The following is a 56,749-nucleotide window of genomic DNA, read 5'->3' on the forward strand; positions in this document are numbered from 1 at the left end:
TCATAAGAAATGTGTAGTCAGTGATATCTACCATAATTCCAGTGGTGGAAGAAGTACTAGATATTTTATTTTGGTAAAAGTAGCACTATGACAGTGTAGAAATACTCTGTTACAAGTAAAAGTCCTGCATTTAAGATTTGACTTAAGCATCAAATCAAATAAAAAAAATACACTTAAAGTATCAAAAGTAATATATAAGTAGTATTGTGCAGAATGGTCCATTTCAGAATAATGTATTTCATATTATTGCATTATCATTATTGATGCATTTTTGTGTACATCACTTTAATGTTGCAGCTGGCACATGTGGGGGTAATTTGAATTTATTTATATACATTTTACATATATTACTTTATATACTGCTGGGTAGCTTGTCTTATTGTCAATTAAGTCTTATTGATATAATAACATCATAATCTAATTGTTGATTGTAATTTGTATTTGTTGTGTGCAAGTTGTTTATGACAGAATAAAACCAAACCAAATGTAACGCTGGACAAAATCTATAAAAAGAATGCAAAAACACTCAAACTTGAATTTGTTTTCTGAAAAATAATTTATTTCCAGAGTAAAATAAACGATATGTTGCCATACAAAAAGTGTAAGAAAAGGGACAATGTCAAAACTGTAACTGCAGAGAGATGAGTAAGAGGACCAGGCCGTGTGCGCCGTGTTGCGTTAAAGAGTTCCTGTCCAGGAATAAATTCAGAGTGTTGATCACTTTGTTTGACCTTACACACACACAGCCTCCTGTAGCGTTTCTGTAATTTTTATCCCAGATATTACAGGCCTACTTTAAAGACAGATTTTTCTTTTTTGACCCCAAATAAAGCAACATGCTACTTTCACGGCTATGCATTGTCCCAAATCTTCTGTGACATCAGACACACACATCTCAGACAATTAGATTATATATAATTTAAATTTCAAATACAATCTATTAAAAACATCCTGGGCCTAATGACACAAATATATCACTCCTTATCTCTTTTACTTGAATGTCCAAAACATAGAAATTGATTTTTCGTCTTCCACTAGGTGCAAAAGTCAAAAGAAAATAGAATTAACATTCTCATTTCAATAATCCCTTATTAAGACATATTAGGCTGAATACACTCTGCAGATGTAAAAACAAACATGGAAATGAAACAAACTGCTATAATGAAAAACAAAACCTGCAGTCTGACACAGAACTAGTAATAAACATGGACGAATCAGGTATGAATTGCACATTTGCACCTATGAGACAAGACTTCACAGTCTAGTCTAAACAGTATCAAAAACAGTGGCTGTGATCCAGCAAGAGAACAAGAAACCGAACAGTGCATGATGACATGGAAACACTATCTTGTTTAAAGTTATTTTCTGACAGTTCAAACGTCTAATAGGCCACTATAATAACCCAGTCGGGGTGTTTCCGTTCTCTTCTTCCTTGCTGCATTGAAATAAAATGCATTAACTGAATGAACTATTAGTTTGTAAACACTTGGCAACTTTTAAATATGAATAACTGAAGAACCCAAACCTTTTTTTATTTATCATAAAAAATCTCATTTTCGAGAGAGAGCGACAGACAGAACACACAGTGCACTGACTGAGAGGAAACTGTCATTTTCCCACACAGATCTCTAGAATCATGACAGACCTAAAACAATGGCAACTATAGTTGTAGTAGCATCACGTCCGCTCGCTAATAATCAACTAGGACTGAGCCAGACAGTACTGGAGTCGTCCTCTACCACCAAGTCAACACTGGAATTCACCGTCAACACTGGACAACACCTCGCTGATACGTATACGACTAAAATGGACCCTTTTGAAAGTTTACCGAGGACGTGGAGCGCCAAGGAGAGCAACGTCTCCTGTACGGGCCGTTAAATATATTGCCTTTATCAAAAAACATTTTATTGTATCCTTTCAAGAAAAGAAGAATAAAATCATAAAATATTCCTTTGAGAGAATATGAATGTCCACAGTGTCCTTTTCTTGCAAAACGAACTATAAAACTGACTCCATATTTTCACAAAACTCATGGTCCTCTAGGTTATATATAAACTTTGTCCTGTCGACTAGTTTGGGGTCGTCGGTGAGAGAGGGGTAAAACTCAGTGGGCGTCATGTAGCCCTCGTGACTTTTGATATACTTCTTGTAGTTCCTGCGTAAGCAATACCATGTGGTGGCGTAGAGGAGGAAGGCGACGCCCTTGAGGATGATGGCGAGGCTCACGTACAGGTGCCTGTAAGCTACGTTGTCGTACAGCAGGCAGGCGCCCTTTTCTCCGCAGTCTGAACTCCAGAAAAGGCAAGTAGAGTCGATCCCAGCACCAAAGATCAGAGGAGGGGGGATGAATCCTGTAAAACAGAAACACAGACTGAGCCCACAAACTCTTTGTTTCCACAAAAAGAACTTTATAAACTACTTTATGTGCTTTCTGGGTCAATAACAAATCATTAGTATTACTGGTTTTCTCTTTCTTATCTTTACATGACACAAGCATACTGTATATTTAAAAGCAGACCTCAGGATTGTTTAGTTACACCTCAAGTATTTACCCTGAACTTACTACTTTGCACCTTATTAGTGGAATGAACAACAGAGGATTTTAAAAAACGTGGATGTCTCATCCCACTGTCTGATTTTAAACTTTTAACTGATTCTATTTAGTGACGTCTGTGATTGTCACTTCTGTCTAGCTATGTTTGTTTTTCTGTCTCTCTGCTGTACTCAGGTCTCTCTTGCAAAAGAGATCTTGATCTCAATGAGACCACCTGATCAAATAAAGGTTACATGACTGCCCTACAATGACACATACATTTGAAAGCACTAACGTTCAAACCATTGTTAAAGGAACAGCTTGACATTTTAGGAAATTAGTTTATTCATGTATAATATTTATTTATATTAGGCTAACAGTTAGCAGCTGGTTAACTTAGCTTAGCATAAAGACTGGAAACGGCTAGCCTGGTTCTGTCTGAAGGTAAATCTTCTCATCGAACTCTTGGCAAGACAGTGAATAAGCGCATTTCTCCAAATCTCAAGCTATTTCTCAAACAAACACAAAAACATCTTGGAAGAGAGGAGCAATAGTAGAGGATTCACGGGGTCTGACCCGACACTCAACATGAAGAATGACATGTTGGATTTAGCATAAAGATACAAACAGTTATAGCAGAATCTCCGCAACAAGTTAATGCTTAATATCAAAAACAATTCTTGATGATCTCTCATATTGTCACATTGTCAACATGAATATGAAATATATCCTTTTTAAAATGATTTGAGAGATACGTTCCTTCCCTAAACACAGAATTCATTCAAAATGATATCACGTTATGTCTCTTTTATCACACACAGTAGACCTGCGTGCTTCTACATAACTGGATTTAGACTTTCTTAATACCATTACTCCTCCCACCTCCTGAATGTGCATTTGTTTTTCCGGTGTCATCAACTGTAATGCTGTATGGTTGATCCGATTTATTTGTTCTCTACGTGGAAATAAATAAAACCAACAAAGCATCTGAGGTCAACCGAGTCGTGTGTTTTCGTGAGTGACGAGATTATCTAAGCGTGTGTCTCAGTGACACACTGAGTATGAGTATTGAGACAGACCCAAAGTGTCTAAAATGGATGTGTTATCTGATGAAAGTTCTTTAATAGTTCTTACCGAGGAGTCGCAGCAAAAGAAACAACACACCAAGCGCGTAGGATTTCAGTTCAGGGCTCACAGTCCTTCAAAGAGAAGCACACAGAATAAATTACTCTGTTTTGTTTTCCTTATGCATTCATCTACAAACACTGCACACACACTCAACTACAAACAATACCTGATCAGGATGATAACGGAGGGGGTCTGGGCCATGGCTCCGACCAGGCTGCAGGCACAGATCACGCACAGGAAGATGAGAAATGCCTCCTGGCAGCCTGGCGTCGGACACTTCCCTGGAACCGCTGTGGCGAATTTACTGTCAGCCGACACACAAGCACATCCGGTCAGGTTCTGCGAAGAGAAGAAGACGAGAGGGTTCATCCAAGGACCATTTGAAGCATAAGTCAATTGAATTACAGGGAAAACATGCTATTTTCACTATTTTCACATTTAAAGGAAGGCCTGGTATCAACACAGGAGAACTAAATGATGTGTTCTTTACATCTGCACTTAAAAAAAGCCGCAGCGAGACAGCTAAGCAGCACAAAATATCACTATCACTGCTGAGAGAAATTCGCTCTGCATGTGATTTGAATATAGAAGACACTAATCTGCAGTCGGCATCTGATCTGGAAACAACCACAGCAAAACCTGATTGCCCAGCATGTGATAGTTGACGACAGAACTATGAAATACTGGAACTTTTTTTACTTTGAAGTGTATATAGAACATTCAAAGAAACGTTTGCACCATCTGTAATTCATTTGGTAGTTTATCTGCGGTAACTTTCCCTGGCCGAGATTGTGGATCCATTTTTCTTATGTGAGATTATTGTTACTGATCACTATCACGAGACGGTGGCAGGGTAAAGACCTGAGAGATGCTCGACGTGTTCTGAGCGCTTCCTGCTCGGGTGCAGCCGGCGAAGCAGGCGGAAAGGTAGGTGACGCCGTTGTAGCCGCACACGGGGCTGATGGAGGAGGTGAAGCAGTTGCAGTGACTGATGCACTGAGCCTCTAGTTTCTTGCCCTCCTGCAGAGTCCTGAACAGAGACACAGAAAGAAACCTGAGCATCCTTTCACACAGCAACTACTGACTATATCTGTATGAAGCGCAAACAAAATCGAAGCAGAACTCTCAGCCCTGCATCAGTGGCACTATGGGCCTCTGGTCCAGTTTTAACATCTCCATGGAAACTGCACTGCACAGCTAACTGGGTCCAGGCTACCAAATCCAGAAGTCAGCTAAGTATCTTTTCTCTGGGGCAGACATTTAAAAAAAGATGTAGATGTAAACTGCTGGACAAATATCTTCCTAGCAAGTAAATGCATACTGTTTAACTAAATATAAACACAATGGTGTAGAGACATTTTTTTCCTATGTAGAGGATTAGTAGAGAATTAATCGATTATCAAAAATGTTGCAGATTAATTGTTTGTCAACTAACTGACCAATGAATCAACTAATTGTTGCAGCTCTAGTTGTGTTACAATCGAAATATAATCATAAAAAAGCTGTCAAGTACTGCAAGTTTTGTTCTGAGTTTTTGTTTAGACAACATTGAGGACGTTTGGCTTATTTTGTTAAACAAAAAATGGTTTTGAATAAAAACACGTTTTTATTCCTCAAAGAAACATATGATAAAACAACGTAAAAAAATGCTTTTTAAAAAAAATCAGTATCATAACTTCATTATGATAGTCATAACTATCATAACTAACCAGCTCTAGACAAAAACAGGCTACAATAACTGAACAGATGGTGACAAAGAGTGTAACCCATTATAATCAAACAAGAAATGAATAAATGCCCTCTGTCTGTATATAAAACAGCAATTCTAACAAGTAGGTAGTAGTTACAGTTCACAGGTCAATTAAAATAAGGGGGAATGAAATGTGCCGTTTCATAATAAAACTCTTTCACTGGTGACTGATTCAGTGAAGTCTGTTGCATTCGTATTCAGTCTGTGCAGCCCCGAGGAACTAGAGGACACTTTGTGAATAGAAAATCTTTTTATAGACTCGATGAGATGACACAAAGTTGTTTGAATAAAAAGTAAGCCCACTGTGCCCCCATGACCGGCAGTGATAAGAATTTTTATTTACACATTTAGACCCTCTGAAGTTCACCTCCAATAAAGTCCTGTAACCTTGGCAGCAGTGTTACTTTTCACTGCTCATATTTATTCATTAGAATAACTGGGTCCTTATGATAGGATATAAATGTTAACAATGCATTTCTTTCACAATCTGAGTATGATGATATAATTACACTTTATCTGGGGTTTATTGTTCATAATCTATAGTCCAGCTTTCTCTGCAGAATCCAGATGGAGATGTTGGTTTTGGGGGATCAACTATTTCATTTTATCTGGTTTACATAAAATACTCTGTTTCTGCTCTGCTGAAGTCGCATGTGATTGGTTAGTTGTTACAAAACCAGCTTTGTCAAAAAAATGGACTCTTAGTTAAACTGGAAAATCTTGGGTGAACAGAGGCTGTCATAAGACCAGTTATCCAGGAAGTCAAACTCTCTGAAACCAGATAACAGATAAGAAAGCGTGACTATGTTGCACTCACTTTAAGTCACTTTAACTATTTAAATATATATATTTATATATAACAGAATAATACTGCTCTAACCCAGTGGTTCCCAACTTTGGTTACACACTGTCTGTCAGAGTGATATTTGTTTTATTTGAACATTTTATTCTGAGTCCTGAATAAGTAAAATAATTCAGTAAAACAAGAAAAAAAAGCAGAATTCAAGAGGAAACTCATCTCACAACTCCTCAAAAGTATCTTAGTTGGCAACTACTGCCTTAACCTGTATTCAACGTTAAATACAGATGCCTGCCAGGTATTCATGTTCCCTCTCACCTGTTGCCATATGGGACTGTCACCCCTGCGACAGGACCGGTGTCACAGCCCAGGAACAGGAAGGAGACGTAGCAGGCAGTGGAGATCAGGTTGACCAGCATGGCCATGCGGATGGCTCCCAGCGCCGACAAGTTCAGCTTCTTCACCAGCAGACCGCCCATGAAGATCCCCAGACATGCACATGGAATGGCCGTCATACCTTAAAAATAAAAACCTGTTCATTATAGTGGTATACAAATGTGTGCGACCGTACTTGTGTGCGCGTGTTTGCTGTGAACGCAGACCTAACAGCTGGTTTGCTGAGGAGGTGGTGAGGTTGAACTGCTGCTCGAGGTATTTCCCCAGAAAGGCTGCGAAGCCAGCCACGACCGCGATCTCCATACAGGCCGCCAGGATGATGCAGGTGAACACTGGGTTCGACAGGAGGTGCTTGGTCACCTTGGGGATCACTAGTCATGAGGAAACGAGGAAGGACGACGGTTAAGATCTGAGCATGTTTGTTAATAATAACACTGACTTCTCAAAATGTTCCTAAATATATTACAGTAATATGATATATAATAATACATAATCTGAATGGGAACAATCTGCATAATGAGTAATTTAACTGTTGATGCTTGAATTAAATTTTATAAATATGATAGTACTTTTATTTAAGGAACATTTCCAGCACAGTGCTTTACTTGTGATTGAGTGTGAGTTTTTTTCACTGTATTGTTACTACGTATTCTTAATTAAAGTAGCTGAATACTTCCTCAACCACTGAGCATGTCTAACCACTTAGTTGTAACCATTTTAGACCAGTTTCAACAGTATCAAACTCAGAGTTTAACATTTTAATTCTTAGTGTTATTCACCTTTGACAAATACAGAAAATAATCAATCCAGTCATGTGTTTTAAAATATTTTTACATTTACAGGATGAGTATTTGCCCTGCATGACAACACTGCAGTACCACACTGGATCCTGCACACTCACCCCTGAGTTGCTGACAGCAGGTGGGGCTGTTGGCAGGCTCGTGGTTGCGTACAACCCCGTTGCTGGACTTTGGAGTCTCATAGTCTGAATTCAAAGAGGGAGGAAGCATAACCTGCTCGCTGTCTGCCCCCTCCTCTCGCTCCCTGGTCGGCAGCGACTGAGGGAAGCCGAACATGAAGAGAGCCGAGCAGAAGAGTAAGGCACCACACAGGAGGAAGCCTGCCCACCAGGCCCCGATCCACCGCGGGTCGTCTGGAGTGATGCCCAGCTTACCTGTGGAGAGGCACGGCACAAGTCAATACACCACATGCACGGAGAAACACATCGAGATAATGCAACACTGGAGAAACATTAGACTCACTGGTGTCGATGAAGACAGCATCCACATAGAACTTAGTGCAGAGGGAGCCGAGGATGAAGCCACAGGCCGGCCCAAACACCAGTGTAGAAAAGAGGATTCCTGCACAGAAACAATTATCAGCTTTAATGTTTCGGTTTGGTCTAATTTCATTCACCTGACAGTTTCAGAAATATGTTTATAGTGACAAAAACAAGCCCCGTACACAAGTATGCTAGTTTTGTTAAAGCAGCCATGAATATTGTACTGCAGGTCTCAAACCAAAGTCATGTGATGATGTGTATAATACTGTTAATGCCTGCTGGATGATGATATGAAACACCTCTGGTCAACAAAAAGATATACAAAGGATCTTTTGTCCCATGTGCAATCAATGTCCACATGCCGGGAGATTTCAATACGTTGCGTCAAAGTCTGCACATATATTTCTGATGATTTGTGATACTTGAACTTACTGAAGACAAACGTCCTGCTGTGGTGGGACAATAGAGTTTTATCTTATTTTAAAAACATATTAAAGCCCAGTGCGGCATGAAAGCTGCAATCTTGGCAGAATGTTTTTTTTTTTTGCTTCATTTCAGCTCTGCTTTTATGTGGCCTTTTCCAGAAGGTACAGTGTGAAGCAAGACAGCAAACAGGGAGACATTTCGGCTATCACGAAAGATCAAATCAGCCAGTAAAAACCACAAGGCGAGCGCAGCAGCGGTGGTGGCAACGCACGCAGTGACTGTGCTCGTTATGATCACATGGCTCAGCCTTCTCACCCTCGCATGGTAACGCACTGAACAAACAGACACAAACACACACCGTGAGGAAGACACCTGACTACAGAAACCAGTTCTTTTGTCCCAATCTGCTCTAGCGGGCAGCTGCAGATAAAATGTGGAGCTTGATCCAAAATCCTCATTAGGGCGCTGTCAGCACTGTGACTCAGACTGCAGGCAGATAATGAAGACTCAAAGCTCAATTTGGGAGACAAATTTCTCCCTGACTGTATGTCCTGTGATCTGCGGTATTATTAGACTGCAGTATGGAGTGCTGGACTGTATCTGGCACACAGACACAAACCAGGTCTTGTTCTAAGTTTGACCAACAACGCTAGCTTCAAATTATTGCTATTCCACTTCCTCCTCCGGCCCGGCAGCATTAGAAACATCCCTTTTACTGGCTGCAGGTTGGCCTGCACATCGCTGCGATCAGCACGGCGTCTCCAGTAAGATGTTGTTCGAATGCCAGGAGCAGCCACTTAATGAACAAGCGTGGAAACTGTGACTAAGCTTTGGATGTCTCTGCTAGTGCTGAGAGTGAACGCACATGTCTGCTTCCTGCCTTGACCACACACATCGGAAGGGAGTTAACACATACACATGACTGTAGCCTCATTCCCATCGTAGTTTATTCTTCACATAAAGGAAATGGCTCACAGATTCGCTAGGTGTGGCTCACTACCTATAATGTGGTATGAACAGACTCATTTCGGCAAGACGAGGTGTGAAACATCAGAAAAAGGGGCTTTCTTGTTGGGATGGGAACAAACGGCTTCTTTTTTTCAGAAGCATACAGCTGAAACATCTTTGCGGTTGACGCTCAGACCAGCACGGAAATGAACAAAAATACAGATGTGCGTCCACGAGGCACGACAGGTTTTTTACCTCTTCCTTCAGCTAGCTTCTAAGGTTTTGCAATCTGAAAAGAAGGCACATAGCAGGCTGAGGCTACTTTCCTCTGTTGACAGTGTTAATGCAAAATCTGAAACCATAGTTTAAAACAATTAAGCTCAAACAACAGCGTGTAACCATCACATATACAGACAGAGAGATTCACACCCACAAACACACGTAGACACACAGGAAAGAGCAGTTGCGGCTAGATACCAATGAAACTGTGCAGTTAAACAGCACTTTCACGAAGGAGGGCTGCAGTCGCTATGTGACTAGCAAATTTGCCTGTGGTGTTGGAAATGAGGCCTGTGCACCCTCGGTTTTGAGTGTTTCCTTAGAAACTGAGTGTTGTCTTCTCTTAGCAACAACATCCCAATTGCTTTCACCACAGGAAACCTCAAAGAGGAAATTCAGTTAGTGAAATCACCTTCCAGGAGGTGACGGCTGAGCTAGCCCACGACCACTGAGACGATAAATGTTTCCACCGAGATCTGTGCCTACCCCCGGTTGCTTCAAGAAATGCTGTCTCCTTGATGATAACGCGAGCCTCACGTGTGGAAAAGATCACTAATCTACGAGAGACCATGCCTCCTTATCAATCTGCTGCTTCTGCACAAGAAACAAGGGGGACACAATTTTGAAGCTGGTGATAATCTTCACATGAAAGATGAACTAAAATATTTTTGATAGGTTTTTTTTCTTTTTTTTGTGTTAAGGTCAAAGCCCGCAGAGGAAAAGTACACAGCAAGTTGAGTCTCTCACAATGGGATTAAGCTGGCACGAACATGAACTGGATCTTGTAGTCAAAACATAAGCAAAGTATAAAGTCCAACATTGCTTCAGTATAGTTCCTCATTTTCCCCCCTCCATCCAACAGAAGCCTAATCTACTAAATGTGAGGTGCTCAAGATAAAAAACTTTCTTTTGACCTCTTTGGGAGCTGCCACACAGAAACACGGCCAAATCTTAAGTAACACAAACTGTCTGTGTGACATTCTCCAGTTTGGTTTGAAGAAATAGTTCCACATTTTAGGAAATGTTTGTTTGCTTTCTTGCTGAGAGTTAGGTGAGAAGCTCGATACCACTCATGTTGGAAGTGATTAGCTTAGCTTGGCATACAGACCGGGGAAAAAAAACGAGGAAACTGCGAGCCTGGCTCTGTCGGAAGACAACAAAATCTGCCTAACAGCATCTCTAAAGCTCACTATTAACACGTTGTATCTTACTGGAACAGCAGTGACTCACTGTGACGACAGTGAGGTTGCCAGTTATGACACTCAACTCCTCCTAAATCCAATAATTGTTGGTTAGGCTAGCTGTTTGACTCTGCTTCTAGTCTTTATGCTAAGCTAGGCTAACCGCCTCCTGGCTCCAGCTCTGTACTTTACACACAGATATGAGAGTGGTATCAATCTTCTCATCTAGCTCTCGGCAAGAAAGTGAATGAATTATAGCCGATTTGAACGGTTTCATGTGAAATATTCATCTGGGCATGTACTGACAAGCTTGGTTACAGTTATTTCAAACTTAAATAACCGACCCTTGCTCTCAGGTCAAAGATAAAAAGACAACTGCTCCTGTACAAGCTGTAAAGGCACATATTTCATGTTTGTCATGACGGGGTTAAGCTGTAGAAAAGGAAAGAAAATAAGTTAAGCACATTAAATCTCCATGAAGGACAATACACCACCACAGCCGTGGGTAATCTTTTAAATACACTACTTCTCCAAATCCCTTTTCCCTTCCAGCGGTCCCGTTACGAGATAAGTACAAAACAAACTAATTTGTTCATGTTGTAGTTTGCCCGAGCCTTTTAGTATCCTATGAATTATACTCTCAGGGGAGCATGTCAGATGTAATTCAATAACAAAGCTCAGCTCTAGTGTTTTTGTCTTCCTCTAATTTGTTTAGAGACCAACAGAAAAGGCTGGGAAAGCTGCTGTCCATGAGGCATGTCCTTTTCCGGATATTAATTAACCCACAGATGCATCCCATATCCTACGCACTACATGTGGAAAGTTGACATATACAAATGAATACACAAATTACCTTCAAAGAACACAGAGGGTTTTTGTATCTTGTGAAAACTGGATTTCAGTATTTCACATGTAGGGCTTACGGACTTCATCTTCACACTTGGACAGCACTTCCCCATAAGTATGTGACCACATGCAAGCACCTCCATCCTTTGTAATGGTTCAGACAAAACACCAGATCAGGTCAAATCAGGTCAGATCAGATCACATCAGAAATATTTTATTGATCCCCTTTATTACAATAATTTCTCCGGACATGCAAAGATTAAGCCATAATAGAAGAGATGATAACTCTGACAGGCTGCACTCGTCATAAAATTACACCTGAGATTAATGTGGAGCCAGGTGAAACCCAGGGAGGCAGACTTAATGCGCAGATGCAAGGTCCTCCACAAAGATAATGGGCATTTAAAAACCACTAGTCATAAAGTTTAGTTTCCTTATACCATCTAAGCCAAGGGGTTGAGATTATAAACCACCCCAGCGTGAGGTTAAACAGAAAAGCTCTGACGAAATGTCAGATGCATCGCGCCTGCACCGTCCTCCAGTTTATTTCCTGCTCTTGCTGTACAAAAGGAATTCCTTCTCCTCCATTAATCCTGCTCAAGTTGGCTCAGTAATCCCCTGAGCTAAATAAGAGCAGAGGGACAGTTCAGTGTGGGAGGCCAAACAACAGCTTGTGCCACTTTCACGAGGGGCCAGACTGAAACTGAGAGTGAGCTAAATGATTACTAAAGATAAAGCCAAGAATCTTGGGCCTAAACAAGAGTTCATGTCAGAAGGGCAATCTCCAGTAGGAACAAACAGAGTCTTGGGACAGACGAACTGCATAAAGCAGACACAAGATTTCAAGGTTACATTTAAAGTGGCTGTAAAGTTTAAAGACTGCACTGATTTAAAGAGCTTTCAAACAAAAGCCCCCGTCTTTCTCCTCTGCCGTACATCAGGTCACAACATCCTCTGTGTAGAAGTCTTGAGATTGAAGAGACTCGGGAGAAACACTCAAACGGGCCGGAGATGTCAGACTGAACACTGGCCATTTCCTGCCAACGTCCATTGAAGTAAATACACCATCACTCACGCCGACAGTTACACAAAAGATTCAGACAATTGCTCAACAACTCAACTCACACACCACCACGCCTAACAACCATCCATCTGCTTCCTGGCAACATGCTTCCCCTACTCTCATCAACGGCACAGAAACAGCTAAATGTTTCCTGGTTTGTGAAAGAAATGTGCTGCCGTGCAGTGACGTTATAAGAAACTGGATTTAACAGGTTAAAGGCATTTTTATTGAGAAAAAACACAAGCTTTAAAGTTTCTTAGACATTAATATTGAAAATTAGAGTTTATGATATTTTAAATTTACATTTAATGAGATTTTTTTTTCATGGATCCAGTTCTTATAATACATCATTGGTTGTTAGGTTGTTATTGTTAGCTAGCATGTTTTTAGCTGCTGATGTTACAGACAAACGTGTGTGCTTAGCTGCTTGCTAAGGAGAGGTAGCTGAGAAAGTTTGATTGGTGGCAACATGCCACAAAAAGTGAGTGGCCCACATGTGTTGTTTTCTTTCACGTAGCATGTAGCATATCACCTGACAAATCAACAAAACTGTAAACAAACAAACAAACAAACAAAAAGACAGAACATATCAATTATTTATCTCTAAAAAAATGCGCACCTGTGAGCTGGTTTAACTTTGAGATATCTTGTTGGTCTGTGGGTTTATTTTAAAAGGTCAATACTTCCTACTTATTACCTGCTAAACAGGGACTTTTTCTAAAACACACACACACCCACCCACACACACACACACACACACACACACACACACACACACACACACACATCAGCATATGTACAATTTTCCATCATTCACAGACTGTGGTTTTGAAATAGCATTTCCTAAGAAAGTGCATATAGATATCAGGTCTTAGTACGTCATTCACAAGTAAGACACTATTCAATCTGCGGTTCTCAAATTACTGCCCTCCTCATTTGCTAATAAACACACACAGTGAGACTCTGCTAATCACTTACACATACTGAACATGCATGATGTTATCAGCTATGTTCAAAGTGATCAATTTATCTGTATCAACTTTAATATATCAAATATATTTCAGGAAAAATGAATGAATGAAGTTTGAAATACCGAGGGACTGGCTGTTCAGCCTCTGTAAAGTTTTGTCTCTTCCCATTTATTTCTTGTACTTTTTTTTGCTGTCACATCTGATCTCAATCTCAAAGGCATTTGTCTTCAGGCACTCTGAGGGGAACTGACAAAATTCTTATCTTACATTTCTCAAAGCACCACTTCCTCGTCTATCTCTGGACAATACCACTAACACTCTAATCCTGCAGACTCTTACTCGGTTCACATTCCCAAGATGTGAACCTGTGAATGACGACAGAAACAAACTTGCTGACAGGAAACGAGCCAATTTAAATGAATAAATCCCCTTACTGAGATTAAATACGACTGACTTTAACTTCTGTGAACATTTAGTGTGACACAAAATCATCACTTCATGCAGACGGCTGTTACGTTAACTCAGGCCCCCTTCATGCCGACAGGATTAATAACAAACAGGTAAAAGTCATGCAAAAGTCGCCTCAAAGGTGAAGTCTATTTTGATGAGGTACAGAGGATATTAAAGGCTACCAAATCTTCAGTGATCCATAAGTAAGAACTAACAGCATTAGACAGCAGCTTTCACCCCAGGAAGTGAAGCCTCGGCCCACCTGAGTGGCTTTTAGTATCAACGTCAACCTCAGTTGTCAAAGAAAACATTACTTACACTGCAGGCAGTAAGTTTTACTGGGTATTTTAAAAACATCTTAAGAATCCCACAGAACAAATGTTTGTACCAGTGTATATTTAATTAGATAAATGAATATGCACATAATCCAATTTTTAAAGGATTTATTTACTTTGTAAAGTAATACCTCAGTTCATCTGAACAATTCAAAATCACCAAAAAAGGAGATACAGTATCGACAGCGATTATTGATGAATATGTGGATTATTTGCTCGATTCATTCTTTTGTCTATAAAATGCAAGAAAATGGTGAAAAATGTTATAATTTCTCAAAGCCAAAGGCGATGTATTCAAATTGCTTATTTTATTCGATCAACAGTCAAAAATACTACGTTTACTATCATATTCACATATACATAAAGCATAACATCTTCACATTTGTGAGGCTGGAAATAGTGAACATTTATATAGTTCCTGATAATTTCTCGTCAATCGACTAATTAATTATCAACTTATTGTTACAGCTCTGAATTAATGGGGGGGGGGCTGAGCTGGCTTGTTGGTCAGCTGTACCCTACAGTAACCCTCTACACAGCCATGACCTAAATAACAAGCCAAAGCTTAAAGTAGGCTCTCAACTCACATTCAAATGCCATTACATCAGGATCATCCTTCTTTAACTTCCGCTTACGTCAAATCATCTCAAATTTGAAACCACCCCTCCGCACACGTCCGGCTGCGATCTGGTATCTTCTCATCTAGTTAACTTCTAACTGGCACCGGAGCGGACGAGTGTTTGGATGGTTTCACTGATGCCATATGGTTGCTATATATATATATAAAAAAAGTGCAGCTTAAGGACACTTTTAAAACTATTAGCATTTTGACCCTGAGGATGAGCGGGGGTTACTGCAGAGCTTCGTCCGCTGCCGCAGCCGGGCCGACGCACCAGCTTCTCAGCGGCTCTCTTCCCCTCACGTTAAGCTGAGCTCTGGCTCAATCTAAGCCTCTGAGAGGTCACAACCTGAAATGGGAGGTCAACGTCGGGCCTCACTGAAGGCTTCACTACCTCATATCTGTGGTCTGCTTGACCAGACTCCTGATATGAGTCTAGACTGCTGATAACGAGATTATTTTTATGTAGCAGGACAATCAGGTGACTTTCACTGAGTTTACTGTACGTACAGTTTGTGTTTTACATCATCATCTTCTGCAATTTAACACAAAACACACCACTGTTTTATGCAACATCTCCACATCTTCACTTCCTAATGTCAGATACACGAGGCTTGTTGTGACTACAAATATTATTTGGGAAAGGCCACTTGAAGTAACATTTAATGCAAAGTTACAGCACAAACATTTAATTCATCACTCGTTTCAGACAGATCAGAATACGGTCGAGCTCAATAAAACCTTAAAACATTTTTGCAGATGCCAATTTTATTTTAATTGGTATGAATATGTTATATACTTACAAATATAGGATACTTTCTGAACCTTTATGGATAAAAAACCCTACATATATTCAATATAATTTGTATTAGCAGTACATTAAAACACAAAAGTAAAAACAAATGTCTGTTTATTAGAGCTGAAAGGATTAGTCTATTAATCAACTAGACAATCGACAGAAAATGAATCAGCAACTATTTTGCTAATCGATTAATTGTTTCAGTCATCTTTTCAGCAAAAATGGTTTCAGCTTCTCAAATGTGAGGATTTGCTGCTTTTCTCTGTTTTATATCGTCGTAAATTGAATATCTTTGGGTTTAGACTAACAAGACATTTGAAGACGTTACCTTGGACTTATATTTCATAGACGATAATGCAAATAATCATTAGTTGCAGCCCCACTGTTTACATTGTTTTCATTATATTCGTACCAACTGTGTTATATCAGAGGTAAAAAATAGTAAATGCTGACTGAAGATCTGCTGTGCCCAACAGATCTCTGTCCTGTTTTATAATTCAGGGGCTGCGACAGCCGAGCTGCCACATCCCATGACTCTTTGGATGACAATACAGAGAAAAATCACTTAAGTAAAACACACTGCAGCAAGATGGGAAAAGAAAAAAAAAGGTTTTATCGAGTGAGATACACGGCAGAGCTGGAACAGCCCTGTCATGGAAATAAACGCTTTTTAATCTAAAAAAAAAAAGTCAACATCCGGCCCTCTTACATTATATAAGAGTGAAGCCGTCATATTAAACTTTGGGAAAAGATCAAACTCTGTTTGTGTGTGTGTGTGTGTGTGTGTGTGTGTGGTCATATCCTGTGTGTGTGTCTCCTTACGGATAAATATCGGAGGGTAACACTTAGATCTTGATAATAAAAGCAGAGAAAAGTCAACAAACAGACGTGAAGGAAATTAAAAAATGGGAAGAATTGTTTAAAAACCATCTATTGCATTTAGTCTAAATCAACACTTGTAAATGGATACGAGGCAGGTTCACTACAATATGGAGGTGGTCCTGCCTCCCCTGTCTGAACTCCTTCATCTGTCATACAGGAAAGGTTCGACCACAGTCCACACGAGCCTTTAGCATAAGTTAGCTATTCAGTTATTTTGGATTATTGGCTTGAAGGTGGGCAGAGCTATGCTGGAATTATAAGACGTTACCAGACTCCATGTACTAATAAGAGTGATAAATGTGTGACCTGTCTCGACCTAAAAAGGTGCGACAAAGCTGACAGGAGAGTCAGGGAGATGTCAATCAAGCACAGCTTGTACACTCCCACACGGTCCTGAGAGGAGGTCTAGGAGGTGTTTGTTTTTGTCATGTCACAGCACAGGTGTAAATGATAAAATGATTGATGGCTGAATTCCATGTAGCTGCTCCATTTTCAGGGTCCTGGTGTTGTGTATGCTGACAGAGAGCCAGCATGCACAGTATAACAGAACAGAGCCACAGTTAATTATATTAGTGACACCTGTGCTTTTCCAACAAGTCAACATGTCTGCTGTGAAAAAATAATTAAAATCACCTTTGAGGGTGTACCATGGGTTCAGCTTTGGGCCTTTTCTCAATTTTCTGTTGGATCTTTGCTCTTTGTAAAACTGAGACTTTGATGTGTGTGTCAATTACTGTACAACTATGAAGACAGAGGTTGATCAAAGTGATTAGTACTTTAACCATTTCTGTCAAAATGTCAGCATCACTTTGAATACAAGCTTGAAGGAGAACTTTGTTTTGGAGTCTGGTGTCATTTGGTACGGAAGCTACTGATCCTCTTTGTGCTGTTTACTCACCTTTAGCCAATTGGCAGCCTAATTAACACAAACATAGGCACCTTGGATAAAACCAGCTGTATAAAGACACATGATAATGTAACCTTGGCAATCACACTTCTTCATCAAATACATATTGTAAGCTTATATTTTGTTGTTGAATACACTGCTGTATCGTTGCTACTTTTCTAGTAGCTATTCCAAACATGCACCAAATGCTTTTGTGTGTGCATTTGTGTTGTGCTCAGTCTGCCTGTAATCAGATTCTTCTCCTGCCTTGTAGGTCACTGGCATTAGGCTACTTTAACCTGACATGCAGTAACTTAATCTTTGAGTCCAATTAACCTTGTGTCATCACTCTCCAACTATTCCAGGAAGCAGTAAAAGCCCTCATTAACCTAAATGGCATCAGTATTAGTCTGCTCTAACCGAAGTCCCGTTTGTTTTTGTTTCATGTCCAACAGATTTAAATCCACACTCCTAATTAATGAAACAATCTGCACACGTCATTATAATGATCCACTTATTAAGTCACTGTTTCTGTGAATCGATGCTGCCTGGTCTCTTCTGTGCAAAGGCGAGTGATTTTCAAATATTCCAGTAATGCGAGCATCGACTGCTGTTACAATAATAATGACGGTCTCTCTGTGCCATAAGATTACATAAACAGGCCGGGCATGTTTTCAAACAGGGCACTGATGTGATGCTGGAAGCTCGGCGAGACTGCCAGCTATGTGAACGCCGGGTCAGCAGAGGGAGGGAGGGAGGGAGGGAGAGCGGGAGACAGAGGGAGAGAAGGAAGGTTAGACGGCGGGTAGGAGTTGATGTAACAGAGCAAAGCCTTGTCATTCTGCTCTGCTACAGTGATCTGTTTGTAATCCTGCCTCAGATGTTTTCTTGGAGCCGAGACGGAGCTACCCACAGTCTCCATTGTTGGGCAGTTGGGTGGTAGGATGAAGGCATGGAGGAGAAAAGGGCACAAGACCAGTGCGTATACTTCTCTGTGCTGGAGAGCCGCAGCTGCTCTATTGAAGGCGAGAAGCTCAGAGAGGTTTGGGACTCTTTGACAGCAGCTGGTAACAGCTTCTTCAGCAGGTGGCTTGGCCTAATTATCAGGCTAGAGATGCCAACAGCCCGTTTCCCCCTTTTTCTCCAGGAACATGTGAAGAAGCAGGCGCGCAATATATAAGGACGACTGTGCGACACCACGTCTGCCGCCAATTATAATGGAGCACTAATTGTGTTGCATCCTGAGGAAGAGGAGAATCGATGGGGAAGGCCAGATGTGGGAGGTGTTTTGAGGAGAAAAAAAAGTAGACTGAGAAGTAAAGAGCCATAACTGGAAAATATGTTTGATAACAGAATAAAGATATTAAGATTTATTTTTGATATGTAGCACGATGTGTCATAAGCATAAGCAAAATCTGTAAAATAATCAAACTGATGCAATAGACTGTGGTCTAATGTTAAGGATGGGGTCCCTTATTGAAATGAATTGGATGTCCCTAGTGGATGTTACACCGTTGAGTTAGCTAAATAACTTTTCATAACCTCCTTTGATGAAGAGGAGGGGCCTACCTTTGACCTGTTTCATGTTGTCTTGCATTCTTAGCTGAACGTTGTTGTAATAGGTTGGTAGCATTGCCACTAACTGCGCTTTCAACAACCAATAACAACTTCTAAACAGTGGCAATACCTGGGGGTGTTTGATTTATAACCCTCGCTTGTCCCCAACACTGGCTGCTTAAAGTAGAGATAGCGAGTTTATTGCGTTTGGGGAGATTTTTAATATAGCAGCAACGCTAATCATTTAGCAGTGGCGCTGCGCTGCTGTTGAATGCATATAGGGGAAACACTGGAGTGGTGCTTCTATGTCTAACAAATGATCTTGGAGTACAAACACCGTTAGTTACAGCCGATGGTTGTCATTTCAACTGGTGAAGCACCAGCTAAAAGAGAGAGGCCTGGAACCTCAATGTTTTGCACATTGATCCTGGCTAATAACAAACTGTGAAGATTGTTGGAAGATTCAATAAGAGATTTGTTGGCCTCAGAGCTTAGTGAATCCTGGTATCCTTCTGGCTCAGAACCAGATCTCAAATTGGACAAGCATGTGAATCCCAACCCTAAACTCTTCACACATGTAAAATCGAAAAGTTGTAACACAATATGATTCCACTAAAACTTAATAATATAATATCACTAAATTATCGCTGAGCCCCACAGAGCCATCAATCACAAACTGAGAATTCATATCTTACAACAAAAAAACAATTTGCGGTTTCTATATCGGTGTAAATCAAGCTGCATTGTGGCAGGAAAAACATTTGACTCATCAAATGGAGCGGAAAATGGTTGGATCAGAGTGAAGCCCGAAAGAAATACTCACTTCTGTTTACACATTGAGCAAATAAAAAAGTTGACTGAACCAAACAGTTAATTATAATTACTGGCCACCTATTGATCAGAGTCCATTTAATTAGGCACTGTTATCCCTCACTCTCCGCCATCAGTGATATGGGGATTAAGTGCTGAACATGCGTCTGAGTAATCCTACGAGCCCAGAGAGCAACCACTTACACACCACTCAATCAATGAGGCTTGGGATTTGTGGTAAAGCCACGAGCGCTGCGTGAATCTGTATTTCCTGAGCAAAGTCCTTGTCCAAGGTCAGGATTTTGCCATACACTTAACTGCTCATTTTTCATAACGAAAAATTAACTTAACCGCTCATTTTTTTTGGACGACAAATGAAGTGTGTGGCAAGTCCAAGACGGGGAGCTGACCAGCGTCTCCATTAGTGTGATTTTTTTAACACAGTGTGGTTTGAAGATCAGGCAGAGCAAAGTGACAGCTGCAGAGGAGCAGAGGAAGGACTGAGCATCTCAATCCAATAGTGAGCCTAACAACCGGCCGTTTCTGTGGCAACGGCTTGCTGATGCTGCTGTGTTTATGATCTGTCTCCACCCACCTCTTATCCCAACGCTCCTCCCCGAATGGATGACCAAAAAAAAATCCCCTTTTTAATCAGCAGTGACAGAGCCTGACCCAGATTGCCTCGAGAAGGCTGCGGGGTGGCATGGTGAGGTTTACCGAGGCCACAGGGATTTATGATGGAGAGGAAAAGGTGCCACAAGCATGTTTTAGGCCAAAATACTAGCCACAATGCAGCAGGATGCCACACGGAGCACCTTTCAGGCTACACTGCTGCAGATGGCGACAAAAAAAAAAAAGAAACATGCTCATAGCAATTGCAAGAGGCTTCAACATACGGCTCTGCAGGGGTCTGGTGAGACGGCCTGAGGGTCTCATATCTGTTATCCAACACTGATCCATGTCCTGCAGAGGTCTGACCTATTTACTGGCTTCCACACTCATACTTTCTCAGTTCCCTCATGGTCCAGCTGAGCGATGAAAGGTTCATCAGGCCAGAAAAGTTGGCCTCCATCATCAGAATTTTACGAATGATCTTTAAAAGGGTCAAACTCTCCAGGTGAGCAGTACTGAGGCCAGTAAACCGGTCTGTAGGGTTAGACCAGTCTTGATTTTGCTCTTAAATTATCCTAAAAAGTTAGCCACCTCAGCCCCAGGCTAACTTCATGGAACGATTAAGATGAAAATTGGTTCACATATGTTCAGCTGCCTCCCTCTATGTTGTGTGTAAGCTGTCAAAAACAAAACAAAGTGGGGGATTAAGTGAAACCTTTGGATGTTTACATCTGATCTGGCCAGCCAGACATCCAACAGACAGGACTGTACAGACTGTGGCAAAACATGCACTGGCATAATCACGGTGTCACTGCAATACTATCCCACAAAAAACAGCAGATTGACTGGGGGAGGTGATTCACTCACACACGAGCAGCCAGATGACGAGTCCTTATGAGGCTACTACGTGGCCCGACACCCAGCAGTAATCTGGGAATGTAAAAACCTCGAGCTAAGGCCACACCCTTCTGAGGTTCATTTAACACTATCAGACAGTTTTGCACACCCGCCCCAATCCGATTCATATCACAACTACGTGTAAACAAACAGCTCCTCAATCAACTCTTGTCATCTGGAAACAGCAGCTACTGACAAATCTAAAATGACTAACAGTGGACACATTTGCTCTGTGTGTTTTGCCTCATCACCAGGCAGGACAGAGAGATTACCATATTAGATTCAAGGAGGAGCAGCAGATTCAAATCAAATAACTTTCTCTGCTCAGACTTAACCTTTAACTCGTCTCTAATCAATCACAATGACTTTCAGTTTACCAAAACGGAAGCGCTGTCACTGTCTGCTCAGCATGATGTCAGCTCAGTTCCTTTCTGACTCCTCTACATGATACTCGGAGTGATTTGGGGATAATTGCTGATTAGCAGCAGCATGTTGTTGACCAGTTGGATACAAGATAATCTCATGTTCAGTGCCCTCTCTACCCTCTAGGACCAGCCTGACGTGACCGAGCAGGGGGCCCAGCCTGCAGCATGACGTACAGTAAATGTCTCTGGGTCATTCAGCATGTGGCACTTTGCGCGTTACACATGGTGCACATGGTTCGTTATAGTGATGCAGAGGAGCAGCGGCTGGCGGATGAACATTTACTGCAACGCCGTTTATCATCTTGAGATAAAACAAACTGGTGTTGCTAGGCAAACTCAGCATGCAGCTTATGGCAGGGACTGAAAAACCCATTTAGAATCTAATCCTTCAAGATGACATTAACATGCGCTGAGTTTAAGTAGCTTATATAAACGCCCTACTGCAGCAACTGTTTGGAGTCAGAGCATTTTAGCAGGAATGTTGACAAGTCTCTCGAGGATCCCTCCGAGAACTTTGTCACTGCAACTACTGAAATCAGTTTTCCTAAAAAAACTGCAGCTAAATTTATCCCTGCAGAGCTGAAGTGAATACAAAATGATGAAATATATCATTAGAAAATTGTTGGAACATGTAGGTGTGGTGAAAGACAGCGTTAAGGCCTGGTAATAAAATACAAACCAGTGGTTGGAAGCAAAATAGAGAGATATGAAAGGCAAATGTTTTTATACTTTCGCTCTCCAGGTAGAAGCAGTTATCTTGTCTCAGGTCACAACGGAAAAATAGGACCTTTGTGTTTCCCCACAGCTAGTCTGTCATTCCTAGTTTGGTAGTTTGGCTGTGAGAGCGAGAGAGAGAGAGCGAGAGAGAGAGAGCGAGCATTTCTGCTACAGTTGCTCTGACAGGCTTGTGTTCGCCTATAAAACTCAGAGGCACTTCATACTCTCGGTGGTTGCCCTGCTGCATACTGCGACTGCTGCCTGTCACTGGCGCAGGAAGTTGTGAAGTCCGACTGAAATCACAGTTGGTCATCCTTTGTGCAGTCAAAAATCAAGTGAAAGTGATTTTACATTTCACTTTTAATTATATCAGAAATGCTTCTTTAGCGTTCGAGCCTCTGAGTGGGTCGGCTGGTGAATGTGTTTGATTGACATTTAAGCCGGCAAGGCACTGACACACAATGTAAACAAACTGTACTTTTCAAGTCAGAGACAGGTTTCACTAACAGTGGTATTGAAGAATAAGGACCATAACATTTAGCATCGAAAGACACCCATGTTGACATTAGCAGGGATGTTTTTGAGTTGTTCAATGTGCCACTGTTGACTTGCTAACTAGCTAGCCAAACTGACGTTAGCTAAGCACTTTTTCTCAACAACTGTTTAATCGATTTCCATGAGATTTTGTACAGACATTCATGGTGCCCACACGAGGAATCCTAATCACTTTGGTGATCCCTTGACTTTTCCTCTAGCGCCACCAGCAGGTCAAAATTTGACCTAACCCTTTGGTTTATGACCAAATACCTGCAAAACTAATTCCCATTGTTTAGTGCTAATTAGCAAATGTTAGCATGTTAACACACTAAACTAAGACGGTTAAGATTTAGGGCTGCAGCAAATGATTATTTTCATTATCGATTCATCTACCGATTATTGTCACAATTAATCAATGAATCTTTTAGTTTATAAAATGGCAAAAAATTGTGAAAAACGCTCATCACAATTTCCCAGAGACCAAAGTTTTGTCCAACCAACAGTCCAAAACCCAAAGACTCTTCTTTTACTATGAACACTGAACAACAAAGAAAAGAAGGAGAAAAACGTTTTACATTTTTATGTTTTTATAACTGAAACGATTTATCAATTATCAAAATGGTAGTAATGGAGTAACTGTTGCAGCTCTATAAACATTATCTGAAAATCAGCATGTGAGCGTTGTGTATGTTGTGCATGCTGACCGACACTTAGCTTGAAGCACCACAGTGTCGTACAGTCTCATGTAGCCGCTAGCACGGCTGTAGTGAGCACAGGACATAACTTAAACAGCAGATACAGTATAAAAAAAACTTCTTTATAGCAACTTCAGCAAGATTGTGTCACTTTTGCCATTAAAAGAAGCTGCTTTGGAAAACTGCACATTAAGCTTCTTCTCCATCTGCACTTTTGAATCTGATCGTACATTTCTTATATTCATTATGCAACAAGCAACGTCCACATCTGTGGGATTTTACATAAAAAGGCACGACATTGATGAATTAATTAATGTCACCCTTTCAGTCTCCCCCATATATGTAGTGTACCACAGGCACTACATACTGTACATTATAGTTTAATGAAGAAATCACAGGCAGTTTAAAAGCTTCTGAAACCTGGAGAGGCAGCTGGGTGGAGTTTGTGCTGTACGATACACGACGTCAGCTCCAAACCCTTCTCTGTGTGTCCTGTACAGTATATTTATGCAGCCAGGGGCCCTGTGGGAAGAGCCAGAATTAGCAGTGGATAGTGAAAGGTCATAGAGCAGTGGGAATAGAGATCCTGTTGACGCAATCTGTCCAATCATATTTATTTCCTTTGGCCAGAGACGAGTGCCAACGTCTAGACTCGGGAAACAAACCAAAACAACGCGATCCCATGAAATACATGTGTTTACGTTTGACTCCGCTTTTAGAGTTGGACAGCAGTGGTGATGGCATTCAAACCGGTTTCTTGAGAACACTGAAGTACTTCCTTTTAAGAAGAGCATGTAGCACTTAGCAGTACAGTCCTAAAAAATTCTTAACACTGACAGTGAACATATCTTAACCAGACAGAGACAAAAAGCTCTCTCAAGAGTCGAAGCCGACTTTACTCGGTTGTGTTTTAGAGCTGTTTAAACAGCAGTAAGCTGTGTCTGCTGCAGTACACACAGTAAAAACAGACAGTCGGAGCCTCTGGAGGAGTTGTTTTTCACAGGCCTGTGTGGTATGCATGTGCGTCCCAGCCCACTCAGACCCACCTCATGTCTGGCTGGTTGGCATTCCTGCCTCGCTCTGTAATTATGGCTCTTCTCCAGGCCTCTCGGCTCTGCTCTCCCTGCAGCGCCATACTCTTAAAGGGCCTCTGTCGAAGGCACACACTTTTCACCTGGCCATTTAGCCCGGGCTCTAATTTTAACAATAACACACCACCGGGCGGAAATGTGCACCAGCAACAGCTGCAGGCTACAGTTACCATAGGGGGAAAACGTGTAGCTTCAATTACACTCTGTCACGTATCATGAAGTTTTTCACCCTGCGCTGAACTTTAAATTATGTGATATCACATCATTAAAGTGAATTAAAGAATTGCAGGGAAGTTAATATGTTGCTTTAAAGCCTGTCTCCCGTTGAGTTTGTGAAGACATTTCAGCACTTAAAGCTGTGAAAGAGTCTACATGTCTACATTAATCTGGCAGTGTGATGACAGCACAGTGGTAGCAGAGGAAGTTTTACTTTATGTGTTCAAACGGCACATCTGTCTGGAGCTGTTACGAGAGTAACGTGTCAAGTTTCTGGTCTCAGATTCGAAAGGTGTTTTCCTCTCTAACGGCTTCTTCCAACCACTTCTAAACTCCACCTCAAACCTTCTGCAATACCTGTCTGCAGAGACAAAATGACATGAGTGAGATCCTGGATTGATTCATGTTTCGAAAATCCCACAACAAAACTACATTTATCCCATTTTAAATTAGATAATCCTGTGATGTTGCAGGATTTATGCCCAGGTGAATTTTCAGTGACTTAAAAATGAAATACTGTATAGGACTGAAGCCAAAGCCTACAGAAATTGTGCAAAACCTACAGGAAATAAGCAAATATTTGTGTTTCGAAACAAAACGCTGTCACCGCTGTAGCAATGTGAACTTGTTGACGTAAACTGATGAATAATCCAAATACATTATCAGTATGTGAAAGGAAATCTCACAGAATTTCAGACAATCTACTCCATTCATGCAGCTGGGGGCACATGACATGCCTGCAGCAGAAGGATTAGCACGATCAGCTGAGTACGACTCAATACCACATTGTTCCTCGCTGCTCACCGCTTGTTTTTCCTCCAACTCTCCTTGCAGCTTATCAGAGGAGGACAGAACCCCCCCCCCCACCAAACTTCAATCACTCACAGTCTGCTTCCCACCGTAAACTGCTAACAAGCCACAACGGTGGTGCCAAAATGTCAAAGCCTTTTGTGATACTTTTTCAGGCCCTTTATTGTTTCAAACAAAGCTTGAGGTGCTTTTTGCAAAAACCTCTCATGTTCAGGACAAATAAACACAATGAACGACAATTAAGAAAATCAGCTTTGGGCTTGAGATTACAGAGCACACTGCTGCCTTTGTTCGCAGGTCACATCTGTATTTGAGTGACAAAAGGCAGCCACACAGCCTGCTGCTGTGTGAATGTATCAGAAGAGGGTGAGTGCCAGCCTGAACTCATCCTCTATTCAGGCTCTCATTGTCTCTGCTCCACACTGATAACAAACAGCACACACTACGCAGACACATCTCATCGACTCCATCAAAGGCTGATGTGGCAGTCTGGACAACAAACAGGCAGGTCCCCATCAAAACAAGAAAACATACTATTACATGGATTTGTGGTTCGGGGGTAACGTCTCTCTGCTTTTGTGACCAACAACATTAAAGCGAAAAGCTTTAGCCTCTGTTTTAACTTTAAAGGAACAGTTTGACATTTTGGGGAAAACGCTTATTTGCTTTCTTGCCAAAGGTTAGATGAGAAGATTGATACCCTCTCATGTCTGTATGGTAAATATGGAGCAGGAGCCAGCAGCAGGTTAGCTTAGCTTAGCATAAAGACTGATCTGGGCAATAGAAATAGCTATGCTGGCTCTTTCCCCCTTTGTCCAGCCTTTGTGCTAAGCTAAGCTAACCCACTGCTGGCTGTGAGTGGTATGAATCTTCTCTCTGCAAGAAAGCAAATAAGCTTATTTCTCTAAGTGTGAAACCTCCTTTGACATCTGTTGGTTTATTAGCACAGTAACATATCTCACTGGGTGGTATGTCCTGTAAAATATCTGACACAGATTCAGAGAAAAAGCTACAGAAGTGAAAATCCCTGCATGGCTTAATGAGCCAAGTACTAAAGCTACCTTCTGTATACCAAAATAGCAAAATATACACATCACAGCAAATACATATCCCTAAACAGCCATTGTACATTCAGAACTTTGCACAGAAAGCACTTTGAATGCACCTTTAAACCTCGAAGAGCCACATCAGCAGCATCTTGCCTGAGAGGATTGAGCGAAGCAGAGACATTTAACCCGTATCGCCTCCTCCTCCCCACTGAAAACTGCTGTAATGGAGATTAAAAACCTCCCAGATCTGCTCACCTGGCACTCACGTGAACAGGCCTGCGCTTAGAACAAAGACAGGCGGTGTGCAGCAGGAGCGCACACATATATACCCTGTGTTGACTCAAACTATGCAGACCTCACACCTGATGGCGATGAACAAACACGTTCATGGTTGACTTTCCGCTGTACCAGTTTTAGTTGCCTTGGGAAATCAGTGTGCTGCAGCAAGTACATTTTTAATTTCCAGTGTGATAATCACCTGTTTCCTTGAACAGTAATTTCATTCAGCCAAAGATTCTCAAACCTCTCGTCAGCCGTGGCTTTTGGCAAACTGACTTTGATTTTTACCTTTTTTCCCCAACATATTAGGTGCGGATTTTTAACATTTTGTTCACACAGTTTTATGAATATGCCTCACCTATATAGAGTGACGAGTCTTTCTTCTTCACGTGATCATCGATGTAGGACACCCCCAGGGGCTGCACCGGCGTGGCTCCGATACCCAGCAGGACCTGGGCCCCGATAAGCAGCAGGTACATCATATTGGTGTTGGCCTTGTTGGCGCACACTGCGTCCTCAGACTGCTGGGCGTTCCCGCTGCTGGTGTTGGAGCAAACATCCCGGCCCATGTCAGTCCTCCACATTTCCCCTATCTCATACTGATTAGTTAGAAACTCAGGCAGAGCTGAGAGAAGGGCGCCTAGCGCCATGACGATGCCCCCGCAGCCGATCAGACGGGGCCGATGTGCTTTAGCCCCAAAGTAGCTGACAAACAGGATCAGCGCCAGGTTGCCTATCTCAAAGCTGCTGGCGATCACTCCTACATCAGCGCTTTGCAGGTTGAACCGCCGCTCCAGGGTGGTCAGCACACTCACCTGAAAACAACAGTGGGACACAAAATCAAACCATGAATGAAGCAAAAATGTAGCACAGATGCAAAACCAAGGATGTGGGAATCTAATGTCACCAATTGACAAAGAAAAGTCATCGTATGATTTATCAATATACAGTATCATAAGCATTTTAACTTTACGACCCCATTTACACCTGCCATTAACATGCAATCTAGAACTGTATGTGCCGTCTGGATAAGGAAACACACACGTGTGAATGCACGCGTATTGCGATCAGATCGGCCAGTTCACATCTCGAGGTGGTCTGGCTCACATTGTGATCAACCTACTGTAAATGCAAGCAGCACAGCGTGACCAGGTTCTGTTTCTTAAAAAAAATGTCCAGCGAGTTTAAAAAGGTCACCTAACTTTGCCTCTTCCTGCTACCTTAAGCAAGCCCAGCCAAAGCTAGTAGTAGCAGCAGCTAGCAAGTCTTCAATCACAATATGGGCAGTTTGGAGACAACGAGAATGCTTAGTGATACAAGTTGTAAATGCAAAGCCCCGTGAATCAGATGTCATGTATCCAGATACAGATCACATTTTAATACCAGGTGTAAATGGGGCCTATATTTGATTCTTTTGGACGTGCTCATGGAGAAATCGAGTGTGTTTTCATCATCAGTCCCACTGTTTTAAACTGTGCCTTTCCATTGGAACATCTAACAACTAACAAGCTGTTCAGATGTTCCACACTGTGGCTCCTCCCTGGAAACAGGCCTCTGTTTCTGATTAGCCGGGCACAGCAACATTTACTCATCACAAGCTTCTCTCTCTTTCACCAGCTGTCGTCCACACAAGAGTTAGAGCCATCCAGTAACGTCCAGCTGAAGCGAACACAGCCAAACGCTTGTTCAGCCCAGTTCAGGTTTCTTTGTTAACTGTAATTGTCAGTGGTCAGCGATTAAATAATGTAAGACAATATGTATTTTCAGGCAGTGAACTTTGTTGGACACTAAGTTCATCAGGATGTTTCAAAGTACTTTATAATGAGTCTGTTGTAAAGCAGAGTGGGGATGTGTTTGCTTGTGTTGTGTGGGAACAGTCTCTCTGTGCCATGTGAACTACAGTCACATTTATAGTTATCAAGCTATTTTCAGATCTGTCCCAAAATGCCCTTGAAAGGGCATCACAATTTTCCATTTCCCAACTGGCTCTGTTAAACAGTTTTAACTGAGCCCTAAGAGAAAAAAAAGAAAGAAAAAAAAAAGGATCCTGCGAACACAAACATCCCCGTCTGAAAATAGTGACCTCATTGCAAGATGAATCAACTTGTGGTTTTGCTATTGGAAAATGTTTCAATCAAAAGCTAAATTATGACAATTTGATGTACACAGTTGATTTGGATTGGATGCGAATGTGTTTAAACAAGGAAATGACCTTTGAGGATCCAGGAGGCTGAGTGCTTGAGGGACAAATGTGAAAGTGACTGATCAAAAGTACTCACTACACTTGAATATGACCTTTAATCTGAGAGTAGGTATCACACTTTGCTCAGTATTATACTTACTGAATCTACTTACTTCTATACACTGTCTCTTTGAAAACTACATGTAAAATATGATGTATTGAGCACCAAAATATTCTTTAAAAAAAATGGTTTGGTGACGAATCATCCACTTCTGACCCCAGAGACAGTTTAAACACTCTTTGTTTCCAGCATGTCTCTTGAACAGCCAGATACATTACAATCAACAAACCAAGTCTGGCGCTGAATCAGAAATGAACAGAAAAGTGATGTTTTAAGTTTTTGCTAATTGACTTTTTTCTACAACCCTACAATCTGTCCTGAAGTAGAGATGAAACCCTTCAGTCTCGACTGTTTTTAAAATACGATATGTTTCTGTATGTTTCTAAAAGTTCTACCCAAACATTTAACACACCCTTAAAACAAACGTTGTGCAGCCTGTTTGCTTTGTCATTAGAATTGAAAAAATGTTGTCCTCTGTCCTCTTTTTAGGAAGCAGAAGTGACAGCAGGTCGTTCTTGCAGCTGCTCTGAACACAACTGCAGTGACTCCTTCACTACACATCAAAGCACAGCGAGGATGATTGTTGGGAGCGGTTCGTGCCGCAGTCCTTTGGTGAACTTGAGTGGATAGAAAACTTCAGAATGAGTCACGATGTCTCTGCCCCTTGGGTGGCTCTTTCTCACAAATGCAAACGCACTGGATGGGCTGCCTTTCCGCCTGACTGGCTCCACCCGGCTGGGCTCTGATTGCAGCGTTGTCTCATCCAGTTCTTAGAAACGACGCCAAACCCTCAACAACCTGTTGACTCTGTAGCTTTAGCTCTACACAGACAGTAACACTGCAACAAGGTATAGCAGAGGGAGCGGAGCCATCATCCAATCCAATCCCATCCCGTTACGGGAGGCCTGAGCAAGCGGCATGACTGCCAGCTCAGCAGTGGAAACACTCTGGATGAGTTAAGCCAGGTTCAACATATTTGCCTACTTCCGCTCTGACTCAAACAGGCAGCTTTCCAGCAGGATTAAACCCGGAATAAATGATATAGGAAAAATCGACTGGATAGCATACTGGTCAGCGCTCACAGCCACATTTTCTCAAACTGTGGAAATGTTTAATCTGTTGCATGGCAACAAAACAAACCACGTCGTGCTGCGTGACATCCCATCACCTAACACAAGAACGAGTCTTGTCTGAGCAGGAATCCCAACTTCCAGACTTTTTTTTTTCTCAGGATGTACTGACAGGGTCTGTATTAGCAGCGAACAGGGAAAAAAAGCAGCTCAACGATGACGTTCACTTCAGCACATTAAGGTTGAGCATTGACGTGAAAGTGCTGAAATGGTGCTATTTGTGAAGGCACAGCAGCTGTTTATAACTGAAGCCTCGGCTATTTAGATTCATTCCCACTCGGTTTTATGGGGTGTAACCTACTGGAGGTTGACTAAAGGTTAGCTAACGGTACTTAAACTGCTAAAGAGTTGTTTTATTGGTGTCTAAAAGTAGCTACATCTATAGCATTAGCCATGTGCATACAGTGTATCTTAAACTACCTCTATTCTTATTTTTTGAGCACATTTACACATTAACATATTTTTTTTCCAGTCCATGCATGTGTGTGCCCGTAACTTGCACCTGACGTCAGCTACTCTGTTAATGGCTACACCTGTGTGCTATTTAATGAAAACTGCCCAATGCTGACACACCAATTTAAAGAATACCTGGGTGATGTATGTTTAGATTCATGTCCGTATATTAAGCTGAAATAAAACTGAATCACTTGACATCTCAGCTTAAATGTAATTGATGAATAAGTAATATCTGAACAAATACATGTGCTTTATTGGAACATAACTATTAATATTGACATTTGGCTTCTCCTTCCCTCCAACACTCAGCTGATTCAGTGCGACCGCAGTTTGACAGGTTTGCTCACGATATGAACCTGAACAGTTTAAGTTCAGGTGTTAGTTGCATTTTGCAGCTCGAGCTCTGAAGTGTCATATTTGGCTCTTATCAGGGAGGCGTTACTATAACCAGCAGAGCTTAGACCCTCGGGTGCTGCATACACAGAAGTCACAAATAGAGCTTCCCAGGGCTTAATATATAGTATTAACTTCTACAATTAAAACTGGTAGAATTACTGCCGAAAAGTGAAAGCAACTAGTGACAGGATGCTTGAACGTCCGGCCTCTTATGGTACATATTAGAGTCCTAAATGTCCAAAATATTCACAGGTGCAAAATACATCAGTCCCTGTAGCTTTATTATTGGGTAAAATAAAACAGCTTGAACCTGACCTAATCAACTTATCAATCACATGATGGTTCTGGGATCAGTGAACCTCAGACAAATAAAGCTCAAGAGGTTTGTTCAAGCACAGCTAGGGCTCCAACAATTGTTTTCATTATTGATTCATGATTTTGTCGTGTCAGAAATCAGTGAAAAATGCCATTTATAACTTTCCCTCAGTAGAACCAGAGAACGTTTGCCCTTTAGGCTCGAAAGAGAGACGAGACGAATGATCAATTCATTTTCTGTTGATCTTTTCAGGTCAACATGCGGCTATTTAACTATACAGCTTTACAACATATCATAATCTCAATAAATCAATGTATTGATTGATGTCACTCTCTTCTTCTTGGTAAACCAGCTTAGAGGTGCATTACCGCCACCAACTGTCGCTCTCACACCACGTGACAATGTGGTAAGCAGTCCTGCTGCCCAAATCACGTTACCTTGCGAGGCAGCTGGATTCACGAGGGTCTGGCCCTGATTTACATCCTGCCCCGAATACATAGCAGAGCCACTAAGGGAAAACTCCCGTGGTGGAAATGGTATTGCCAAATCTCTACCAGTGGACACATTTCATTATATACGTCAACCCTAGTTCCAACTTCTCAAATGGGAGGTTTTGCTGCTTCTCTCTGTAATACATCAAAGTAAGCTGAATACATTTGAGTTTTAGACTTTTGAAGATGTCACCTTGGGCTCTGGGAAGTAGAGGTTGTTTTTCTTATACATTTATAGACAAAATGACTAATGGAAATCAATCAATAAAACAACTGTTAGTTGCAGCTCTAATGTCCATTAGACCAAGTAACCAACTGATGACAAGAGTCGAGCATGAAATTATTCACTTCACATGTACGTTTTTAATCACAAGAGGCCATTTACTCATATCACTCACACAAAAACTGAGAACTGAGAAAAAACCTAAATAAATCAGGGAACAATGGTATCACAGTCATATCTGTATGTCTGTGGTGTTCGTCTGCGCAGGTTTACTGTTCAGTTGCAGTCAGGCTGCTAAATCAGGACACCCAGCATGTTGCTAAGTGTCTTTTACTGTAAGCAGCTCACAGAAAGCAAGGGGACCATGATAATTGAGTTGTGTCCCTTCGCTGCCAGCAAACGCTCTTAAATCCCATCATCCAATCAGAGATGCCACAGCAGCTCATGCAGGTCGACAGCAGTTCACCAACCACATCGTCACCGGCAGCTAATGTCCTGCCCATGTAAAATGAAGCTCCATGTAAATTAGCTCTGTGTGTGTTGACCTCACCTGAAGCTCCAGGTATATTGTTCAAACTGTTTGAACAGGTGTCCAAACCTAATCTGCCATAAAAAGAAGCAGAACAACTGCACTGCCTGTTTTTTTTTAAAATCAGAAATAGAGGAAGAATATCGTCCATAACGGACTCTTGAGTTTCACTGCTGTGCTCTGTCGCCGCTCTGAGCTGCGGGATGCTTGACGCTCAGCAGGTCCACTGACAGAGTAGATAAGATGTTCCACTCCAAATATGGCCAAGGCATTCTGGGGTTTAGTCTATTAATTGCGAGTGAGCAGAGGAAACAGTGCGATTTCTGAAGAATAAACATGGCTAATGTCGAAACTAAATGTTCACAGTGGCTGCCTGAGGCTGTGGTGCTCCTCTGGGATGCTTTGAGGAATATTTTGGAGCCCTTCGGGAAGCTTTGTCTCACAAAATCTATATTAGAGTCTCTGCACGAGTTCAGATCCTTCTGTGTTTTTATGTTTTCATTGCAACCGCATCATACAAAAACACACATTGTGGTTTTATAAGGAGACATATTTAATGTTTGTCATGTACCAATCTGATTTGTCATCAGTGCTCATAATAGTAAAAGCGAAAGGTTGAGTAAAACTAAAAAAAAAACAGGAAATAGATGTAGGGAGGATCCTTGACCTTGACTGACATTTTGAGTAAAATCAGCCAATTGCTGCCTTTATAAACAGAAGACTACTATGATTAATGCTAACCAGAGCTTTAAGGTCCCCCTTTGGTTGCTGCTACATGGTTGATTAAAAATGGTTTGAAATGTGATTCATTAAAGATAAATTAGACATGATGGCACACAAGCAGCAGGATATTTTCTCACAACTATAATAAACAAGGGGGCAATTGAGTAGCGTGAAATCTGCCCTGCAGACTGTACTTTCCTGTGCAGGAGAGAGGTTTCTATGTCTCTGCTGCATTAATCCGAACAGTGCGGAGCAGCAGGGACCCCAAAATGCAAAGCCAGGACCCGGACAACACAAGTCTGAATATGACCTGCAGGATCAGGGTCTCGCTTCGCAGTAAGAGTGCGGTGCAGTTTGAGTCCTGCACGAGCTCGTGTTGCGTGTCACTCACCAGGTAAGCTCCGACGGTGCCCTGTGCCAACATGAGGGCGCATTCCGATATCAAGAATATCTTGATATTTGAGAAGCATGAGGAGTTTTTGCGGAGGCCGTCTCCTTCCAGCATGTTCCCGCCGCTCCGGTCAGAGTCCCGGTGCTTCTTCACCTGCATCCTCCCTTTACTTTACCCAGACAGCACTGCGAGGAACCGAAGCACACACACACACACACACACACACAGGAGGATGACCGCAGGAAGACACTGGCTGGTTCGGTGTTTCGCTTTCCCCCCCTGAGGACTACATTCGCGGTGCTCCTCCTCGCTGTTTCTCCTGATTCTGTGGTTTGTCTTCGTACATCTGGCAAGCTAAGAAACACACACATCCAAACTCCGCGGGGCTACCAGCCGTCTGCGCCTAAACATCACCTCCTCGTCGACGCGCAGGAACATGCGAACTCCCTGAAGGTGTTTGCAAAGGCACAAGTGAACCGCGGGCTCGCGTGTTTCGCATGTTTCCGTCGCGGATGTTTTTTTTTTGTTAGTTTCAGCTGCAGGTGAAGGCTCTGGTTACAGGCTTCTTCCTCTTCTTCTTCTTCTTCTTCCTCTTCTCATCTAACTCCTGCCGCTCCGGACTGTCATGGTCCTTCACGCGCAATGACTGCTCCGCGGCTCTGCGCTCCCACCTCCCTCTCTACCTCCTCTCCTCCTCTGTAAACTCAAGCACGGCCCTAGAGGCGCTGTGCAGCAGCATCACAAGTCTGCTCAACTTGCTTCTGACTTGAGAAATCACTACAGCAGTCCTGTGGGGCCCCGCGCGTGTGTGCTGCTCCACAGCAACTTTGAACTGATTTACTGCCATTTTCCGATGTATAATAAATATATAAACAACAAACCTACAGGGATTATGTCTGCGGTGCTGATTGGACATTTTGTTTCTCAGGGCTGCAACTGGGGATTATTTTAGAGTTGAAACAAGTTGAGGCCAGTCCATAAATCCATAAATCAATCAACAGAAGATGATTTGGCAACTGATCGATTAAATCATTATTATTTATTATCATTTATCAAGGAAAAACATGTCAAACATCTTCTTGTTCAGGCTTCTCTGATGTAAGAATTTGCTCTTGTTCAGACAAAATAAACCATTTTAAGATGTCTCTCTGGAGTCTTGGAAATTGTGAGGGCATCTTTTGTACTAGTTTCTCTATAGACTAAACAATTAATCTGCCAATGATTCTCTCGATTAATCGTTTGGTAAGTGCCCATTACAAGTTTATAGCCTGAGGTGACATCTTCAAACGTCTGGTTTCATTCGACCAACAGTCTGAAACCCAAAGAGGTTACATTGAACCTACTATTGCAGATGACAAAGAAAACCAGAAAATATTCATATTTAAGAAGCTGGAACAACTGACTTTTTTTGTTGTTGTTGCCATTTTTGCCAATTAACTGATCATTTCAGTTCCATCATTACCTATTACCGTAATTGTGTAGAAACTGGATGACCTTATCAAGTTATCAATACTTTTGATGGTGTCAGTGGACCTCTAACTTTATGAAGTAAAGTTCAAGAGTACATCAGGTTTGTTAGTCTGGCACATAACCACCTGTAAGAACAAAATATGTTGATAATTAATCACCTTTTGCTTTAGAGGTGCTGGTAGGCAGATTTAGTTTCTGTTGGACACTAGTTAGCTGTGTCCCCTTTTTTCCAGTCTTTATGCTAAGCTACGCTAACAGGCTGCTGGCTGTAGCTTCATATATATCATACAGACATGAGAGTGGTATCAATCTTCTCATCTAACTCTTTGTAAGAAAGTGAATGAGTGTACTTCCTTCCTCCAAAGTCTGTCGCTCGAGGAATCGATGAATCGACTCATCATTGCGGCTCTTGCTCAATAACAATGCTTTGGTCATGTTACAGCAGGACTCTATGATGTTTGCACCGTATGTTTCCAACATTTATTATTGGATTATCATGTTGTCAGCGTGTCTGGGATGAGGTACTGCTGTGGCTATGATGTAATGAAACCACATAATGTGATGATGATGGGTTGGAACTTAACGGGATGATTAACAAATGTTGTGTAAAGGCTGCGAGGGGTTTCCACACAGCTGTTGGCTCAACAGCAGCAGCACAAGGACACGTAAAGGTCAAGGAGATGAGCTGGTAACTGATGAACTGTGAAAAATGTGTTTGAACCAAAGTGAGCATTTACAAACTGGTCAAAACACCACAGCGACATGCAAGATGCTTATAATTAGATGTATTAGAGTATTATTTGGCAAGTCATTCTACAAGCAAAAATGCAAAATATTCGCCTATTTCAGGCTTCTCCAATGTAAGAGTTTGCTGTTTTTGTCTATTTCATATTATTGTAAATCAAATATTTTTGGGTTTTGAACTGTTGGTCAGACAAAACAAGACAAAGGAAGAGGTCCCGTTGGATTTGTCACTATTTTCTGACATTTATATAGACCAATAGATTACTCAAGAAAATAATTGGCCTGGTTTACTGACAGTGAACATGAACAATTTCTTGGTTAATTGTTTGACCTGTTACTCAAATAAAAAAAGATAAAAAAGTTAGTAAAGCAATGACAATGAGAGAATGACAAAATACTAATCGAGATGCCGTTAAAGGTCTCATGAATAAACAAATGATTGAAATTATTATTTTCTTTAAATATTATCACATTTTCCTCTACTAAAACACAAAAAAAACCACAGTTCCAGTCTTACAGTAAAACCAGAGGACCTGAAACCATCTCACATCCTTAAAGCTGCAGATGAACTGACCAACAATGAAAACTATAAACGATCACTGCATGATTTAACAGTCGACTGTGATTCAGGGCAGCCTCCTCATTCTCTCATACTAGGTTTTGGCGGGTGTCCAAGGCAAAATGATCATCAATCGTAGACGCTCCCTCACTCTCGACCAGCACACTCCTGCACAGAAATCCTTCCTACGCTTCTGCATGTTGCTTCCTACGTTCAGCCTGCTGGGGAAAGCAAAAAACGTAGACCGTCAAGCTGACAGTTTTAGAGTCAGAATCAGACAAATTGGGTGTTACAGTGTTAAAATCCCACCGAGCGCTGATGTGGCAAGACTGAGACATGTAAATATTGAAAGCTAAATGAGCAGCATTATGAGAAATGTAAATCTAATACACCACCAGGCAGGCCACGTGTTAGTTTCAAAAGGAAGCAAAGATTAATGGTTGAAAAACCTTGTAACCGACACAGCTGTACCAGCAACCTGTGTGTGTTCAGGACATTTACTAAACACAGTTATTATTCAGTCGCAGTGACTCCATCATTTCATCTGTCCTGTTCTGTCATGAATAATAAATCTCTAACCCTACAGTTCACAACCTTTGTAGCTCTCGAGCCCTGAAGGCACAGTTATTGAAGTCGGGTGAAGTCTGTGAACTAATAACAATAACGCTGTAAAGGCTCGGACCTCACCAGTATTTAAAAAGGCTAACATCTGCAACATGTTTTCAGTGAGCTAGCTAGTTAGCTCAGAATGCTATTGTGACGGACTAGATCTAGCATGCACCAGACTAGCTAGCATGTTTTTTGTAGCACTGCCTTTATTGCAAGGGTCTTAACAGGTGCAATCAAACCAAAGTGTGGTGTCACGGTGTCCTTGTGGTTTGAGAGGCTACCATACCACTGCAACCAGTCTCCAGGTCGATTCCAGTCTGGGATACCCCTCTCTCTTTCCCCATGTTTCCTGTCTTATTCGATACTACCATAGAAGAAAAATAAATGTTTTCTTTAGTGTCTTATCGCTTTAATCAACCCTACAGATTTAGCTTGGCACCCATTCAGGATTGTCCTGGCCAGCTTAGGAACCAGTGCTCTAACCTTTGGACAGCCATCATCTCAAGCTGCACACATTTTATTCATATTTGTGTCTCTTCCCGTGTCTCTCTCTTTATCTTTGTTTCAGTGCAGCAGAGGAGAACAGAAATATGTTTTTCTTTTAGATGACTGTAGAAGTTCATTTAGTTCATTCAAATCAGGTTGTGCATTTGCTGAAATTAAGTCTGAAAACTTTCAGAATAAAATAAGGATGAAAATTAGGGTCAGTGTTTGCTACGTGTACCATCCATTAATGTTGTTAATGGAAAAGACATTTATGCAGCTCTCTTATTACTGTGTTGTGGTCTGCACTGTATCAGATCAGTCTCTGAGTTTAACAAGAAGAGCAGGATTGAAAACATAATGCAGATATCTGTGTGTGTGTGTGTGTGTGTGTGTGATCATAAAAGTGTGTGTGCACCACTGTTTACATACAGTAGACGTGCAGGGACATGAGTCAGGTAGTAACAGGCAGTGGGCGGAGAGGGCTCGGACCGGTGCCAGGAATGTATGAATGGAAAAGCCTGCAGACTATTGTTCTGCCCTCTGAAACAGCTGCTATTTATAGGATTTGGAAAAGGGCGGACTGTGGAAAAGAAGCCCAGCCTGTCTACTGGGAGTTACTGGGAAATGGGAGTAGTCAGAGGAATTACTGGGAATAAAAACAATGCTGCTGCTGTATAGTAACTTTTCCTGTTTAAACCTTTGAGGAAAACATGCCTGCACCACCTGTTATTCAGCAATATTTACAAAAGAAAATATTCTCAGCCATCTCTTTGTCAGTACTTATAAACTATATAGCTTTGACATGACGTTGAGTGATCAATACTCTTAGAGTTATCAACTGTTTTGCGCTAATTGAGCAAATTCAATTTACACCGCAGACATTATATATTGGTGTCATACAGTATAACAAAGTCCACTTGTGTATACTCCTAGATCTGATGCTAAGACATCCTCAGTATTACTTTCATAACATTATGCATCTGTGACATTTAGAAGAAACTAGATGTATGTGTTTTACAGTAAGTGTCAAATTAGTAAAAGCCAGGTAGTTAGGTATTCATTGGACAATAATAAAGGTAGATACTAGACTTCAATCTCTAATGCCTGTCATTCAACTGAATTGTCGAGGATAAAAACACAATAGGGAAAAGAGCTTATTTCTCTTGTGGTCCTTGTTAGAAAGAGAAAAGGGACAGATGACAGATCTTCAAGACAGATATACAGATAAACAGCAGCAATTTAGATGATAGCCTTGTGTATAATATAAACAGACAGTCTACTGTGTATTTAAAGAGCTGAGCAATGAACATACTTTCATCAGTCCTGAAATATATGGATATATGGATGCATGTTCCCTGTTTTATTTCAGTAAAATGAAATTTCAGGTAAATGTTCTTTGCAGATCACCTCCAGTACCTCTCTGACATGTCAGCACTTGGTCTTATTCTGAGTGCGTTTACATGTAAAGGTCCTGAATGCGTCCAGTATTTTTAGCGGCACAGTGCTGGCACTGAGGAGACTCTGACTGGGACACAAAGTGGGTTCCAATCCAATCTTTTCTGTGTAATATTTTATGAGCAGTATTTTTTTTCTTACACAGTTCGAGTGTGAAAAGAGCCATAAGCCATTACTTTCACAAACCAACACGGCTTCTGACTTTTCACGGTTCGCTGCACTTTTGGCCCCACGCAGGGTTTCAGTAAAAGGCTCAGGACAGTCTCTCCTTTCCTTGCCCGTCTGTTACCTACAGCTGTCAAGAGGAGTTTTTGTCTCAGTGCTACTAATGAAACCTCAAACTAAAAAATGACCTGCGATGGAAACATCTTTATTCAACTCAGCGCTGATTCAGTCAGCTCATCTGTCATTACATCTCGGCATCCATCCGAAAATCTTCAGCCTGCCTCTTAAGCCACAGTGGTCACCATGGAAACGGTTCTGGGCAGACATGGACAGCAGGCACAATGCAGAGGGACTTTCTGCTCACGTTGTGGAAATTAAATTGTAAGTTACCGTAAAAACACGATGGTCATTATAGCTTCATAAAGATGCTATCTGGTGTTTGATAAACATTTTTCTATCATGGTAATCCAATTATAACTTTCAGATTGATTGATAATATTAGTGCCAGGTTCCTTCAAGATGACTGAGGCTGATTCGGTCTGTGTTTCGCAAATTGATGACACACACAAAAAAAAAGTAAAATAGGCCTAAAAGAAATGTAAACCTTTCATTTAAAGGAACAAATGGCAGTTAGCTTACCAGTTAGCTTTGCTTAGCATAAAGACCGTAAACAGGGGGAAACAGCTAGCATGGCTCTCTTCAAAGCATAAAAACCCAGCAACCAGCACCTCTAAAGCTCTCTGGCTCAAATGGCTTAATCAGGACAAAAAGCAAAATATATAAACGACAAGTTTTTACTGGTAGTTATGCAACTATTTCTTGGCGGCCAAGCACAGTGACTTCCTGGACTCTTGTCATCATGAGGTTGCCAAGAAAACCTCAAATTGTTCTTTCTACCTTTCAGTGTTTGTATGGAGAGAACAAACAAGATGTAAAGTGTTAATTAGTGATCTTTAGAGGCGCTGGTAGGCAGATTTTTTAACTTTGAACAGAGGCAGGCTAGCTGTTTCCCCTGTTTCCAGTCTGTAATAGCCCCCTGGCTCCAGCTAACGCATATATAACAGCAAAAAAAAAAGCATATTTCCCAAAATGTCAAACTGTTCCTTTAAGACAACATTAGTTTGATGAAATTAGCTCATTAGTTGCCCTTATCCTTGCCGCATGTTGTCTATTTCTAACTCAACTACATGTTTCTTACATCAAGACTACTTCAGTCAATCTAATCCTCAGTATGGAAATAGAGCAGTTTCAATTCATCACTACCAACATTGTCATTGTTTTGTAACCTAAAGACAATATTTGTAACTGAAAGGACTGAAGTTACCGCTTACTTTCATTCATTCAAAAACACTTAAAAAACAAAAAGTGTTGTACAGTTTTCTCATTTCTAACACTGAAACCAGTTTTCCATGAATTCCACTGCATGTTCAGACAGTGAGAGCTTCCTCCTTCACTCGGAGCCCAAAGCTGTCTCCTTCAGACCGATCATCAGCCAGTCTGGCTGCAGGCGCTGCATCACTCAGCCATGCAGTGCTGCTGAGCTGGAATTTCACCTAGAGGGAGCGGCCCCTGCTAGAGGGATGGCGCTTGCTTATAACTCACTGATAGCGCGAGAAAACATTTGGGTGGAAACCTCCCAACATGTTTTTCCCGTGGTGTCAAGTCTCCCTCAGATAACTTGTCCACATTCATAACCCAGATTGTAAAGGACCATATTCAGTTTCATCATGCGCCCAGCGAAACGACACAGACACAGTTTAAAGATACAACTCCAGCTGCTGGAGTGAAGCCATGTAATAAGAAGCCCTCTGTATTGAGTGTTTGATTTACTAAAACCTGGATTCAAATTGTGGCACTTTATAGACTTCATAACCAACAGTGACTTCCCTCACTAAGCGTAGTTAAACCTCAAACTCAATTTTCTCCTCAGATATCAGCAGAGAAATACAGGCCCCATGAATACTGCATGGATGTAAGGACAGTCAAATGGCATTTGCAGCTTTAATGGGGAGTTACTAAAATGTCACCAGGCACTTTTTTTGATTGTGTCCCGTCTAAATATAGCGTGCTGCTGTCTGTTCTACATTTTAAACCATTTCATGCTGCCGCTCTGCTGTCTATTTTTACACCGGTATCAATAGAGAGGGCAGCATGTGGTTTTAAAATAGAGTAATATCCGTCTGTGCTGCTGGGGAGAGGGTTTCAAACATAGCACTTATAAAAGCAACATGGTCCAGTTTCTTCCCCGGCGTAAATAAAGCCAAGGGATACATGTGCTTATTTCCAGATGCAACCTCGGCTCATGGAGCTGAAGAGCATGCCATTCACTCAGCTTTAATCCAAGTTATCTCTCCTGGAACATGTGACGTTTGAAAACACATTAGATTTACAGTTACTCCGTCCAGCAGAGGTGGCATTCTCAAAAGTACAACTATGTGTTTGTTGACATGTCTGTGATAGCATTTTAAACACCGGCCCAACCTGCTTCATGGGAATGAGAGAGAAAGTTTGCAACATGAATGCATTCATAGGGAGAAAAAATGCAAAGCTGCAGAAACCAGAAAGACAAGTCGGATGGCATACACACAAAGAGTCAGTGAAGAAGAAGCACTGTGGGCTCGCTGAGCATGGGAAAAAAAAACACACACATAAAAAGTTTTGAGTTACAAGTGGGGTGAGATGGAAACAATGGCAGGGCAGAATAGATGGCCCCGGGGAGCTGTCGAGAGGACGTTTCAGTCAGACCTCAACTTGTCCGTATTTTTGTGGGGTTTTTTTTCACATCAGCCTCCGTTTGTCTGTCAAAACAATATCTGCAAACATGAACAAGTTGTTCCCGAAGAGAGAAACCACAGAGTTGAGACGCTGCGATGTCACAGACGTGTACAACCTGGAGCGACTGTTGGGACTGTTGACTCATTTTATAGCTTTATAATGATGTGAACCAGAAATATACAAATGTCTCCTGGAAATACCTCAAAGTGTTCTTTTGTTGTCGCTGGATAATCCCATGTTTGTTATACAAATTGAAGTGTCCCCAAGGCTGAAGGCAAATAGATCTGAACACGCAAGTTCAGAGGAAGTTAAACAGCTTATCATGAGAATTATTGTACACTGTGTATCTTATGTTAAGAAGTTTAAGAAAAAGTAACTTATATAACCTAAAGCAGCAGTCACATGCCTCTGGATCACTTTCTTAACACAATGTGCTACAGTTGAGCCTAAATTCACTTTGTCTGCCCTCAGGGGACCCTTATGCATAGTCAGTATGTTCCTATGTAATATTTGTTCGTTTTGATTTAATCATATCTCTGGTGGTGTTGGATGAACACAAAGATTGTTGGACCTCTCGAATGGCTCTTTTTTTTGTGTAATTTCGCATTTGCTTCATCGTGGGCTTTCTGGGCCTAATGTGACCCCAAATGACACAGCCAATATTCATCTATCAGAAGTCCTCTCCTCATCACATCCAGATCTTCAGCCATCCCTTCACCACCAATGTCAAGACTCCATCGTTGGGTATCCAATACTACACAAGGCTTCACTACCCCCTTGACATAGGATGACGATGGGGTCACTTTTCTCATATTTATTATGCATGTATCTTAATATATTATATATATATCATTTAAGTCCCTCCTGACTGAAATATATTCAGTCTAAAATTACTGGGATCAGCATCTAAAATACACTGAGGATATCATCATAAGTTAGCACATAGTGGTACAGAGATTTATAGCTGCTCCCTTCGGCTTTACAGAGTTTATAGCGAGTTTCAGCTCATTGTTTGTCTCAAAACTTTACTGGTTTGCAGTCAGCTGTTTTCAGTGAAAAAGCTCTAAACACCCACTGTACACTACCTGCTCAGCACCAAACAGCAGACAGACACAGTTAGCTACGAGCTGGTGGTGAACATAGTGGAGCGTTTAGCAGCTAAAGAGCCAGATATTTGCCTGGTGGAAAAAACAAAGCTAAAAGAGAGTGAATATTGGCCTTACGTTATCCAGGTAGCCAGAGACACAGCTCTAACTGAATGATAATGTTGCTGCGTAACTGCTCGATGTGTAAATAAGCAACTGTTTGCAAACAAGTTATATCGCCATATCAATTTAAATTGAATGTCAGCATCGTGATCACAACTTTTTGTGGCCATAAAATCAGTTATTGCAGGTTTAAAGTTACCTGACTGAAATGGTACTAAATACCTGAAGCAGAAATAAAGAGTACACAGCTCTCACCAGCATAAGAGTAAAGGGTTAATGGTAGAAAGCTTTTGCAAGAAGTATATGTTTTGTCATGTGACCTTTTTTTGAAATGTGAATTACCACAGGCCTATAATCCCTTTAATTAAAGCCTTCTTGCTATGGCTCAGCTGCAACTGGCAACTATGGAGGAAAAGACTCATAAATCCAACGTCGCCATTCTGAACCTAAAGGGGACGTTAAAGCAAAGCTTTGTTTAAGATGGGTGGGGTTTTCCACATGGCGGAATTTGGCAGCCACCCTTATGAGAAACAGTAACCAGTACTACCTCTGCAGCACAGTCTCAAAGCATGAAACAGTCCATAGTAACAGCGAAGCACTTTTGTAGGCTTCAACCCTTCACTCAGCAGATTTCATCGCTCCTTTTGCAAGGGAGATATTTTAGTCGCTGACATTTTGATTGTCAATGTTTGGCATGTGGTGGGCTGATAATTCACGTCGAAAAGCTGACTAATTGGGCACCACATCCAAAAGGCTCTCTGTCACTGGAGGCTGTCCACAGTTGAGATGAGTTCATGCGACTGAGGAGATAATTCACTGACTGATGATTTTTCTCAGCACAGCACAAGATATTCATGCGACTTTTCTGGCATCGGTGGTGTTCCCTGTGTTCTTTTCAGTCTCACAAGTTTAATACAACCTTTTTACATTTGATATTGTTATTGAATTTGTTCTAATAACAACAAGAACATTTCAGGATATCTTCAGCACAACAAGATTGGTAATTTTAAGAAGACTGAACTTCCTTTTCTGCAACCCTTGCTCAAAACATGGACAAAAAGAGAACTATAGCGTGTGAAAAGAATGTGTGTGATCTCTCCATATCTCTCTTTCAAGCCATGAAGTCTTGTTGCTCCTGTCTGTCTCAGGCACATTTACATACAGTAAATGTATGCAAATAAACAGGAAGCTACTGAGTGAGCATTAACCTTCCTGCCTCCACAGTCTGCTGCATCACAGGAGGAATTTGATTCTCCTCTGAACTACAGTAAATTTAAGGTTTAATGGGAACAAAACCCAGAACTAGAGAAAACACCTTACGATAGATCAGGTATATTGTAAAGTGTTCTGGTAGACCTGATGGGAAGAGGAACTAAACAATAAGTCCCAGCTTAAAAACAGTCCAGATACATTCAAGTGTTCTGGTAATCCCTGTGTGCAAAGGGCAGAGTGTTAAGAATACATGATAGAAAATATGAGAAATATAAGCAAGTGTTGTCCACGAGCAGTTCAATGGTGTCAGGCCTGCAGAAGGCAGGTGAATTACAGAGTCTTTTAGCACCCTGTAGGAATGACCTCCTGTATCGCTCCTTTACACACCGGGGTTGAATGAGTCTATTGCTAAAGGGACTCTTTATCTTGGCTAACATGTTGTGGAGGGGGAGGGAGGCATTGTCCAGGACCGCCAGCAGCTCCACCACCTCCTCCAGTGTGACCGGCTTGGATCCAATGACAGACCCAGCCTTCTTTGTAAGTTCATTCAGCCTGTTGGCGTCCTTTGCCATAGAAGATGGTGCTCAGTCATTTTTTTCCATTGCTAATATAAAAATATTGATTAGTGCAGCTTTAAAGTTACAAAAGGAACTCCAACATACCCCATTATTCCCCCAAAAAGTCCTTCTTTGATAATCTTTCATGCTTTTAGATAGAATAATGTTAGAACAGCGGATGTTTTGCTAAACATCGTGCTGCTCTATCATAATTATTTCTAAAAAGGTTTAGGTGTGGGAAACATTGAGTGGCTCTCCTGCCTTGGGGCATAAACTGAGAGGAAACATGGGAGAGATGGAGAAGACATTATGTGAAATTCTGAAGAGCCTCCAGGGACCATTACTAACCACTTACCATATTTACACCATGAAATATTCAGGCAGCACTTTTCCCAGTAAGCACACAACCATTCTTGAAGTCAAATGAAACCAAACTAAAAGCAACATGTGAACATATGGTCGCCTGACAAACTCAGCCGCAGTGGGACAGCAGCTTCGAAAAGATGTTGTTTCATTGAGGACGTTGGCAAAGTGGAGATTTTTTACATGATGTAAAGGAATTAAACATGTATAATATGCATAATATCTGCAGGGACAACACCTCAAACTTGTTATATTTTCAATCAGATGCAAGCTAAACCCCAAATTTAGTTGAGGACATTGTAAAGGCTTATAGTTGTTTAATAACTACTCTACATATTTGCTAGATTTTGTTTGGAGAGGCCTCTTCCCTCCTCATTCTCTGCCAATGCTGGCAGGGATGGAGGAGGAATTATTTCAGTCTGTATATAAAAGGTGGTGTGCCCTGGTCTTTTCTCCTCATCCTGTAATTCTGACGGTGCGAGTCTGAAAGCTTCCTTCCTGTCTGGGAAATGACATGCTAATGGCCTGCTCTTCCCCCTTCTCTAGTCCTGTATCACAGCTGTCTAATGAGAGCATCAGTGCATAAGTGGCCGCTGATGATGGATGCCTTCAGTTTTATCAGCTGCAAGCAACTGATTAGTTCTGCAGAAATTATCCTTTTGCTTTGGACTGGAGTCTCAATCTGTCTTTGTCTGCAGATGTCCAAATATAGATTTCTGCTCTGCATCCTTTAGTGATATAAATATTCTCATTTAAAACGTCATTGTTTTACAAAATGCAGACTAAAAAGGCCCTCTCAGTCTGAACATTGTTGTTCAAATGGTGCACATTTATAAAGCTGCTCTAATGTTTTTAGCCATGCTAGCAGTGTGGCTCTAGGGATGTCTGCCAGTCGGCCAGTCCACCACTTTGGTTCGGACTGAAATATCGCAACAACTATCAGATAGATTGCAATGAAATTTTGTACAGACGTCCGTCTTACCTGGAAGATAAATCCTACTGACTTTTTGCTACCATGAGGTTACTAATGACATTCCCATCAGCCTCAGTTGTAGGCCACTTTGTGTTTAGTGGTAATTAACAAATGTTAGCATGCTAATGCGCGTAACAGAGATGCTGAACATGGTAAGTATTATACCGGCAAAACACAAAGCATATTGGCATGCTGATGTTAGCATTTAGCAGAGTGCAGACTCACAAAGCTGCTGGCATGGCTGTAGACTCTTGGTCTTGTTTTATTATCAATGGAGTCACTGACTATGTGTAATGTGAAAGGGATCACTTGTAGTGATGAACCCACAGAGACTCATCATCCGACTCTTAAGTTCTCATCTCTATTTTAAGATCTTTCAGCTTCTTGTTTTGGTTTTATGGCCCTCAACTTTATTTTTCTGCAGGCAGCTGTTTCCAGCGATAAAGCTCTGATAAACCCACCGAAATACTTCCTGTTCAGCACCAAACAACAGACGGACACAGTTAGCAACTAGCTGGTGAACATAGTGAAGCATTTAGCAGCTAAACAGACAGATGTTTCCCTCAGGAGATGGTTGGAGACCAAAACAAAGCTAAAAGGAGGTTGAGTACTAGATTCATTTTACATTGCCTGTTTGTGAAAACAAGAAAATGCACAGATGCATGACTATAAATACATACAGCCATATTCCAACTAAACCAATACAGGGAAGAAACCCTGAGCATTGGGGTTCAACTGCAGTCATTGTTCTTCATCTTCTCAGAGAGGTGGGAAATATCTTCAGAGTTTATGAACCATCTCACAAACTAAGGCTCTCTGGACTTTGAATATGTGGAATCAGAATATATTCTTTACCGGCATCCTATAACACACTTATATATCCTAATAGTTTGTGAATGTAAATTCACTGTGTACGCATCCCTGACAAGCTGAGCATCGTACTACTGCCTCAGTTCAGTCCAGGTTTATCCTCCTCTGTGACACATTTCAAACGGAATTGCAAATCAAGTGTAAATTTAAATAAGGCCTGCCATCTGACGTCTTTTATCGAGGGGATAGTTTTCAGTTTATTTCCTTGTCGCAGCCCTGAAACAGGGAAAAGTGGAATTATCACACACGTAAAGTGAGTGTAAGTTAAGTCCGTAAGAAGATTTATTTGCATAAGCGCACACAGCCAAAGCAGCCTCCTGTAAAACAGCTTTGGATGAAAAGACCTTGTTGGGAGTACATAACTACCATAAGTACCTCGGAATGTTGCTGAGGTTGGCTTCTTTATTCTCCTAAATTATTATTGGAAACATGAATTTTAATGTACTAATAAATATGTTTGGTATTAACCTAAATACCTACTGTAATATCTGGTTCTTTTGAAATGATTAAACCCCCAAAATCCTCTCTTTTCAAAGTCCTGCTGGGCATTAAAACACTGAGGGATGTAAATGAATTATGGAACATGTAAGATAAAGATGTTTGCTTCATTAAAGCCTTAAAATTCCACTTTCACAAATAGTCTTTGATTTTGCACATTAATTTATACAACTCATAATGCTGGAAATGGTCATAAAGGACCTCCACTTTGACAGTTTGGTGGAGTTAAAGTTCAGTTTGCTTAGCCACCACTTACACAACTCGTACTGTAACATCCACCATCAGCACTGAGCTGATGCAGCACATTTGCATAAGTTCTGTTACTTACTTACTAGTGACCGAATGTCCTGGCAGTTTGTCATTTAATATAATTTTCCCCTCTTGGCATCGATTATCTTGACGGAGGTGAAGAGACAAAAGCAGCGACAAAACAATAGAGCTTTAAAAGTGTAAAGAAGTAACTAATGTAATTCTCTAAAGCTGAAACATGTTGTTAAGCATCTATTAAGACAAATCAGGTTTTATTTGGACACTAATTATTTAGAAATACATTTCCAACATCATTCTGGAAGAACTATAAGAGAACCTAAATAAATATTGCTATATTAATTTCCTGGTTGTATGTATCCCTGCAGCTGTACAATATGAATTTTTATGAATGTGGCACCTTCACTGCCCAAGAAACTTAATGTGCCTCTGATATCCGTGATGAATTTCACACAGACGTGTCAAATTGATAAAGGTCACTGATGCTGACAGCTTGAGAAATGTGAGGACTGGTTTACTCAAATCATTAAAAAGTGTCGTAAACATTCATACTCTCAATTGTGAATAGTTTTGAACACATTAATTACTGTGTTTTTCATTTTACACCATGTCTTTTAAATTTCATGATACATGACATTAATTATGATGAATTTGTTTAAAATGTAATATAGGTGTGCATATATTTAATGAAGATAATTGCATACCTTATGGCCTTATTTATCTCTCAGTTTTACTGAGTCAGCGCCTCTCATAATAATAAACACAGACATTTAAAAAACATGTGAAGTACTCTTTCTATAGTGGGTTCCCTATTATAACTACATTATATTAATAGTTAATGCACCAATAAACAAGGATAAGGGATAATTACTACAAATATGCAGTATTATAGACTTTTCTAATTTACATACATGCTAAAAAAGTAATGAACCCATTTATCTTATGACACACAATATTGCAATATTTTCAGTGTTCAACAAAACTCAAAACTGAGAAGCTCCTCTTATTACAACAAGACTGTAAAGTGTGTAATAAATCAGAGATAAATGAAAATTGTAGAGGAGCAAGTAAAGTTAAGATAAAGACAAATCACACACACACACACACACACACACACACACACACACACACACACACACACACACACACACACACAGGGAGGCGGGTGCTCTACAAACAGCCAATTATCTGAGGGGCTGTTTCTGTTTAGCCAATCAGTGTCCAGCCTGCCTGCTCTGCCTTTTCTGGCTCCAGGAAGCAAAACAAAGTCATCTGTTTGTGGGAAACATTTATTGGAATCTACTTCCCCCTTGTGGTTGCTGTTAATATTGCAGCAGCAAATAGACAGAGCCTTACTTATTTATTAGACCGGACTGAAGTTTAGAAAGAAGACAACAACAACCAAGGTCAAACAAAAAGATGAAACTTTAAGTACCTAAACCTGCCACTCCCAATGCACAGATTACCACATGGATATTACCACAGGTATTCATATTTTCTGGTGCTGTTGTATTTACAACACTAAGTAAATACAGCTTTAAAACAGAAACACAAAATACCTTTTTTTCATCTATATGACAAACTCATTGATGTGACTAGACCTGTAATTATAGTCATATTCATTATAATGAATACAAAATGAATAAATTTTACAGCCTCACAACAGATAAACTTGGACTTTTAGCTTTAGAGCAACCTATATTGATTATTAATTGATTTCATCCAGTGGTGGAGGAAGTAATCGGGTTCTTAAAAGTTGCAATGTCATAGTGTAAAATACTGTACAAAGCATTGTACAAATTGTACTTAAACAAAAGTTTATCAGCAAAATGTACTTGAAGGATAAGTGAAGTTGATAAGTTGAAGCAAAAGTATAAGTACTCAATGCAGAAAAATGTGAGTGTATTTATATACATTTTCAATTATTTTCTATAGTTACTGTTGGGTAGTTTCATCTATAACAATGACAGATATAAGCTGATCATATTGTTGTGTGTAAAATCTTAATTTGCAAAGTAACTATAGCTGTCAGATATATGTAGTGGAGTAAAAAGTGCAACATTTCCTCTGAATTGTAGCTGAGACGAAGTATAAAGTGTCATGAAAAGTAAAGCACAAGCGCCTCAAATTTGTACTTAAGTAGTAAAACTGATTTCCTGTCATGACAAGAAATAAGGCTCTGAGAAAACGTGAGAAAACACATCTTTTCGGCATTTCTAACAACACGGGAAGATCATCATAATACCAAAGCGATGCCAAGAAAGGAGTTATTATTTTCATTCACCTGCTCACTGGTTCCTGCCACAGACAGGCGCGTGAGGTAGACCACGTGAGGGAGACATCATTGAATCATTGCTGCTGTTGTTGCAGTTGTTGTTGTTATGGGTGATTTGTTTACCCCGCCCACCTGTCTGTCCTTTAATAACCGCTCTGGAGTCTGTGGCACAGCAGCAGCAGCCTCCTCCGCCTCACATGGAGCTCGGCGGCTCGACGCAGCTGTTTCACTGAAAATGGATGCCAACATCGTTGTCATGGGGACAGAAAGCGTCGGGAAATCAGGTAAAAACATATCTGTGGGGGAGAAAAAGTTGTATATTTACCTCCGTTGCACGTTGTGAGTTAAACATTGTTGTTTTTCAGCGCTGACTGTGCGCCTCTTGACTCGGAGGTTCATCGGAGAGTACGGAGATATCGGTAAGTGACCAGTCTGTTCTGCTGACATTTGATGAGATGAAGCCTTTTAACTTCATCTGACTTTCCATTAAACTCTCTGTCTTGCAGAATCCATCTACAGTCACAGTTTTATGGTGGATGGGAGGGAAATCACTCTCAATATTTGGGATTCACCTTATTCAGAGGTAAGGAGAAGTAACTAGCTATCTGACAGTTTCTATAAATGATTTCTGGTATTAATAATGCTGTTATTATTCTGCTGACATGCTGTGCTGTCACTAGTGGTAGAAGAAGTACTCCTCAGATCCTCAAATTAAGTAAAAGTAGAAATACTACAATGTAAAAATTCAAAATGTTACTTAAAGTAAAAGTTCAGCAAAATGTGCCATACTAAATATATGACAATATTGTTTTATCATTACTGATACTTTCATGTGTAAGCAGCTTTTAAATGGGATGGGGCTAATTTATAATAATAAAGATTATCATGTGTTTTGTGTGTAAAATCTCAACCTGCAAAGTAACTAATGATTATAGCTGTTTAAGAAATGTAGGGCAGTAAAAAGTATAATATTTCTGTCTGAATGTAGTGAGGTAGAAGTAGTATTAGTATAAGTAACTCAAGTAAAAGGTGTCTTTGTACTGGCTGTTGCTGCTGTAGAGGAACTAAATGTCTTTATGTCACAGGATTTGTCTGTGGAGACGTCACTCTTTGAGAAGAAGGTCCAGTGGGCAGACGGCTACATTCTCGTCTACAGCATCTGCGACAGGGCCAGTTTCAACGCTGTCAGCAGGCTCATCCAGACCATCAAGTCCACTAAAGACTTCCTGAACTCAGACAAAGCGCCCATAGTGATTGTGGGCAACAAGAGGGACCTGCACCACAGGCGGACAGTGCTAAGCGAGGAGGGCTGGCTGCTGGCTCTGAAGACAGACTGCCACTTCTACGAGGTGTCGGCGGCCGAGAACTACCACAGCGTGCTCATGGTGTTTCACGGGCTGGTGGACAGGATGAAGGACGGCAAGCTGACCACAAAGAGGCCTCTGGGGTTCAAGGGCATAGTGAAAAGCATGTCTGCAGTGTTCGCCAGGAGACGGACAGACTCCTTTTAGTGTGACAGAAGAGGGATAAGAGAGCTTACACATTATGTGTATTTGACTGCATGGATATCTCACAGTCTGTCAGTGAAATATTACCAGATGTGTCACATGTGCCAAAGGTAACAATGACGTCTCCTGAGGTGGAGACACGACAGACTTGAGAGCTGCTTTTCACTAAAAGAATGTGGAAAGACTCCAGAGAAGAAAAAAGCCAATAAGCTTCAGAGAACATGGAGACAAAACATTGTCACAGAGGTTTACTGATGTATTTGGTGACAGGTTCAAGCTACACAAGACTGATGAAATTAGTCTCATTCATTATGCAGATACGTGACATGTGATGTACTATTTTGTGCAACAATTTACAACAAGGCTTCAGATTGGAAGAACTCCTATGCACAAATTAAATGTGCCTTTACTTATGATGACGACCAAAGATAACGTCTTAACGCTCTTCAATTCACAAGCGGAACTTTTATATTTCTGGAAAAAAGTGTCCTGTTCAATCCTCTAATTCATTCTTGAAAGTAAAACATACATATTTGTATTTATTTAAGTCTAAACACTGCAAAGCGAAAGAACAAACAAAGTGTTTTCTATATTTATGAGCCTCTCCCGTGTTTAATTAATTGATTACGGGTCATGTGCTAAAATGTATTGTTTGTCTAAACCTTGTTTTATGATTTAAATAAAGCATAAAATGTGCACAAATCTATGATTTTCATTTGTGTTGATCCTAAAATTCAACTGTTTTCCAGTGATGTGATCATAAGGAGTGATGATGATGACGATGGATCAGCTTTAGATCAGTAAGGCCAGTAAGTCTGGTGGAGACTCAGTGGCTTGCTCAAGGGCACTTAAGCAGGATGGATGTTAATTGACTTGGACCCAGTTCTGGATGAAGGATGGTCTCCTCAATGATTACATCGTCCTGCAATCCCAAAACTTTCCTCAGTTGCTGCATTGACACAGTCTCAAAAGATGTGTTTGGATTGTTGCAATAAGCCAAGAATGGTATTGTAGTTTTATATCGCTCTCTGTCTTTTAAACAAAAGAGAACTTTGTAATTGTTTTGCTTGATTCCACACATTTATCTTACATTACATTACAACGGTCTCATCTCAAAGCTCTTATATCTGAGGCCAAGAGCAGCATCCTCATGTGGAATCTCTCTCTGATGGACGCAGGGAGGATATGATCCTGCTCTGGCTTGTGAATCAGCCAGGACCCTTTAGTGTACCTGCCTCCTCTCAGCCTGAGAGCAGGGCTGCGTCTGTCCTGACTCTAAACTCTAACTAAACTGGCAAACAACAGCCATGCTCACAGAGACCATATAGGAAATTAAAAAACTGCATGCAAGTCCTTCGGGTGCAAAAACCTGACCTGTTCAGTAATAAGAATGAGATTGAATGTATTTGTTTCAACAGTTTGCAAATAGTGACAATGCAGGTTTAAAGAACTGAAAAACGCCCACTGAACTGACTAGATCCTAAATCACACTACGACTTCGTCCTCTTTTTCAATGAGGGTCTCCGAATTCCTCCGAATTCCTCTCTGAAGCTAGGAGACCATTTACCCTGAAGAATTCCTCTAATTTGTCGCTGGGCTGCTCCAGTAAACTTGTTCTGACCCCCAACATGAGGCGGCAGAAACGTCTATTCTTCTGTCCCTCCCTTCAACCTCTGTCGTTAGGTGTCAGGAAGATGTCCATCTTTGTGGCTATTAAGGGAGCAGCGCGGGAGGGCAAATGGTATGTAAGCCGGTGCCAGCTCCCCCTCTTTTCTATTCATGTGTACGTGGAATCTGACAGGAACAAGGCACAGGTTAACAAAGTAAGACTGGGGCAGTCTGGCCCCTGCAGGTCCCTGTCACAGTCGCTGACCCCTCAACAGGACCCAGAATAAAACAGCAACCTGTTTCACCTGCAAGAGCTGCCTTCAGCTTTACTGGAGAGGAAATCATGTCTCTCCATGTGCTGCCACACTGACACTTACAGAGAAGGAACAAGATTTCTACAGAAAAATACATAAATGTGTACACAAGACATTTGCAAACCACATCTTTCAGTTTGAGATGAAAAGAATTCGGCTACATTCAAGCAGGAGAGTTACCACTTTCCATGCCGCTTGCTGAGGAAAATGCATTCAGAATAATTATAATGTAATTACAATAATGCATTAGCATATTAATTAGCATCTTAATTCACAACCCTAGAAACGAAACACACAAGAAAGCATTTTGTGCCACAAAAGATACTTTTGTGAGACTCAGCATAATCTTGTGTACAAGATTCAGCTGAATGAAAAAAGTAAAAGTAACCAGGCATTTTGCCATTTTGTGTTTGTAAAAAGCTGTCAAAGGGTGCTTGTAAGCACTTCAAACCACTTCATGCATTTTATGTACAGTATAAAGTGCTGCTCATCCTGTGTATTACAGTACATGTTGCTTGTATCATACATTTAATGTTACAACATGCAGCATTGTGTAAAAACTGAACCAGCAAAAATTATTTGTGTGTGGTACACTCACTGTCCTCCAATCTTTAAAGTCTGAATTCTGCCGCTGGTCTTCAAAGCTTTCACACTTCAAAGCCTCTCGCGCCACATCTCAGACATATATTACATTCACCCAGGGGCCACTTTTTATTGTACACCTTGCTGGTGTCATATATGACACACTCACTTGATTCATCTATCGGGAATTTTAAAACACACTTTAGTCCAATATATAAATGTCACTGCTCACCAAGGCTAGTTGGAGGTGCTGGAGCAGAGACTCCATATACTGTGGCCTTTATGGTAGAAAAGAAAGGAGAAATCTGCTCGCTCTGAATGGTGCAATATTCATTTATTGAAAGAACCTTTCAGTAAGGGACCTTTACGCATTGATGCTTGAAGATTATCTCCGACGGAGAGCTCGCTTTAAAACAGCCTTCGTTTTAAACTACAGAGATGAGTTTGCCTGTTCAGGGGATCAATATATAATGCATCATAACTGGAATCCTTTTAAATCCAAGTTGAAGCAGTTTTGAAGGGCAAACCGGGATTATGGGTGATCAAGTGTCTTTTATTTATTCATTTTTTAATGTTATTGTTTTTATTTATTTATCTTGGTTTATGGCACCTCTATTCTAAATTGTATTTTCTGTTTGTTGTCTGTGTTTTGCACCATGATGTTGCAGATTATCTTAGACTACAAATGCTATGTAGCATTAGACTAATTAATGAATATTCTATACTTGTGTACCTGCAAGTGGAGTTCCTGAAGATTTATCATCAGCACATTCATATTACAAACATCCTATCATAACACAGACTGAGGGTGATCCGTTGAGTTTAGGGGCCGTCCAGACCACCGGCGTTAACCCGATACCTAATATGATGTTCCTGAAACCAACTGGAGTTGTCCCCCTTTACTCATTGGAAATATAAATACTGGTTTGTCACAACAGGAAGCTGTTTTGACACGTCCACCTTCCTGGATCCTGGATGAGTGTGGCAGAGATGATGGTCCTAGTGCATTTGGCACTGCAACACATTCAAAATTGGATATTGTGAATCTCACCTTTCAACATTTAGTCAAATAGTAACTAAACCACTGGACCCTGACTGAATGCTGTAAGTCAAAGTCACTTAGTGGAAGAATGAGGTGAGTACAGGGACATACAGTATCACTGAAAATATATAAAGAGCACTTTTTAGAAAATACAAAGCCTTTAAACAAATCTAGATAAAAAAAGGAGCAGTTAGCAGCAGTCATCTGAGTAGCTCGGACATTTTCATTTCTTAATTAGTTTTAAGGTAGCACACAGTCTGTGTATTATTTCCAGTGTTTCTGAGCTGAGCATCATCAAAAGGCAGCTGATGATGTGTTGTGGAGATTCATGTGCCAGCTCTGCCTGCAGGTAATCACATTGTCTCTGTCGCTGTGGCTTCAAAGAAACAAAACCTACATGAAAGTAAACCAGTCTTCATGATCTTCAATCTTCTTTTTTTTCAAGGAATATGTACAGCATGCCATTATTTCTTGATTTTCTGTTTGAACAGCCAACTTTGACTTGAGAGAAATCTGACATATATGATATACCAAAATTCATTCATGTTTTAGTAGAAACTAGTAACAGAGCATCTCATAGCTTCAGGTCACATTTTAGAGCTCCACTGAATGCTGTTTCCTGCCTGGCTGGCAACACGTTTTCAAGAGACAGATCAATGCAGTAAGACAACATAATTTTCTTTTACCTTATTAAATACAAGCAGGCCTTATTTCATTATGTGGTCAGCAACTTAAATGGGTTACATATGGGCTAGGAGGTCAGCAAGCTCAGAGACCAGATAAACAAGAAACAAAAGTAATAATATTTCATAAATATCATAATCTTTTATTAAAAGGAACAGTTTGACATTTTGGGAAATTTGCTACCTTGCTACCGAGAGTTAGATGAGAAGGTCGATAACACTCTCATGTCTGTGCATTAAATATGACGCTGGAGCCAGCAGCCGGCTAACTTAGCTTAGCATAAAGACTGGCAACAAGGG

At 41.0% G+C, this 56,749-nt stretch overlaps 2 protein-coding genes across 2 annotated transcripts; one reads left to right on the forward strand and one right to left on the reverse strand.

Annotated features, from left to right (window-relative positions):
- Positions 1–532: 532 nt before the first annotated feature.
- On the reverse strand, positions 533–34,831 carry slco3a1a (solute carrier organic anion transporter family member 3A1a). Its single transcript, XM_070907293.1, has 10 exons — positions 34,227–34,831; positions 27,627–28,083; positions 7,869–7,967; positions 7,508–7,780; positions 6,813–6,977; positions 6,529–6,727; positions 4,523–4,691; positions 3,828–4,000; positions 3,668–3,732; positions 533–2,351 (listed from the first exon to the last, which is right to left on the reverse strand). The coding sequence occupies exons 1-10, from the start codon at positions 34,383–34,385 to the stop codon at positions 1,999–2,001; spliced, it is 2,112 nt and encodes a 703-aa protein (XP_070763394.1). The 5' UTR covers positions 34,386–34,831; the 3' UTR covers positions 533–1,998.
- A 16,116-nt stretch (positions 34,832–50,947) lies between these two features.
- On the forward strand, positions 50,948–52,530 carry LOC139286985 (ras-related and estrogen-regulated growth inhibitor-like protein). The gene is made up of 4 exons (XM_070907938.1): positions 50,948–50,996; positions 51,078–51,131; positions 51,219–51,295; positions 51,798–52,530. The coding sequence occupies exons 1-4, from the start codon at positions 50,948–50,950 to the stop codon at positions 52,221–52,223; spliced, it is 606 nt and encodes a 201-aa protein (XP_070764039.1). The 3' UTR covers positions 52,224–52,530.
- The last annotated feature ends 4,219 nt before the right edge of the window (positions 52,531–56,749 follow it).

This window comes from Enoplosus armatus, chromosome 6, assembly GCF_043641665.1.
Source record: "Enoplosus armatus isolate fEnoArm2 chromosome 6, fEnoArm2.hap1, whole genome shotgun sequence".
NCBI lineage: Eukaryota > Metazoa > Chordata > Actinopteri > Centrarchiformes > Enoplosidae > Enoplosus > Enoplosus armatus.

Coding starts and splice junctions, on each gene's coding strand:
- slco3a1a (XM_070907293.1), bottom strand. CDS start 34,385: ATGCAGGTGAAGAAGCACCGGGACTCTGACCGGAGCGGCGGGAACATG. Junction 7,968..27,626: donor AGACTCGTCACTCTATATAG/GTGAGGCATATT, acceptor GTTTCTGTGCAG/GAATCCTCTTTTCTACACTG. Junction 7,781..7,868: donor TGCTGTCTTCATCGACACCA/GTGAGTCTAATG, acceptor GCCTCTCCACAG/GTAAGCTGGGCATCACTCCA.
- LOC139286985 (XM_070907938.1), top strand. CDS start 50,948: ATGGATGCCAACATCGTTGTCATGGGGACAGAAAGCGTCGGGAAATCA. Junction 50,997..51,077: donor AGAAAGCGTCGGGAAATCAG/GTAAAAACATAT, acceptor GTTGTTTTTCAG/CGCTGACTGTGCGCCTCTTG. Junction 51,296..51,797: donor GGGATTCACCTTATTCAGAG/GTAAGGAGAAGT, acceptor TTTATGTCACAG/GATTTGTCTGTGGAGACGTC.